This window comes from Ovis canadensis, chromosome 15, assembly GCF_042477335.2.
Source record: "Ovis canadensis isolate MfBH-ARS-UI-01 breed Bighorn chromosome 15, ARS-UI_OviCan_v2, whole genome shotgun sequence".
Taxonomy (NCBI): domain Eukaryota; kingdom Metazoa; phylum Chordata; class Mammalia; order Artiodactyla; family Bovidae; genus Ovis; species Ovis canadensis.
Window position 1 is genome coordinate 87,162,966 of NC_091259.1, and position 72,089 is coordinate 87,235,054.

Below are 72,089 nucleotides of genomic sequence, written 5' to 3' on the forward strand. Positions count from 1 at the left end.
ACCTGAAAATGAACTGACCCCACACCGTCTGCAACAGCTCCAGAGAAAGTCTTAGATATATTTTTACTATTATCATTTTTTAATTAAAAAATAATTATTTTTTGTTATTTTTAAGTCCCCGTACTCCTTTAATTTTCATTTTTATAACCTATTACCTTGCAAAAAAAAAAAAAGACCCTATTTTTAAAGCAAACCATATATATGTATCTTTTATAATTTCTGTCACTTTTTTCTTGGTTTGTTTGTTTCTTGGGGTTTGTTTTGTGTTTGTTTTCAATATTGTACTTTTGAGAATCTAACCTCTATTCAAGATTTTTAATTTTTGCTTTTTGGTATTTGTTATCAACTTTGTACCTTTAAGAACCCAATCTTCAGTATCCATTTTTACTTGGGAGCAAGATCACTGGGCTGATTGCTCTCTCCTCCTTTCGACTCTCCTTTTTCTCCACAAGGTCGCCTCTATCTCCCCCATCCCCCTTTTTTTCTCTGCCCAACTCTGTGAATCTTTTTGTGTGTTGCGGGCTGTGTAGAACACTTAAGGAACTGATTACTGGCTGGATCTGTCTCTCTTCTTTTGATTCCCCTTTTTATCCTCCTGGCCACCTCTGTCTCCTTCCTCCCTCTTTTCTTCTCTCTGTACCTTTGTGAACATCTCTGAGGGATCCAGACTGTGAGAGCACATAGGGAAGTGATTACTGGCTAGCTTGCTCTCTCCTCTTTTGATTCCCCCTCTTCTCCTCGTCACCTCTATCTCCCTCAACCCTCTTCTCCATTTAGTTCAGTTCAGTCACTCAATTGGGTCCGACTCTTTGTGATCCCATGAATTGCAGCATGCCAGGCCTCCCTGTCCGTCACCAACTCCTGGAGTTCACTCAAACTCACATCCATCAAGACAGTGATGCGATCCAGCCATTCCATCCTCTGTTGTCCCTTTCTCCTTCTGCCCCCATTTCCTCCCAGCATCAGAGTCTTTTCCAATGAGTCAACTCTTCTCATGAGGTGGCCAAAGTACTGAAGTTTCAGCTTTAGCATCACTCCTTCCAAAGAACACTAGGGACTGATCTCCTTTAGAATGGACTGGTTGGATCTCCTTGCAGTCCCAGGGACTCGCAAGAGTGTTCTTCAACACCACATTTCAAAAGCATCAATTCTTCGGTGCTCAGCCTTCTTCACAGTCCAACACTCACATCCATACATGACTACTGGAAAAACCATAGCTTTAACTAGATGGACTTTGTTAGCAAATTAATCTCTCTGCCTTTGAATATGCTATCTAGTTTGGTCATAATGTTCCTTCCAAGGAGTACCCGTCTTTTAATTTCACGGCTGCAATCACCATCTGCAGTGATTTTGGAGCCCCAAAAAATAAAGTCTGACACTGTTTCCACTCTTGCTCCATCTATTTCCCATGAACTGATGGGACCAGATGCCATGATCTTCGTTTTCTGAATGTTGAGCTTTAAGCCAACTTTTTCGCTCTCCTCTTTCACTTTCATCAAGAGGCTTTTTAGCACCTCTTCACTTTCTGCCATAAGCGTAGTGTCATCTGCATATCTGAAGTTACTGGTATTTCTCCTGGCAATCTTGATTCCAGCTTGTGCTTCTTCCAGTCCAGCGTTTCTCATGATGAACTCTGCATAGAAGTTAAATAAGCAGGGTGACAATATACTGCCTTGACGTACTCCTTTTCCTATTTGGAACCAGTCTGTTGTTCCATGTCCAGTTCTAACTGTTGCTTCCTGACCTGCATATAAGTTTCTCAACAGGCAGGTCAGGTGGTCTGGTAATCCCATCTCTCTCAGAATTTTCCACAGTTTATTGTGATCCACACAGTCAAAGGCTTTGGCATCATCAATAAAGCAGAAATAGATGTTTTTCTGGAACTCTCTTGCTTTTTCCATGATCCAGTGGATGTTGGCAATTTGATCTCTGGTTCCTCTGCCTTGTCTAAAACCAGTTTGAACATCAGGAAGTTCAGGGTTCACGTATTGCTGAAGCCTGGCATGGAGAATTTTGAGCATTGCTTTACTAATGTGTGAGATGAGTGCAATTGTGCAGTAGTTTGAGCATTCTTTGGCATTGCCTTTCTTTGGGATTGGAATGAAAACTGACCCTTTCCAGTCCTGTGGTCACTGCTGAGTTTTCCAAATTTGCTGATATAATGAGTGCAGTACTTTCACAGCATCATCTTTCAGGATTTGAACTAGCTCAACTGAAATCCCATCACCTCCACTAGCTTTGTTCATAGTGATGCTTTCTAAGGCCCACTTGACTACACATTCCAGGATGACTTCAGGCTCTACTGCAAAGCCACAGTCATTAAGACAGTATGGTAATGGCACAAAGACAGAAATATAGATCAATGAAACAAAATAGAAAGCCCAGAGATAAATCCATGCACCTATGGACACCTTATCTTTGACAAAGGAGTCAAGAGTATACAATGGAGAAAAGACCATCTTTTTAACAAGTGGTGCTGGGAAAACTGGTCAACCACTTGTAAAAGAATGAAACTAGAACACTTCCTAACACCATACACAAAAATAAACTCAAAATGGGTTAAAGATCTAAACGTAAGGCCAGAAACTATTAAACTCCTAGAGGAAAACATAGGCAAAACACGCTCTGACATAAACCACAGCAGGATCATCTATGACTCACCTCCTGGAATTTTGGAAATAAAAGCAAAAATAAACAAGTGGGACCTAATTTAACTTAAAAGCTTCTGCACAACAAAGAAAACTATAAGCAAGGTGAAAAAACAGCCTTCAGAATGGGGGAAAATAATAGCAAATGAAGCAACACACAAAGAATTAATCTCAAAAATATACAAGCAACTCCTGCAGCTCAATTCCAGAAAAACAAACGACCCAATCAAAAAGTTGGCCAAAGAACTAAACAGGCATTTCTCCAAAGAAGACATACAGATGGCTAACAAACACATGAAAAGATGCTCAACATCACTCATTATCAGAGAAATGAACATCAAAACCACAATGAGGTACCATTTCTTGCCTTTCAGAATGCCTGCTATCTAAAAGTCTACATGCAATAAATGCTGGAGAGGGTGTGGAGAAATCTGTAACTCAGCATTTTTTTTTTTTTTGGTTTACAATCTGAGGGATAATCAAATGTATTCTAACCTGTATTCTAGGAGTGGGATATTAGGTTATGTTTATTCACAATTTACCTTCTCAAATCCATGTGCTGTTAGCATTCTTGTGTATTTCTGCTCATTATATGTAATCTCAGATGCACACATTTTTATCTTTATATATGAATAAATGAGACATATATACATTTATTAAAATTTAAAATGATATATGAAATATAAGTAATAATTATCCTCATTTGACTATTATAAATTATTTTTATTCAAATTCAATTTGTTCATTGATTATTTTATTTTTTGATGATGTACATAGAAGACAATCCAGGATCTCTATGATGTAAATAAATCTATTAAATGTTAAAAAGTAACTGAAATAAGCAAAAGAGAAATTAGGAAAGTTAAAGAGAGTTTTGTAAGCAGTATATTCAAAGGACATGAAAGACTTATAGGTTGCAGAATATTGCACTATACTTTCACTAGAAATATCACCATTCAAATCATAGAATCATCTCATGCTGCTTTCTCCAAGTAAGATCATCAAATGCATATAGTCAAACAATGTCTCTTAATCAAAACATGATACACATTTTAAACAAATTTGTGGAAAATGAGCCAAATGAAAGAGAGGCAAGACCCTTATTTTTCATAGAGTAGACTTCATATGTAAGGAGACAAAAATAACTAGAATATGTTCATTTATTAATGTGTTCAGAGCACTCAGTTTAACTGGTGCACAGAAGTCAATCTCTAAATATATGTTGAAATCATCTATCCTTGCATTAGCCTCTGAGAAAACTTATAAAAAATGTCAATGTTCATAGCCTCATTCAAGGAATCACATAGCAAAATGAACTTAAGAAAAGGTATTACATAGTTTTTTCCATAGTCTATGAACAGCATATTTTACATCTTTGTTCCTCAAGCTGTAGATCAAGGGATTTAACATGGGGGTAATTAGTGTGTAAAATATAGATGCCACTTTATCAGCATCAAAGGAATGGCTGGACTCTGGCTGAACATACATAAATATCAAAGTTCCATAGAACACTGCCACCACGGTCAAGTGGGATCCACATGTAGAGAAAGCCCTGTGCCTGCCTTTATCAGAGTTCATCCTGAGAATAGCTGTAAGAATAAGCAGGTAAGACACAAGAACTATTAGCAGGGATGAAATTAAATTAAAACCTGCAAAGATCAGAATAATCAGTTCAATTTCACGTGTATTTGAACAAAGCAAAGATATCAAACAGAGACAGTCACAGTAGAAATGTTTGATGACATTGTAGCCACAGAAGGATAAATTAAATATTTTTATAGTGACTAGAAGAGACACAAATGTGCTATAGACATAGGAGATTGCCACCAGCATCCAGCATGCCTTTTTTGACATGATGACTGTGTAGAGAAGAGGGTTACAGATGGCCACATAGCGGTCATAGGACATTGCTGCCAGAATGAAAAGCTCACTAATAATGAACATAATGTAGAAAGCTCCCTGAATGGCACAAAAATTGTATAAGATTTTATTTTGATCCACAAGAAAATTTACCAACATTTTGGGTCCCACAGTTGTTGAATAACCCAGATCAGTAAGAGCCAGGTGCCTGAGAAAGAAGTACATGGGTGTCTGCAGCCTCGAGTCCGCCTTAGTGAGGATGACCATGCCCAAGTTGCCCACCACTGAGGTCATGTAGATGATGAGGAAGAGCCCAAACAATGGAGCCTGCAGTTCAGGGCGGTCTGTGATTCCCATGAGGATGAATTCACTCAGCACTGTTTGATTGAGCTTTTCCATCAAGGTTTATCAGAAAATCTATTCCAGATAAAGATATCAGCATAGTCAGTAGTTGTCATATAGTATCATCTGGTAGGGTTTAGTACCCAAAGCTAGTACAAATATGACAAATTTCGAATTCATGATATTTTAAAATAATCCTAACTGCCACACTAAATATATATAACAATGATAGATGATAGACAATCAGTGATGATAGAGATAGGGGTGGCAATAAAAATAAATCAATGGTTTTTCAACTGGTGAAAAGCTGTCCTCCAAATAACCTTGATAATCTTTTGAGAGATTTGGATGCAGGAATTGCAGATAGTAGAGGGAGGCTACTGCTGGCATGTAATGGTTAGAGTCTAGTGATGCTGCTGGAACGAACCACTCCCCCATCAGCATAAAAAGCAAAAATTTACCAAACCCAAAATGTCAATAGGGCCAAGATTCACAAAGACTTTTATAGACAGATATAAATAGATACAAAGATATAGGAGGTAAAAATGAAAAAAAAAAAAACAGTTAATACTTTGTATATTAATTTTACAGATGATTATTAAGCTTTTAGTATGTCATTTATATAATGATAACATAATTGGGGCATTCCAGGCTCAGCTGTAAAAAATCTTTCTGCTAGTGCAAGAGACATAGTTCGATCCTTGGATTGTGAAGACCCCCTAGAGAAGAAAATGACAATCCCCTCTAGTATTTTTGCCTGGTAAATCCTGAGGACAGAGAAGCCTTGTTGGGCTACAGTCCATGGGGTTGCAAAAGATTAAGGCGTGACGGTAACTAAAAATCAATAATAACATAATTACATTATCACATAACAGTCCCTGATGGCTCAGATGGTAAAGAATCTGCCTGCAATGTGGAAGATCTAGGTTCAATCCCTGGGTCAGGAAGATTCCATGGAGAAGGAAATGGTTACTCACTCTAATGTTCTTGCCTGGAGAATTCCATGGACAGAAGCTACAGTCTATGGGGCCACAGAGTCAGACACAACTGAACAATTAACACTAACTAACTAATATGTTAGTTACATAAAAAAACTGAACCCAAATTTTAATACTCTATGGAAATATTAAAGCAGTTTATAGTAAAAGTCATGTGAGACCCTTTGCAAATGCAGATGGTGCAGGAGGAAGCAATTAATACTGTTGATACAGGACATACGCTTTCAGAAGGAAACTCTAACAGACTGTAGTAGAAACTGCTTGTATATATCCTAGGAAATATTCCAGGAAATAGACATGGATAGATAGAGTCAGCCATACATACAATTGTGGTATATATATGAAGGAATACTTTGGAAAAAAATGATATAACTAATCTTACTCTATTTTTCCATACTGGAAAAATCAACTCTTCCTTTTTTTGCAGAGATTCTGGGAAGACAGATGAGAATTAAATGTTTCAGTGTGTCAGTAGTATTTGGAAATATGCCTCAAATATCATGTATTTAGTGTGTTCTTAGTGTGTTTATTTGAGGGTTGATTATCTGATTATTATTTTTAAGACTATGCATTTTGAGAAAAATATATGTATTTGTTTCAGATTCTCCTGAAAACTGAACATGTTATATATCACAATACCACTGTAAACCTGAATACTTGAGAGATTCCTAACCACCAAAAATGTTTTTTCATGTCAATGTAAAGTAGAAATGCCCATCTTTGCTTATTAAAATATCAGAAAAAAATCATATTTACAGATTTTTAAAAATTTGTATTAATTCCCTGGTAGCTTAGCTGGTAAATAATCTGCTTGCAATGTAGGAGTCCCTGATTTGAATCCTGGGTCAGGAAGATCTGCTGGAGAAAGAGTAGGCTAACCACTCCTGTGTTCGTGGGCTTCCCTTGTGGCTCAGCTGGTAAAGAATCCACCTGCAATGCAGGAGACTTGGGTTCAATCCCTGGTGGGAAGATCCCCTGGAGAAGGGAAAGGCTACCCACTCCAGTATTCTGGTCTGGAGAATTCCATGGACTGTATACTCCATGGCGTCCCAACGAGTCAGACATGACTGAGCAACTTTCACTATTAATATTTCTGAGAAGAAAATAAGAAGAGCAGAGACAATGACTGAATATAATTTCGATAGAAACTAACCACTTGCAGCTTCATGATTCTGCTGTGATTTTCATTTTTATTCTTAACCCTTTAGTTAGGCTTCTTGTGTTATACTTTTCCTTTCTTATTTGCATAATTAGGCATTTATAAAAAATATAAATATTACATAAACAGTATGGCACTGATGTTTCAAAGATGCTCATTAGTGTTTGTGAAAATATTTGTATAATTAGTCTGAAGAAAAAGTATTGACGTCCTATTCTGCTTATATATTAACAATAGCAAGGCGTACACAGAATTAAATCAGAAATCCTCTTATTTTGCTGTGGTTTATGCTAGAATAAAAATACTACCTTGTTAGTATCTTCAGAACTATCTGGATATTGATAAAATAGGACACTACATGAGCTATACTGCTTACCTTTCATGAAATGTCTATCTTAGCTTCCTCATGTGCCTCATGACATGCACAGTAAAAACAATTTATGGATTCTTTTCCGTCCTCTGGGACTCTCCCTGAGGAGATGACAGGCAATTTCTTGCTTGCCCCTGAAGCATTTGAAAGCTCAACAGAAACAAGGGAAGGGGTATTTTCATTAGTGGTACAGGACAATTTATACACACCAATGAGTTAGAATATTTACAGGTATTTTTGTGTTCCATTTTACCTTTTACTCTTGAATAATTTTCTTCTTCACATGATGCTAAAGTTTATTTTCTGTATCTGTGTGGCTAGACTATGCTACCCAGATGTTTACAGTCAAGGTGTCTCTGCAGAGATACATTTTAGATGTGATAAACTTTCAAAGCAGTAGATTTTGAGTACAGCTTATTTCCTTCCAGAATATGGTGAGACTCTTTCAATTAAGAGTGAGGAATCCCAAAGAAAAAGGAATTATTTTTCCAGATTTCCACAAAAAAAGTCTGCCTCGGTTTCCTGCATTTGTACTCAGCATCATCTAGTGCTGTCTGCCAGCCTGGCCCACTTCTGCCTTACCAGCCCCCATTATAACATTGTGCACTTTCTTAAATGAATCTATTTATCTCTCTGTCTATCATATATCTGTATTATATTCCTTGGAATACTCTAATACAGCCATATAGGAATCTGGATTAATATATCTCATCCATAAGACAAGCCTGTCAGTATTCCTCCAGCTCTCCAATAGTCTCTCTAGTGGATGACAAAATGCTGTCCTAAATTACTGTTCTAGGGCATAATTTAAAAATGTTTAAATGAAATATAAATAATAGTGTGTATATATATATATATATGAAGAATTTTGTATATATATTCTTTCCTTATTTTTTTTTAGTTTTTTATTTTTTTAATTTTAAAATCTTTAATTCTTACATGCGTTCCCAAACATGAAATCCCTCCCACCTCCCTCCCCATAACATCTCTCTGGGTCATCCCCATGCACCAGCCCCAAGCATGCTGTATCCTGCGTCAGACATAGACTGGCGATTCAATTCTAACATGATAGTATACATGTTAGAATTCCATTCTCCCAAATCATCCCACCCTCTCCCTCTCCCTCTGAGTCCAACAGTCCGTTATACACAGCTGTGTCTTTTTTCCTGTCTTGCATACAGGGTCGTCATTGCCATCTTCCTAAATAACATATATATGTGTTAGTATACTGTATTGGTGTTTTTCTTTCTGGCTTACTTCACTCTGTATAATCGGCTCCAGTTTCATCCATCTCATCAGAACTGATTCAAATGAATTATTTTTAATGGCTGAGTAATACTCCATTGTGTATATGTACCAGTGCTTTCTTATCCATTCATCTGCTGATGGACATCTAGGTTGTTTCCATGTCCTGGCTATTATAAACAGTGCTGCAATGAACATTGGGGTACATGTGTCTCTTTCAATTCTGGTTTCCTCGGTGTGTATGCCCAGCTGTGGGATTGCTGGGTCATAAGGTAGATCTATTTGCAATTTTTTAAGGAATCTCCCACACTGTTCTCCATAGTGGCTGTACTAGTTTGCATTCCCACCAACAGTGTAGGAGGGTTCCCTTTTCTGCACACCCTCTTCAGCATTTATTGATTGCAGATTTTTGGATCACAGACATTCTGACTGGTGTGAAGTAGTACCTCATTGTGGTTTTGATTTGCATTTCTCTAATAATGAGTGATGTTGAGCATCTTTTCATGTGTTTGTTAGCCATCCGTATGTCTTCTTTGGAGAAATGTCTATTTAGTTCTTTGGCCCATTTTTTGATTGGGTCGTTTATTTTTCTGGAATTGAGCTGCAGAAGTTGCTTGTATATTTTTGAGATTAGTTGTTTGTCAGTTGCTTCATTTGCTATTATATTCTCCTATTCAGAAGGCTGTCTTTTCACCTTGCTTATATTTTCCTTTGTTGTGCAGAAGCTTTTAATTTTAATTAGATCCCATTTGTTTATTTTTGCTTTTATTTCCAGCATTCTGGGAGGTGGATCATAGAGGATCCTGCTGTGATTTATGTCGGAGAGTGTTTTGCCTATGTTCTCCTCTAGGAGTTTTATAGTTTCTGATCTTACATTTAGATCTTTAATCCATTTTGAGTTTATTTTTGTGTGTGGTGTTAGAAAGTGATCTAGTTTCATTCTTTTACAAGTGGTTGACCAGTTTTCCCAGCACCACTTGTGAAAGAGATTGTCTTTATTCCATTGTATATTCTTGCCTCCTTTGTCAAAGATAAGGTGTCCATATGTGTGTGGATTTATCTCTGGGCTTTCTATTTTGTTCCATTGATCTATATGTCTGTCTTTGTGCCAGTACCATACTGTCTTGATGACTGTGGCTTTGTAGTAGAGCCTGAAGTCAGGCAAGTTGATTCCTCCAGTTCCATTCTTCTTTCTCAAGATTGCTTTGGCTATTCGAGGTTTTTTGTATTTCCATACAAATCTTGAAATTATTTGTTCTAGTTCTGTGAAAAATGTGGCTGGTAGCTTGATAGGGATTGCATTGAATTTGTAAATTGCTTTGGGTAGTAAACTCATTTTCACTATATTGATTCTTCCAATCCATGAACATGGTATATTTCTCCATCTATTAGTGTCCTCTTTGATTTCTTTCATCAGTGTTTTATAGTTTTCTATATATAGGTCTTTAGTTTCTTTAGGTAGATATATTCCTAAGTATTTTATTCTTTTCGTTGCAATGGTGAATGGAATTGTTTCCTTAATTTCTTTTTCTACTTTCTCATTATTCGTGTATAGGAATGCAAGGGATTTCTGTGTGTTGATTTTATATCCTGCAACTTTACTATAATCATTGATTAGCTCTAGTAATTTTCTGGTGGAGTCTTTAGGGTTTTCCTTGTAGAGGATCATGTCATCTGCAAACAGTGAGAGTTTTACTTCTTCTTTTCCAATTTGGATTCCTTTTATTTCTTTTTCTGCTCTGATTGCTGTGGCCAAAACTTCCATAACTATGTTGAATAGTAGCAGTGAAAGTGGACACCCTTGTCTTGTTCCTGACTTTAGGGGAAATGCTTTCAATTTTTCACCATTGAGGATCATGTTTGCTGTGGGTTTGTCATATATAGCTTTTATTATGTTGAGGTATTTTCCTTCTATTCCTGCTTTCTGAAGAGTTCTTATCATAAATGGATGTTGAATTTTGTCAAAGGCCTTCTCTGCATCTATTGAGATAATCATATGGTTTTTATTTTTCAATTTGTTAATGTGGTGAATTACATTGATTGATTTGCGGATATTGAAGAATCCTTGCATCCCTGGGATAAAGCCCACTTGGTCATGGTGTATGATCTTTTTAATGTGTTGTTGGATCCTGATTGCTAGAATTTTGTTGAGGATTTTTGCATCTATGTTCATCAGTGATATTGGCCTGTAGTTTTCTTTTTTTGTGACATCTTTGTCAGGTTTTGGTATTAGGGTGATGGTGGCCTCATAGAATGAGTTTGGAAGTTTACCTTCCTCTGCAATTTTCTCATGTCCAACTCTTTGCTACCCTATGGACCTTAGCAAGCTCTCCACTGTCCATGGGATTCTCCAGGCAAGGACACTGGATTGGATTGGACTTTAACACATTTCAATATTTCTTGCTTTGCCATCATGTCCAAATCCTCTCCAGGTCTTCTTGTCTACCTGACATATGTTTCCATGTGTCTGATACAGTCCACATGCTCTACAGCAGTGTAACTTGTTCAGTTCAGTGCAGTTCAGTCGCTCAGTCGTGTCCGACTCTTTGCGACCCCATGAATCGCAGCACGCCAGGCCTCCTTGTCCATCACCATCCCCCGGAGTTCACTCAGACTCGCATCCATCGAGTCCGTGATGCCATCCAGGCATCTCATCCTCTGTCGTCCCCTTCTCCTCCTGCCCCCAATCCCTCCCAGCATCAGAATCTTTTCCAATGAGTCAACTCTTCGCATGAGGTGGCCAAAGTACTGGAGTTTCAACTTTAGCATCATTCCTTCCAGAGGAATCCCAGGGTTAATCTGCTTCAGAATGGACTGGTTGGATCTCCTTGCAGTCCAAGGGACCCTCAAGAGTCTTCTCCAACACCACAGTTCAAAAGCATCCATTCTTCGGCGCTCAGCCTTCATCACAGTCCAACTCTCACATCCATACATGACCACAGGAAAATCCATAGCCTTGACTAGGTGGACCTTAGTCGGCACAGTAATGTCTCTGCTTTTGAATATGCTATTTAGGTTATTGAGCTGTAAATGTCCATTGTTGAATATAATTCAGTAGCTATTTGTGGTTTATCTATGCTGTAACTTTTCAGTGTTCACTAAACTAAAAATTCATGGATCTTTTTTCTTTATTGATTCTTTTTTATGGCTGATTAATCTACAACCAAGTAGAAAATAACACTGCAATGAAGAAAAGATGGTTTCTTCAATAAATGGTGGTGGGAAAAATGGATAACTATGTGCAAAAGAATGAAATTAAAACATTCTCTATCACTATACACAGTAGATTAAAGGTCGAAATGTAAGACCAGATACTATAAAACCATTAGAAGAAAATATAGGCAGAGCACTCTTTGATATAAACCACAGCATCCATCTCCTAGAGTTATGGAAATATATACTACTCTTTCTTATCCCACATTGTCCCAGGCAGCCTTAAACTTGATTTAAAAAAAATTGTGTTGAAGTAATTATAGGATCACAAGACGGTTTCAAAACGAGAACATGGAGACTTCTGTCCATTTTAGTGCTCCTAGAGGTAAGAACTTGCATAAAACAGTACAATATCATAACCATGAAATTATCTTTGATACAATCCACTGAATTTGTTCACACTTCACTGGACTTGCACGCACTAATTTGTGTATCTTCATTTATATAATCACATACCCTCCTCAAAATTATCATCACACAGACTCACTTCATCATCACGGATATCACTCATATCGTTTCTTCATAGTCACACCCATTGTCTCCTCTTATTCTTATCTTTAACCTAAATACTAAGCAGCTTTCATGACTATAACTTTTTTAAATATAAATTTATTTATTTTAATTGGAGGTTAATTACTTGACAATATTGTATTGGTTTTGCCATACATCAACATGAATCCATCACTATAATTTACCCATTGAATAATTTTATAAAGGAAATACCACTTGTAATCTTTCCCAATAGGTTGTGTTCATTCAGCATAATTTTAATGAAGTGCATTCATACTTTTTGTATATCAATGCCTGTTCCTTTTTCAGGGCTGAGTATTATGACATGATGGCACACCTTCTTCACTCATTGAAAGGCATGTGGGTTGTTTTCAGTATTAAACTATGTGAAGTGAGTAAGTTTACCAACTCATCAATTTGTCTTTGGTTTTGTTACTCAGCACTCTGTACTTTTCAGTATACTGATCTTGTTTATGTATTTTTTTATTTGTTTGTTTCACCAAAACATTTCATTTTGCTTGGGGCATTTAAGTGCCTTCTTAGTTTCTACTCAATTATTTTATTGTATTAATATTGGGGATATTTAAATGGTATGTGTATAAATTACTTTCTTAATGTGAAATATATTCTTTTCTCATTATGCATTCTTGTTTCCATATTTTGCTAGATTCAATTTGATACAATATTGTTTAGAATTTTGGAATATATGTTAAGACTGATAAACTGTTATTTTTTTCTTAAAATAACTTCTCCTGCACTTTCATAACAGAAAAGCTTCCCAAGTAGAGTTAGGAAATGTACCTTATCTTTAGTTTTCTGAAAGAATTAGAAGCCATTTGTTTACTTCCTTAGCCCTAAACATTATGTAGAGTTTTGCAATCAAGGCACCTGAATCAGATTTTGGAGTGGAGTTATTTTAACACAAGTTTATGTTTGAGATCATCTTAATTCTTGATTTTTTAATAGTGTGTCTTAGTGTCCAAACACATCTATATATATATATATATATATATATATATATATATATAAATTATATCCTTTCATATGGTTCTGGCCTTAAGCACAAATTGCTATTTCAAAGAAATATTGGTGTTGGTAAAGTTTCCTTGTACTTTCCTTTCTATCTAACTTTATTTATTTTAAAAAATATTATTATTATTATATTATGCATTAAATTATATTGACATCAAAAATGTCCATTCAAATTATTCATTTGTGTATAAACTGCTATTTTTCAATGTTTGCATTCCATGAAAAATTAGCCAACTTCCTTAAATAACTGATATGTTTACTGAATATAACAAAGTAGCATAAAATAAATGAAATATATGATATATACACTTAGTCACAGTTAATTTTTAAAATTCAGATATTAGAGACTATATCTTTCTTCATTATGAAAGTTATAGTGTTAGTTGCTCAGCCCTGTCTGATTCTTTGTGACCCTATGAACTGTAACCCGTCAGGCTCCTCTATCCATGGGATTCTCCAGGCCAGAATACTGGAGTGGATTGCTGCTCCCTTCTCCAGAGGATCTTCCTGACCCAGGGATTTAACCCAGGTCTCCTGTACTACAAGCAGATTCTTTACCATCTGAGCTACAGGAAAGATCATGAAAGTTATAACTACTCATTTAAAATGTTTGGGGAAGAATATATAAACAAAAATATAAAATTAAGCATTTTAATAATCTCAATAGCCACTACCATCTAATGTTATTTTACTGTGTTTCTGTCAACATAATTTCCTAGAAACAAATTTTTTAATTCACTTATGTGTGTATTGTTCATACTTTTTTCCTAATTAAAAACCAACTGTAAAACCTGTTGTAAAACCTGTTTTAAAACCTGTGAGTAATATTTATTTTATGTTTGTGTGTGTGTTAGTTGCTTAGTCCTGTCCAACTCTTTGTGACTCCATAGACTATAGGCCACCAGGCCCCGCCATCCACAGGATTCTCCAGGCAAGAGCACTGGAGTGGGTTGCCATTTCCTCCTCCAAAAGGAACTATAGAAAGAAAGAAAGTGAAGTCATTCAGTCCTGTCTGACTCTTTGTGACTCCATGAACTGTAGCCTACCAGGCTCCATCATCTACGGAATTTTCCAGGCAAGAGTACTGGAGTGGGTTGCCACTTCCTTCTCTGTATTTTTATATGACATTATATGTATTTCCTTGATGCTGGGTATGATTGAAGGAAAAAGGAAAAGAGGATGAGAAAGTAGTAGATGAGATGATTAGGTAGCATCTCTGACTCAATGGACATAAATTCGAGCAAAATCTGGGAGATAGCAGAGGACACAGGAGCCTGGTATGCTGCAGTGTATGGGGTTGCAAAGAGCTGGACATGACTTAGCAGCTGAACAGCAAAAACAACATACACATAATTATTTTATTTCAATGAATATTATTTACTGAAATTTTTATGGTCAAAAAATTTTAATATAAATTTATTTATTTTAATTGGAGGTTAATTACTTTACAATATTGTATTGGCTTTGCCAAAAATCAACATGAGTCTGCCACAGGTATACACGTGTTCCCCAAGAATGTCATTTATTGAAATTTAATTGACTACATAGAAAATTCTACTTCTTTGTTGGTGGACAAAGAAGTGAGTCTACACCCTCCTTGATGCAGAGAAAATGTCTTGAATGTTAAAAATACTAAAAGTAAGCAAAAAATGGGGTTCTTTAGTGAGGATTTGGAGGAAGTTAGTCCAGGTATCATATGATATATATCAATTGCTACATTTCACATTACACATTCGCTATAAATACAGCATAGACAAAATCATGAGAATGCCTCCTTTTTACTTCTTAAAAGAGAACCTGAGTTTGCTTTTAGCACACTTTGTGGAAGAACATGAAGACTAAAATGGAGTGAATGTGCTAACACAAAACACACACAGGTACACAAACACAAATTGATACTTTAAAGTTTATTCCAAAGACTGACTATCCTAAAAGACATTTCATTCTCCTTTTGTACCTAATGTTTTTCATCATTCCTACATAGCTTACTCACCTTGACTGCTCTTATGGTGTATGTGTCTTAACTCATTCCACCGTACTCTAAAATTGATTTCATATTTTGCTTATATTTCATCTCTTGTCAAAGATGGCAAATATTTTTCCTGTTTTTTTTCTTACACTAATAAATTTATATCACATAGAAGTGTGAATGGCACATAGAAGTTATTCTCTAAACGTCTAAACTGTTGTGTTCATTTTCCCCTCTGAAAACAAAAAAAATGAGATATGAAGTCCTTAACCTAATTTGTAGCAATCACATTGACACTGATCATTAGGAAAAGATGCTACATAGTTTTCTCCACATCTTCTGTAGTGCATAGTTTACATCTTTGTTTCTTAAGCTATAAATCAAAGGATTCAACATGGGAATAACAAGAGTGTAAAATATAGATGCCACTTTATCAGTGTCAAAGGAATGACTGGACTTGGGTTTAACATACATAAATGTCAAAGTCCCATAGAACACGGTGACCACTGTCAGGTGGGATCCACAGGTAGAAAAAGCCTTCCGCCTACCTTCGGCGGATTTCATCCTGAGAATAGCTGCAAGGATGAGCAGGTAAGACACAAGAACTATCGCCAGGGTGAAAGTCAAATTAAAAGCTGAGAAAATCATTATCATAAGTTCAATTTCATGTGTGTTTGAGCAAAGCAAAGATAACAAGGGGAAATTGTCACAGTAGAAATGATTGATGACATTATAGCCACAGAAGAATGAATTAAAAAGCTTTATGGTAATCAACAGAGAAACGAATGTGCTATAGACATAGGGGATCGCCACCAGCACTTTACACACCCTTTGTGACATGATGACTGTGTAGAGCAGAGGGTTACAGATGGCCACATAACGGTCATAAGACATTGTCGCCAGAATAAAAAGTTCATTAATAATGAACATGATGAAAAAACCCATCTGTGTAGCACACAAATAATAAGAGATTTTATTCTGATCCACAACAAAATTTACCAACATTTTGGGGCCCACAGCTGTTGAATAACCCAGATCAGTAAGAGCCAGGTGCCTGAGAAAGAAGTACATGGGTGTCTGTAACCTGGAGTCCACCTTAGTGAGGATGACCATGCCCAAGTTTCCCACCACTGAGGTCACATAGATGATGAGGAAGAGCCCAAACAATGGAGCCTGCAGCTCAGGGCGGTCTGTGATTCCCATGAGGATGAATTCACTCAGCACCGTTCTGTTGTGTTCTTCCATTTTATCAGAAAACATATGCTGGATAAAGACCTCAAAGTAGTAAATAGTGTTGTGTTTTAAATCCTGGTGATTCTTTTAGCATTCAAATTTAATATAAATATAATAAATTGAATTTTAAAGTTTAGATTCTATTAAAATGACTGCCTCCTTGAAGGAAAGCATACATTTATAGAAATAGAAACGGTTACAGAGAGAGCAATACAGTTGGAGAGAGGGCTAGGTTTGTCATTTTCCAATGGGAAAAATTAGTTCCCCAAAGAGCATTCAATAATATCTTGAGGCATTTTGATTGTCACCAATGGAGGAAGCAAGCTGCTGGCTTCAAATGGTTATAGTCCAGCAACACTTCTAAGTATGATACTGTATTATGGTATCCCTCAGCCAGAAAGAATTATTATGCTTCCCTTGTGGCTCAGATGGTAAAGAATCTGCCAGCAATGCAGCAGACCTAGGTTTGATCCCTGAGTTGGGAAGATCTCCTGGAGAACGGAATGGCTACCCACTCCAGTATTCTTGCCTGGAGAATTCCATAAATGGAGGAGCCTGGTGGTTAGAGTCCCTGGGGTCACAAAGAGCCCACAGACAAATACTTTCACTTTAATAGGCTTTCCTGGTAGCTCAGATGATAAACAATCCGCCTGCAATGCAGGAGACCCTGGATCAATTCCTGGATTGGAAAGATCCTTGGAGAAGGTATAGGTGAATCACTCCACTTTTCTTGGGCTTCCCTCGTGGCTCAAATGGTAAAGAATCTGCTTGCAATTCAGGAGACCTGGGTTTGATCCCTGGGTTGGGAAGATTCCTTGGAGAAGGGAACAGCTACCCATTCCAGTGTTTTGGCCTGAAGAATTCCATGAACAGAGGAACCTGGCAAGCTATAGTCCATGGGGTTGCAAAGAGTTGGACACAACTGAGCAACTTTCCCTTTACTAAAACGCCAAATGGCTATTTTTGACAAACACTGACACATGTGTAGATATATAGATTGATATAAAAGTAGATAAAAGAAGCAGAAAGGAAAAGTATTAACATAACCTTTATTACTTGACAACTTTTCAATTATATATTATATGCTATCAATTCTGTAACTATAAATCTTTAATTTGTAAGCTGTCTAAGATGCAAGCATGTTTTCATGTGTACAATTATGTAAGTTAGTTCAGGTGTCTGGCATCCGTTATAATGCACCTGCATCCATGTAGCTGTGGTTTTTGGTACTTACTGTACAGTACTTTGTACTGCAATACAGCATATTTATTTCTATCCCAGGATAGAAGCAAATATACAAACAGTGGTGATGGGTGCTATAAACCTATTACAGCTCAATACTATATAGTCAATTGCGTTAGTTGGGGACCTAGGGTAATTTTGATGATGAAAAAAGAATATGTTAGCTCCTCAGTCTTGTCTGACTCCTTGTGACCCCATGGACTGTGGCCCACAGTCTCCTCTGTTCATGGGATTCTTCAGGCAATAATACTGGAATGAATTGCCATTCCTTTCTCCAGGGGATCTTCCAGACCCAGGGATAGAACCCCAGTCTCCTGCATTACAGACAGGTTCTTTACCATCTGAGACACAAGGAATCCTACTGGCAAATCAAACTTGCAAACACGCTCTCAGAAGGAAACCCATTATTATGTAGAGGACTTACTGTAATTATAATCATCCTTACATAATTACAATCATATAGTATAACATAGTCATGTTCTAACTGCATAAATTTATAAAATTCTATTTGCAATTGTGTGTAGATACATTTAGTAGCCCCTGTATTCAAACATATTTATATGAAAGACCTTATGTCTATTGATAGTACAAGATGAAATGATTAATACTCTTGACTAATATTGGACAGAGGTGTAAAAGTAAGGAAATTCTATCAAAAGTTACTAGACATTTGTCTTCATATAAGGAAATTTTAAGAAATATACATAGGTTGATATCTGTTATTCCTATATTTTTGTATAAACAAAGGAATAATTTGGCAAGTGTAAATTTTGTGAATATCTTTATATACATCAGCAAAATCAACCCTGTTTCTTGCACGGTTGCTGTGAAAATAATCAAAAATAAAATATTTCAAGATATTCATGGTACCTTAAATACCCTCAAAATCAATTACATAGGAAATTTTTGTTGTTTGTTTTCAACTTCTTAGTAGAGACAGCAGGTTACCTAAAATAGATTATGCTTACACAGGTATTTATAAATTCATTTTTCTGTGATCTAATTTTTTTGTCAGAATTATCATGATGATGAATAGGTTGATACCTGTGTTCGGGTAACAGGTCCCAATTCCATGACTACAAGGGGACTGTCATTTCTTTTGAATAATATATGGACTACCTTACCTCATATATGTAACGTATATTTACCTAAAATTTTGCACATTTCTTCCCCCAAGATTATTTTCAGTGTAACTGACATATTCCACATTGTTTGTAACATGTAATATATATTTTGTCAAGGAGGAACCAAAGACATTGTAAGGAATTTGAGCAAATCGAGAGAAAGTGATGTCACTGGAATTTGTTTTATATAATGAAATTTTATAAACATTATTTTTGGATAAAGACATTGTCTACCTTATATAAAAAATAAATTTTAAATCACTATATTGCATAACAGGATACTGGCAAAATAAAATACATGTATGTGTTAGTTGCTCAGCCATGTCTGACTCTGTGCTCCCATGGACTGTAGCCCACCAGGCCCTTCTGTCCATGGGATTCTCAAGGCAAGAAGACTGGAGTGGTTTACCATGCCCTTCTCCAGGGAATCTTCCAGACCCAGGGATAAAATCCAGGCCTCCCACATTGCTGGTAGATTCTTTACCATCTAAGCAACCAGGGTCTACCCTCATATATATACTCTTTGCTGCCCCATGAACTGTAGCCCACCAGGCTCCTTTGTCATGTAATTTCCTAATTACAAACAAAATAGTAGTGTCAGGAGTTTCTGAATTTTAATAATTGAAAAAATATTTTATTAAAAAATAAAAATATTTTATAATGTTAAATTATAAATATGTTTGTAGGAAATAAACACACCACAAGTAAATCTTGTGTACAAGGCTGTGAGCTTCTGATATCATGTCCTTGCATACATTAATTTCTTATGTCAGAAATGGGCCAAAGAACTAAATAGACATTTCTCCAAAGAAGACATACGGATGGCTAACAAACACATGAAAAGATGCTCAACATCACTCATTATTAGAGAAATGCAAATCAAAACCACAATGAGGTACCACTTCACACCAGTCAGAATGGCTGTGATCCAAAAATCTGCAAGCAATAAATGCTGGAGAGGGTGTGGAGAAAAGGGAACCCTCCTACACTGTTGGTGGGAATGCAAACTAGTACAGCCACTATGGAGAACAGTGTGGAGATTCCTTAAAAAATTGCAAATAGAACTACCTTATGACCCAGCAATCCCACTTCTGGGCATACACACCGAGGAAACCAGAATTGAAAGAGACACATGTACCCCAATGTTCATCGCAGCACTGTTTATAATAGCCAGGACATGGAAACAATCTAGATGTCCATCAGCAGATGAATGGATAAGAAAGCTGTGGTACATATACACAATGGAGTATTACTCAGCCATTAAAAAGAATTCATTTGAATCAGTTCTGATGAGATGGATGAAACTGGAGCCGATTATACAGAGTGAAGTAAGCCAGAAAGAAAAACACCAATACAGTATACTAACACATATATATGGAATTTAGGAAGATGGCAATGATGACCCTGTATGCAAGACAGGGAAAGAGACACAGATGTGTATAATGGACTTTTGGACTCAGAGGGAGAGGGAGAGGGTGGGATGATTTGGGAGAATGACATTCTAACATGTATACTATCATGTGAATTGAATCGCCAGTCTATGTCTGACGCAGGATGCAGCATGCTTGGGGCTGGTGCATGGGGATGACCCAGAAAGATGTTCTGGGGAGAGAGGTGGGAGGGGGGTTCATGTTTGGGAATGCATGTAAGAATTAAAGATTTTAAAATTTAAAAAATAAAAAACTAAAAATTAAAAAAAAAAAAAGAAATACTGAGCTACAATTAATTTTTTTAATTAATGAAAGAAGGCATAGAAGTCTTGTTTAGGTGCAATTTTGAAACGCTAAAGAATAAATAATTACACTGGCAGGTGCTGATTTTCCTGTAAGATAATTAAGGACTGAAAAGCTTATTAACAACATCAGAATTGTATGGAAAGCATCAAATTACTTTTTCCTATTTGCTATCTGTGTTGATTATCTGATGATTCATTTTTAAAATCTGGTCTTTGAGAAAATTATATGTATGTGTTTTCTGTCTGATTCCACTGGAAACATGCTGTACATTATATCATCACCATAACATTAGGCATTCAAAGTCCCCTAGGCTCCAAAAATTACTTTTCACATCTCAATGAAAGGGGGAAATCCCCATTTTTCTCATCAAAAGATCAGGAAAAAAATTACACATTAATTTAAATGTTCATTAAATATACCATTTTTGAGAGGAGACTAAGAAAAGCTCAGAATCAATAACTAAAGATTTGGAAAGACAACAACCTGGAAACTGACTACTTGCCACTTCATAATTAGGCCATAATTTATTTATACATATATGTAATTTCTTACTCTTTCAGTTCAGTCGCTCAGTCATGTCCGAGTCTTTGTGACCCTGTGAACTGCAGCACACCAGGCCTCCCTGTCCATCATCAACTCCCAGAGTTCACTCAAACCCATGTCCATCGAGTTGGTGATGCCATCCAGCCATCTCATCCTCTGTCATCCCCTTCTCCTCCTGCCTCCAATCCCTCCCAGCATCAGGGTCTTTTCCAATGAGTCAACTCTTGACATGAGGTGGCCAAAGTATTGGAATTTCAGCTTCAATATCAGTCCTTCCAATGAACACCCAGGACTGATCTCCTTCAGAATGGACTGGTTGGATCTCCTTGCAGTCCAAGGAACTCACAGGAGTCTTCTCCAACACCACAGTTCAAAAGCATCAATTCTTCAGCAGTCTGCTTTCTTCACAGTCCAGCTCTCACATCCATACATGACTACTGGAAAAACCATAGCCTTGACTAGACAGACCTTTGTTGGCAAAGTAATGTCTCTGCTTTTGAATATGCTATCTTGGTTGGTCATAACTTTCCTTCTAAGGAGTAAGCGTCTTTTGATTTCATGGCTGCAATCACCATCTGCAGTGAATATGCATCTTACTTTTTAAGCTGTCTTATCTCTCAGTTTTGTCCTTTCTTATTTAAATTGTCATGCTGAAAAGACTCTTAAGAGTCCCTTGGATTGCATGGAAATCAAACCAATCATTCTAAAGGAATCAATCCTAAAGGAATCCAACACTGAATATTCAATGGAAGAACTGATGCTGAATCTGAAACTTCAACACCATGGACACATGATGTAAAGAGCTGACTCATTGGAAAAGATGCTGATACTGGGAAAGATTGAAGGCAAAAAAAGAAGAGGATGGCAGAGTATGAGATAGTTGAATAGCATCACCATCTCAATGGACATGAATTTGAGCAAACTCCAGGAGATAGTTAAGGACAGGAAAGCCTGAAAGGCTGCAGTCCATGGCATAGCAAAGAGTTGGATACAACTTAGCAACTGAACAAAAAATTCACATATTGAAGTCTTGATATAAAACATAAATATTACATAAACATTGTAGCACTGATGTTTCAAAGGTGGTCATCAGCAGTGGTGAAAATATTTGTATATTAATCTAAAGAAAAAGGGGAGCGGTCCTATTCTGATTGTGCATTATCAATAACAGGATGCACAGAGAAGTCAATCAGAAATCTCGATATTTTGATATGCTTGGTTATAGAATAAGTGCTCTATTGCAAATTACCAAACTACTTGTATATTGGTAAAATATGATACTACATGAAATATACTACCTGCTTACCTGTCACAAAAGGTGTGTCTTGACTTGTCCATGTGTTTCAGAATATGCATAGTGAGAGCAATTTATGGAAAATATTCACTCTCTGTGTCTCTCCCTGAGGAGATAATAAGCAACTTTGTGACTGTCCCTGAGGCATTGGAAACCTTAATGGAAACTAGGGAGTAGGTGTGTTTATTACTAGTCCAGAATGATTTGTATTCCCCCAAAGTGAGTAACGGAGAAGGAAATGGCAACCCGCTCCAATACTCTTGCCTGGAAACTCCCATGGAGGAGCCTGGTGGGCTGCAGTCCATGGGGTCGCTAACAGTCGGACACGACTGAGCGACTTCACTTTCACTTTTCACTTTCATGCTTTGGAGAAGGAAATGGCAACCCACTCCAGTGTTCTTGCCTGGAGAATCCCAGGGACGGGGGAGCCTTGCGGGCTGACGTCTATGGGGTTACACAGAGTCGGACACAACTGAAGCGACTTAGCAGCAGCAGCTGCTGCAAAGTGAGTGAGATCTACTTGTGTGCTTTTCTTTCTACTGTTACTCTTAGTTAGCTTCCTATTGATTCTGTTTCTCTGGTGTACTCTAAATCCCACCAGACAGGGATCTAGAATAGTGTATTTTACCTGTACAACAAGCCTGTCGGTACTCCTATCGTCCGCAGTGGTCTCCTCAAGTGGGCGATGCAAAGGGGATCTGTTGAATCACTGTCTTATTGTGTTACATAAAACATGTAAGCGAACTAAAAATAATAGTACATTGTGCATATGCAAAATGTTTCCTTTCACATTTCTTTCTTCTTTTTTTTTTAATATAGGAGATTACTCTTTTAATTTCTGTGCTGTGCTCAGTCACTGCAGCTGTGTCCGACTCTACCTGAATTTTCATAAAGGTGATTGCCCAAGCATAAGTTTTCATTTCCTCAGCTGAGTGCTCACGAGTGATTGGTATTAAATATATCCTTTTAATTCTGATGCAGTTCAATTTATAAAGTCTACTATGATATCTACTAATCTTGATATCATGATCTATAAACTAGTTCTGTAACAGAGAACAAACCTGCCTCCATGTCACGTATTCCTTCAGCTCTGAATTATATGCTCTGTTGCCTATGCTTAGTCATGTTGGACCTGCCCCTTTTCGTAAATGAATTTGCATATAGTCTGAAGTATGCATAATAGCTCCTTTTTAAAACTCTGATGTGTAAAGGTACAAAGAGTGTAACAATTGTCTTGCTGGAGGTTGGCATGAACATGGTGACCAGATCTGTGTGGACTTCTGCAAGAACACAGGATTCCTGTACCGAAAAGTTTGCAACAACCAGCCACAACCCTTTCCCTTTTATTATTAAAGAAGCCTGAAGTCTACCTCTGTTAAGATGATTCTTTGGAACATTAGTCTACCATCTTCTCCGTTTGCTGGCTTTCCTAATAAACTCACTATTCCTTGTACCAACAACTCCTCTCTCTCTGTGTTGTCCTATTCTGCAGTACAAGCTTAGGCTGGGTAACAATTCTGGGTCCCAGACAGATTTTGCCCTCTATTGTTCTCTAAAGATTTTCTGTCTTACACTTTGCATTTTTATACTTTTAATTAATTTGATTTACAAAAGGTTTAGATAAACATTATTTGTAGTTTGTTTCCCTTCAGTTCAGTTCAGTTGCTCAGTCGTATCTGACTCTTTGTGACCCCATGGACTGCAGCATGCCAGGCCTCCCTGTCCATCACAAACTCCGGGAGCCCACCCAAACCCATGTCCATCGAGTCAGTGATGCCATCCAACCATCTCGTCCTCTGTTGTCCCCTTCTCCTCCTACCCCCAATCCCTCCCAGCATCAGGGTCTTTTCCAATAAGTCAACTCTTCGCATCAGGTGGTTTCCCTTTTGAATGTCTAATTCATCTACCCCATTTTAAAATATACTGTCTTTCTTTTATTGAATTACCTTTGCACATTCATAAAGAATTAATCAGATTTCAATCTCTCCACCAGTACCAACAGTTTTTTATTACTGTAGCTGCATAGTAAGATAGTAAGTCTTAGCACAATGAGGAGTGGTCATTCTTTATTAGTCTACATTTTAACATGTGTAGGGCTTCCCTGGCAACTCAGATGGTAAAGAATCTGCCTGCAGTGCAGGAGACCAGGGTTCAATCCCTAGGTTGGGAAGATCCCCTGGAGAAAGGAATGGCAACGCACTTCCATATTCTTGCCTGGAAAATTCCATGGACAGAGTAGCCTGGTGGGCTACAGTCCATGAGGTTGCAAGGTCTCACTCAGATTTAGTTATTTTAGGTCCTTGGCCCGTCATATATATTGTAGAGTAAACCCATCTGTGTCTGTAGAATATCTGCTGAAACTTCATGGACTTTGCATTAAATCTATACGTCACTTTAGAGAGAACTAGGATCTTTACCACATTTAGTCTTTCAACTGTGAACTGAGTATGCTTAACATCTCATTCCAAACATCTTTGATTTTGTTAATCAGTATTTTTTACTTTTCAATATACAGATATTCTTAATTTTTTTCTTCATCCCACAAAAGTATTCACTACACTTGGGTGATTTCTATGCTTGCTTAGTTTTTACCAAAGTATTTCATTTTACCTGAAGTGGATTAAATGGTATGGATATAAATTTATTTTTTAAAATATTAAACATGATACTTTTCAGGGATTAGCTAATCACTGATGTATTATTATTTATACATATTGCTAGATTAAGTCTGTTCAGTTTTTGTTTAGAATTTTTGAATATCTATTAAGACTTGTATTTTTTAATACCTTTTCCTGTTTTTTATACTTTTGGAAAGCATTGCTTTAAAAGTTGGAAAATGCAATATGTTTTTTTCTTGTTTGGCTCCAAAATCACTGCAGATGGTGATTGCAGCCATGAAATTAAAAGACGCTTACTCCTTGAAAGGAAAGTTATGACCAAACTATGGCCAACATATTTAAAAGCAGAGACATTATTTTGCCAACAAAGGTCCATCTAGTCAAGGCTACAGTTTTTCAGTGGTCATGTATGGATATGAGGGCTGGACTGTGAAGAAAGCTGAGCGCCGAAGAACTGATGCTTTTGAACTGTGGTGTTGGAGAAGACTCTTGAGAGTCCCTTGGACTGAAAGGAAATCCAACCAGTCCATTCTAAAGGAGATCAGTCCTGGGTGTTCATTGATAGGACTGATACTAAAGCTGAAACACCAATACTTTGGCCACCTAATGGGAAGAGCTGACTCACTGGAAAAGACCCTGATGCTGGGAGGGATTGAGAGCAGGAGGAGAAAGGGACAACAGAGGATGAGATGGCTGGATGGCATCACTGACTCGATGGACATGAGTCTGAGTGAACTCCAGGAGTTTGTGATGGACAGGGAGGCCTGGCGTGCTGAGATTCATGGGGTCGCAAAGAGTTGGACATGACTAAGTGACTGAACTGAACTGAACTGAAAGAAGAGGAGAAAATCGGTTACTTCTTTTTCCTCAATATCAAATAGTCAATGCACAAGAACCTGATTTGGAGTTTGAGGGAGTTATTTTTAATATACATTTCTATCTGAGATAATCCTTATTCTGCAATTTGTTGTAAAGTGTTTCTTAGTGTACTTACATGAATACATACATACATATATATATATATATGTTTAAATTACACCTCATATTTCTGACTTAAAGCTCAGATTGCTGTTTCAAATACAATGGTAGGGTTGTTAAAGTTTCCTTTGTATTTGTCTTTTTCTAATATTCTAGTGCTCTTTTAAAATTGTTTCTGTATTATTTATTAAATATAATTGATATTCAAAATACTCTATCAACTTATTCATTTATGTTGGTAAATCATTGATTTACCAAATCCTCTTTTTTCAAGTATTCATATTCTATTAAAAATTGAAAAACTTCCTTAAATAAAGTTTGTGTGCTAAGTTTCTTTAGTCATGTCAGACTTTGTAAGACCAATGGACTGCAGCCTTCCAGGCTCCTCTGTCTGTAAGATTTTCCAGGCAAGAATACTAGAGTGGGTTGCCATGCCCTCCTCTAGGGGATCTCCCTGATTCAGGCATTGAACATGTGTCTCTTACATATACCTGCTTTGACAAGTGGGTTCTTTACCACTAATGCTACTTGGGAAGCCCAAATAAAGTATGGATTCACATAATACTGAAATAGAGAGTAATTTAGAAAATGTATGAAATATATTGGAAACATCTGTGAATCTGAATTTTTCCCCTTTTGTACATCATTTTAAGGGGACTATTATATGAAGCACACTAAGACTGATATTAGAAAAGGTATATTGCATTATGCTTACTCAAGATTTTTTCAATCCCAGATATTAGACAATTTGTCATAAAAGTTGCAATTATTTACTAAAGATGTTTTGGGAAGAACATATAAGCAAATTTATTAAATTAAGAATACTGATAATCTCAGCAGCCATCAATAACTAAAATTAACATTTCACAGTATCACTGCCCAATATAATGTTCTACAAAGATAGTTTATGATTATAAGTACATATTTCTTAGCTATATTAATTTTCATGATTAAAAAATCAACTATAAAAGCTTATTAGTAATATTTATTTTTACACCCTGCTTATTTAACTTATATGCTGAGAACATCATGAGAAACATTGGGCTGGAAGAAACACAAGCTGGAATCAAGATTGCTGGGAGAAATATCAATCACCTCAGATATGCAGATGACACCACCCTTATGGCAGAAAGTGAAGAGGAACTAAAAAATCCTCTTGATGAAAGTGAAAGAGGATAGTGGAAAAAAGTTAGCTTAAAGCTCAACATTCAGAAAACGAAGATCATGGCATCTGGTCCCATCACTTCCTGGCAAATAGATGGGGAAACAGTGGAAACAGTGTCAGACTTTATTTTTTGGGCCCATCAGATGGTGATTACAGCCATGAAATTAAAAGATGCTTACTCCTTGAAAGGAAAGTTATGACCAACCAAGATAGCATATTCAAAAGCAGAGACATTACTTCGCCAACAAAGGTCCGTCTAGTCAAGGCTATGGTTTTTCCAGTAGTCATGTATGAATGTGAAAGTTGGACTGTGAATAAAGCTGAGCACTAAAGAATTGATGTGTTTGAACTGTGGTGTTGGAGAAGACTCTTGAGAGTCCCTTGGACTTCAAGGAGATCCAACCAGTCCATTCTAAAGGAGATCAGTCCTGGGATTTCTTTGGAAGGACCGATGCTAAAGCTGAAACTCCAGTACTTTGGCCACCTCATGCGAAGAGTTGACTCATTGGAAAAGATTCTGATGCTGGGAGGGATTGGGGGCAGAAGGAGAAGGGGATGACAGAGGCTGAGATGGCTGGATGGCATCACGGACTCCATGGATGTGAGTTTGGGTGAATCTGGGAGTTGGTGATGGACAGGGAGGCCTGGTGTGCTGCAATTCATGGGGTCGCAAAGAGTCGGACACGACTGAGTGACTGAACTGAACTGAACTGGTAACAGAATTTTAATCCAAATGAATTTTTTTATTCAAATTTATTTGACTGCATAAAAAATGTTAATAGTTTTTTAAATATTTTTATTATAAATATTTATTTATTTTTGGCTGTTCTTGGTATTCATTGCTGCATGCAAGCTTTCTGTAGTTACAACAGGTGGGAGCTTCTGTTTTTGTAAAGCACAGGCCATAGGTATTCTGGCTTCAATGATTGTGGCACAAGGGCTTATTATATAGAGTATGAGGGGTCTTCCACAACCAGGGATCAAACCTGTGTCGCTGGCAATGGCAAGTAAATTCTTAAGCACTGAACCATCAGAGAAGTACTGATCACATGCAAAATTTTAGTCCCTGACAGTGGTTGAAGGAAAAAACCTAGTCCCTCTATGACATAAATAAAAACCATTAATGTTTAAAAAAATACAAAAAGTAGACAGAAATGTGGAGCGATTTAAGAGCATCTTGATGAAAAAGAGAGAGAACAGTAAAAAAAAAAAAGTTGGCTTAAAACTCAACATTCAGAAAACTAAGATCATGGCATCTGGTCCCATAACTTCATGGCAAATAGATGGGGAAACAATGGAAACAGCATTTTGAGGGGCACCAAAATCACTGCAGATGGTGGCTGCAGCCATGAAATTAAAAGATGCTTGCTTCTTGGAAGAAAAGCTATGACCTATCTAGACAGTATATTAAAAAGCAGAGGCATTACTTTTCTAACAAAGGTCCATCTAGTCAAAGCTATGTTTTTCCCAGTAGTCATGTATGGATATGAGAGGTGCACTATAAAGAAAGCTGAGTACCAAAGAATTGATGCTTTTAAACTACGGTGTTGAAGACTCTTGAGAGTCCCTTGGACAGCAAGGAGATCCAACCAGTCCATCCTAAAGGAAATCAGTCCTGAATATTCAATGGAAAGAGTGATGCTGAAGCTAAAACTCCAGTACTTTGGCCACCTGATGCGAAGAGCCGACTCATTGGAAAAGACCCTGATGCTGGGAAAGATTGAAGGCAGGAGGAGAAGGGGATGACAGTGGATGAGATGGTTAGATGGCATCACTGACTCCATGGACTTGAGTTTGAATAAACTCCGGGAGTTGGTGATGGACAGGGAAGCCTGTTGTGCTGCAGTTCATGGGGTCACAAAGAGTTTGACATGACTGAGCAACTGAACTGAACCTGAATGGCAGTTTGGAGTAAATCAGTACAGACATCATAACTTGCACATCAATTGTTACATGTCACACTATACTTTCGTTTGAAATACATCATAGACCAACTCATGGGACTGACACATTACATTTCTTAGAAGAGGAACTCAAATCAATGCAGTGAGATAATGTATCCTTATCATTGAATGTGCATATCCTATAATGTACACTAGTAATCAATCAAATTTGAGGAAAAAAAGCAACATGAAAGAGAAGCAACAAATATAATTTATCATACAGTGGACCTCTTATCCAAATATAGTTTGCATATGACCCTCATATGGTCAGTTTGCAAAATGACCTTTAGATAAGAACTATTTAAAATAATTTTGTCTCTAAGAAATTTGTCTTAATTGATATATTCATAAGTATAGACGAAAAGACTGAATAAGACAGAAACTGATGCTTTGCTGATCTGAGTTGTTAAAATGCCATGGTGTTGAGTGAATAGGTTCTGTAGGACTCATATGTGGTAATAATAAAACTGAGGAGGAAAAAACAGGACCCTAAGTTCCCCACGTGGAAGGAGGGTGTTTGAGCAAATTCATATGACTATTGAGTTTAAGTCATCCCACTCCAAGGAGCTTGCTTGAAACCACAAATAAGCTTGCTCTTCAGATGAACCATGACACACAAAGATAACTTCAATGTTTATTCTAAAGTTTGAGGATACAATGAATCATTTAAATTCCCCTTTTGTACCTACCATTCTCTCTCTCTCCCCCATAGCATGCCCATTTTCCTTGACTATTCCATGGTCTATAGTTCCTAATTCATTGCACTACACTCTAAAAATTGATTTAACTACTTTGGTTATGTTTCATTTCTTTTTCTCAGAAATGGCAATTTTTTTTTCTTCTGTTTTTCTTACACGAATGGATTTATAGCCCTTCAAAGTGTGACTGACATGCAAAAGCCATTCTCTAAAATATGTGAACTCATTTATATTTTTTTTTTCTTCTGAAAACACGGACAGTAAAGTATAAAGTCCTGAAACTAATTTACAGGAATCACATTGATAGTGATCTTTAAGGAAAAAAATATTTCATAATTTCATCCAAATCCTTTGTAGGGCATATTTTACATCTTTGTTCCTCAAACTGTAGATCAAGGGATTTAACATGGGAATAAAAAGGGTGTAAAATATAGATGCCACTTTATCAGTGTCAAAGGAATGACTGGACTCTGGTTGCACATACATAAATATCAAAGTCCCATAGAACACGGTGACCACTGTCAGGTGGGATCCACAGGTAGAAAAAGCCTTCCGCCTACCTTCAGCGGATTTCATCCTGAGAATAGCTGTGAGGATGAGCAGGTAAGACACAAGCACTATTAGGAGAGAGAAAACCAAATTAAATCCTGATAAGACCAGGATAATTAATTCAATTTCGTGTGTGTTTGAACAGAGCAGTGATAATATGGGGAGACTGTCACAGTAGAAATGACTGATGACATTATAGCCACAGAAGGATGAATTAAAAATGTTCACAGTGACTAGAAGAGAAACGAATGTGCTATAGAGGTAGGGGATCACCACCAGGGCCCAACACACCCTTTGTGACATGATGACTGCGTAAAGCAGGGGTTGACAGATGGCCACATAGCGGTCATAGGACATTGCCGCCAGGATAAAAAGCTCACTAATAATGAACACGATGAAGAAAGCCAGCTGTGTGGCACACAAACGATAGGAAATTTTATTCTGACCCACAACAAAATTTACCAACATTTTGGGGCCCACAGCTGTTGAATAACCCAGATCAGTAAGAGCCAGGTGCCTGAGAAAGAAGTACATGGGTGTCTGCAGCCTGGAGTCCACCGTAGTGAGGATGACCATGCCCAAGTTTCCCACCACTGAGGTCACGTAGATGATGAGGAAGAGCCCAAACAATGGAGCCTGCAGTTCAGGGCTGTCTGTGATTCCCATGAGGATGAATTCAGTCAGCACCGTTCTGTTGTGTTCTTCCATTTTATCAGAAAACCTATTTTAATAGAGATATCGTATAGTCAATGATATCATTAATGAAATTTAGTGATTTATTTTAGTTTACATACATGACATAAATAAAATTAATTTAAATTATATTTTAAACACAAAGAAAAATTCTGCATCTTCTAAATAAAACATACAAATTAAATAGAAATAAAAAAGAGAGGTAAATATACATCTGGAGAGAGAGAGAGACCTGTAGTTTTTCACTGGTGAGATTAACCCCCCCAAAGAACATGTAACAATATTTTGAGGCATTTCAGTTGTCAGCATTGGAGGTAGTTAGAAACCAGTGACACTGATATTTATCCTAATATATTAGGGCTGCCCCCCAAAACAACAAGGGGGCTTCTCCAATGGCTTAGTGAGTAAAGAATCTGCTTAAAATGCAGGAGACTCAGAAGACATGCGTTCAATCCCTGGGTTGGAAGATACCCTGGAGGAGAAAATGGCACCCCACTCCAGTATTCTTGCCAAGAAAATTCAGTGGGTACAATCTGTGGGGTCACAAAGTGTTTGATGTAGCAACAAGGAATTATACAGCCCAAAATGCGAAAGGGCTAAGACTGACCAGAGTCGGTAGATGTGGGGATATAGATATGGATTGATATAAATATAGATGAAGGAAACATGTCTAAAAAACTTTATAAATTTTAGGTGCTGTTTTATAGGTGAAGGTAAACTTTTCTGTCATCTTTTTGTATAATGACCATCACACCATTATATTTACAAAATTAAAGTCACATAATATTACATACTACACATGCTAAACTTTACCTCATAAAAAATGAAACCCAAATTGCAATTATGTGTGGAAAGATTTAAAAGCCTTTATGTTAAAATAAGTTTATCTGAAAGCCCTTATGTCTACAGGGGGTGCAAGATGATAAAATCAATACATTTGACCAATATTGAACAGAGGTTTAAAAATAATGGAGTTCTAACATATCATACCACACTGTTTTTTTTTTTATTATTTTTTTTACAAGGAAACATTCTATATAACATACATGGGTTGATATAATCTCTGTTATAGCTATACTTTTTGTATATGCAAACGAGTACCCTGGTAAATATGGTAGGTTATTTCAATCTCTTTCTTGCTGCATTGTTGGGAAGATATATGAGATTTAAACATTTAATTGCATTTATGTTATCTGAAAATACCCTTCAAATGTCTAATACATAGAATTTCTGTGTGCATTTGCTTTTAATTTCTTAGTGGGAAAAGCACGCTACCTGAATTGGACTCTCCTTACACATGCACGTATAAATTATTTTTGTGTGACTTCCTTCTTGGGTGTATGATGGTGAATAGACTGAGGGCTGTGTTACCCAGGAAACAGCCCTCAGTGCCCCCACTCCCCTCGTGACCCCTCCCCATGACTGCAACTGGGACCATCAGTGAGCTCTTGCTCAAGGTATTTTAATCTGCTATATAACTTAAAATATGTAATATATATTTACTTAAAGTGGAACATTTTTCTTCCTCCCCAACTGCATTTTCATTAAAACTGACATATACTGAATTATTTTTAACACAGACAGTATATTTAGCCAAGGAGAAACCGAGGTCACAATGAGGAAACTGAGCAACTCGAGAGACTGTGATGTAACTAAAATTGGATAAAAGAGTTCTCTATAGAAAAAGAAAAGTTTTTAAATTATTATATATTATACAATATCGTACTGAAAAAAGTTAAGGATACACAAGCATACATCTATATCTATCTATATATATTTATATGTATCATATATTTCCAGAATGTTATTTCATCTGCTTTCACATTAAGGCTGCAAATAACATCCATACAACATTAAATGCAGAGGTATAAGTACAGTGAATTAAAGATATATATGAATATTTCTAAAAAACATCATTCTTATCATGAATATCACTAAGAAAACAAAATGATACCAGAGTAGAATGTAGATTTTTTTAACGTAAAAGAATTGACTGAGGTTTGCAATACTGTACAGCATGTGGTGATCAAAACCATCCCCAAGAAAAAGAAATGCAAAAAGGAAAAATGGTTTTCTGAAGAGGCCTTACAAATAGCTGAGAATAGACTAGAAGCTAAAGACAGAGGAGAAAAGGAAAGATATAGCATCTGAATGCAGACTTCCAGAGAATAGTAAGGACAGATAAGAGAGACTTCCTAAGTGATCAATGCAAAGAAATAGAGGAAAACAATAGACTGGGAAAGACTAGAGATCTATTCAAGAAAATTACAGATACCAAGGGAATATTTCATGCAAATATGGGCACAATAAAGGACAGAAATGTTGTGGACCAAACAGAAGCAGAAAATATTAAGAAGAGCTAGCAAGAATATACAGAAGAACAACAAAAAAAAAAACCTTAATGACCCAGATAACCAAAATGGTGTGATCTCTCAAAATACCAGCTAATTTGCAAAACTCCGCAGTGGCTGCAGGACTGGAAAAGGTCAGTTTTGATTCCAGTACCAAAGAAAGGCAGTGCCAAAAAATATTCAAACTACCACACAATTGCACTCATCTCACATGCAAGGAAAGAAATGCTCAACATTCTCCAAGCTAGGATTCAACATTACATGAACCGAGAACTTGCAGATGTTCAAATTGAATTTAGAAAAGACAGAGGAACCAGAGACCAAATTGCCAACATCCATTGGATCATAGAAAAAGCAAGAGAACTACAGAGGAGCATCTACTTCTGCTTCACTGACTGTGCCAAAGCCTTTGATTGTAGATCACAACAAACTGTGGAAAATTCTTAAAGAGATGGTAATACTAGACCACCTAACCTGCCTCCTGAGAAACCCGTATGCATGTCAAGAAGCAACAGTTGGAACTAGACATGGAACAACGTGTCCTTTGCCAACAAAGGACTTTATAGTCAAAGCTATGGTTTTCCAGTAGTGATGCATATATGTGAGAGATGGACCATAAAAAAGGCTGAGCACTGAAGAATTGACGCTTTTAAACTGTGGTGTTGGAGAAGACTCTTGAGAGTCCCTTGGACAGCAAGGAGACCTAGCCAGTCAGTCTTAAAGGAAATAAATCCTGAATATTCATTGGAAGGACTGATGCTGAAGCTGAAGCTCCAATACTTTGGCCACCTCATGTGAAGAGCTGACTCATTAGAAAAGACCCTGATGCTGGGAAAGGTTGAAGGTGGGAGGAGAAGGGGACCACAGAGGATGAGATGGTTGGATGGCACCACCGATTCAATGGATGTGGGTTTGAGCAGGCTTCAGTAGATGGCAAAGGACAGGGAGACCTGGCATGCTGCAGTCTGTGGGGTCACAATGAGTCAGGCACAATGGAGTGTCAACAACTAAAACAAAAGCAATAGCAAGAAAAATAAAGTCATTTTTTTTAATGTACTACTGCTTTCCTAAAAATAAATAAATAAGAATTAAAATTGATACAAGAAAAACAAGTATCAGGATTCTCTGTGAACTCTAGGAAAGTAAATAAAAATATAATATTCATAAAATTAGGTTATGTATGTGTTGATTCGAAAACCACATTTATCTCATCAAATATGTTGCTTATAAGGTTTTGGACCTCTGATGTCCTAACCTATCCCCATATACATGGTTTCTTATATCAGAAATATGGCACTACAAATAGGAAACCATGAAGTGACATAAATCTTTGTTTAGTTTGCTTATGAACGGCTACAGCAAAGAAAAATAAATAAATAAACTACACTGGTAAATGCTGATTTTCCTGTAAGGTAAGGCGGGGGGGGGTGGGGGGGAGCATTGAAGAGAATCGTTTGTTTGTTTGTTTCACCAGCTTCAGAATTGAATGAAATGTGTGAGATTACTTTTCTATAGTTTACTACCTGTGCTGGGTTGCAGATTCACCGTAACACTGGGTACTCAAAATTCCTGGCCTCCAAAAATTTCTTTCCACATTGCAATGCAAGATGGAAAACCCTGCTTTTGCTCATCAAAAGATCAGAAACATTCCCATGAATATATTGATTTAATTATTCATTAACAACACAATATTTTGAGAACGCAATAAGATCCCAGAGTCGCTAACTGACTAAAGACTTGGAAGAACACCCAACCATAAGAACACCCACCAGCAGCTTTGTAATTCTGACTTAATTTTTTTTTAAATTCCTGAATCTTTGGGTTTTCTCGTCCCACAGTTGTGTCCTTTCTTATTCATACAATTAAGCATTTATAGAAACATCTGTTCCTATTGTTCAGTCCCTAAGTCATGTCAGTCTCTGTGACCCCATGGACTGCAGCACACCAGGCCTCCAAATAGTAAATAATATGACACTGACATTTCAAAGATGCTCCTTAGTATTTGTGAAAATATTTGAACAGTTATAGGCAGGGAAAGGGATGCAGTTCTATTCTGCTCATACATTATCAGTAGAAAGTTGTACATGGAAAAGAGCCAAATATCCTCATGATTTGCTGTGATTTGTCATAGAATAAAACTGCTATCTTGCAAATGTCACCAAAGCTATCCATCTATTGTTAAAATAAGGCACCACATGAAATATGCTATTTACCTGTAATGAAACCTCTGTTTGACTTTCTCATGTGCTTTGCAACACAAATAGTGAGAACAATTTATGCATTTTTCTCTCCCTCTCTGACTCTCCCTGAGGAGTTGCCAAGCAATTTCTTGACTGTCCCTGAAGCATTAAAATATAACAATGCAAGTACTGAGGTGTTTAATAATCCAGAGCAGTTTGTGTGTACCTGTAAATAAGTTACATATATTGGTTTCCTATTTTTTACCCTTTATTAATGTTCCCTTTTTTCCTGCTTTGATGGTTAATTTCTGTACCCATTTGGCTAGGCTGTGGTGCCCAATTGTTTAGTTAAATATCAGTCTAGTGTCACTGTGAAAATTATTCTTTTTAAAATTTTTATTAACTTTTAAATGAATAGAAATTCAGTACAGCCAATTGCTCCTCAAAATATAGGTGGGCTTCATCTAATCATTTGAAAGTCTTCAAAAGCAAATATTGAGGTTCTTTAAAGGAAAAACTGTCTGTCTCTAGACATTATGTAAGTAATTAAATAAACTGAAAGTAACAATGTGTCATGTAGATTTTATATATATATAAAGGACAGGGGGCTATATTTAATATCCTGTAATAAATCATAATGGGGATATATATATATATATATATATATATATATATATATGCTGCTAAGTTGTTTCAGTCGTGTCTGACTCTGTGCGACTCCATAGACGGCAGCCCACCAGGCTCCCCCATCCCTGGGATTTTCCAGGCAAGAACACTGGAGTGGGTTGCCATTTCCTTCCCAATGCATGAAAGTGAAAAGTGAAAGTGAAGTCGCTCAGCTGTGTCTGACTCCCAGCGATCCCATGGACTGCAGCCCACCAGGCACTTCTGTCCATGGGGTTTTCCAGGCAAGAGTACTGGAGTGGGGTGCCATTGCCTTCTAGTCTTTATTTATTTCCAAGCTCCAAACTGATCCTTCCCCCCGCTTTCCACTTTGGGAACCATAAGTTTTTGTCCATGCCTCTGAGTTTATTTCTGTTCTGTTACTAAGTTAGTGTGTAGCATTGCTTTTAGATTCCACATGTAAGTGATATCATGCGGTATGTGCCGTCCTCTTTCTGACTGCATTTGGTATGATACATTCAAAGTGTATCAGTATTAATACAAGTGGCACTATTTCATTCTCTTATTATGGCTGAAGAGCATTTCATCATGTACATATACCACATCTTTATCTGTCCATCCCTCAGTGGACAGGTGTCTTCCATGTCTTGGCTATTCTTAATGGTGCTTCTATGAACCTTGAGGTTCATGTATCTTTTTGAATTGCTCTTCTCCATATATGTGCTCAGAAGTGGGATTGCTGGATCATGTGGCAACTTTAGTGGCACAGGGACCTCCATACTGTCTTCCATATGATGGTGATGGTCATTCAGTCGCTAATTCATGCCTGACTCTTGAGACCCCATAGTGGCAGCACCAAATTTTATTTTCACCAACAGTGTAGGATGATTCCCTCTTCTTCAAACCCTCTCTAGCATATACTCTTTGTAGACTTTTTAAATGATAGTCATTCTGAACAGTGGGAAGTGATATCTTACTGTAGTTTTGATTTGTATTTCTCTAATAATTATCAAAGTTGTGCATCTTTTTATATGCTTATTGGCCATTTATATATCTTTTTGGAGAAATGTCTATTTAGATCTTCTGCTCATTTTTTGACTGGGAGCAGTCTTCCCCTAAATATACACATATTCCATTCACTCAAATTCTCAAGAGTTTATTTAAGCATCATTCTTAAACAAGGCCACCTGACAACTTTAATCAAAATTTAAGCTCCATCCTGGATATTTCTTCTTTTTCATTTTAACAATGCTCAACAATATCAGTCATATTTACAGCTCACTTTTCATTCTGCAAATTTTCTGTATTTTCTCTAAGCCTCATGAAGAATGAGTCTTGGTTGTTAAAAAGCCAATGCATGTTTAATTTCTTGAATGAATCATTTATGTATTATTTATCAGCCATTCTTTTTTGTACCTTTTACTCTGCTAGCACTAAAGAAAAACTGTGAATGTACTATACATTATCTGGTTTATAAAAATAAGTGTTTTAACAAAGAGACACATAATAGGTCACCCATGAGAACACGTGGGAAAGGCAGATGAGGGCCTGAAACTAGGCATGGGTGAATATCTGAGCAGGGATAGGTCATCTGTTGATGATATATGTTCTTTCAGAGTAATGAATAGTTTTCTTTATTTCTATGCTTCTCGTACATCAGTTCTTGTTCATCCAATAGAGGTAAGTTTACAAGGCTTACACAATACCAATAATAGTATACATTCACTAATACATTGCCCATTGTTAGCATATCCTAGAGTGAATTTTAAATAGTATATTTGCAAATATTTTCCAGTTTTTAGACAGGGCATTTTTCACCTGTTTGTTCCTCAAACTGTAAATCATTGGATTCAGCATGGATACTACTAGAGTATAGAATAAAGATGCCATTTTATCAGTATCAAAGGAATCACTGGATTTGGGCTGCACATACATAAAGAAGAGAGCACCATAGAACATGACATTCTCTGTCAAATGAGATCCACAGGTGGAGAAAGCCTTGTGTCTGCTTTCTGCCTAGTTCATCCTGAAGATGCAGATAAGGATCCAGATATAGGACACGAGAACTATCAGAAGAGATGAAACCAAACTAAAAATTGAAAAGATCAGAATTATCGATTTAATTTCAAGTGTGTCTGAACAGAGCAAAGATATCAAGGGCAGACTATCACAATAGAAATCCTTAATGACATCATGACCACAAAATGATGAAATAAAAATTTTTATGATGGTCAGCAGAGACAAAAAGAGGCTGTATAGATAGGGAATGGCCACTAGTGTGTGATGTAACCTTTGTGACATGATGCTTGTGTAGAGCAGAGGGTTACAGATGGCCACGTAGCAGTCATAGGCCATAGCAGACAGAATGAAAATTTCACTGGTGATAAACCAACTGAAGAAAGTGAGTTGAGTAACACACCAATGATAAGAGATTGTACGTTGATCTATGGCAAAATTTACTAGCATTTTGGGTCCTACAGCTGTTGAGTAACCAACATCAGTAAAAGCCAGGTGTCTGAGGAAAAAGTACATGGGTGTGTGTAGCCTGGAGTCTATCGTGGTGAGAATGATCAAGCCCAGGTTACCCCCCACTGAAGCCATGTAAACAATGAGGAAGAGTCCAAACAAAGGTGCCGCGAAGGGAGATCAGTGATTCCTACGAGGATGAATTCATTCAGCATCATCAGATTGTGTTTGTCCAGTCAGGCCATTCGGGAAACATAAACTGGAAATAAATATAAAAATAATGATTAACCCTCATGAGCTATGATGAGATTATCATTGTAATAAGTGGTTAAAATCTTAAATCTTATGTTTATGGTTTGTTAATTTAATTGGCAGCTCAGTTCTCTCTCTCCCAAGTCACTTAGCTCCTGACAGGTGTCTTAGACATGACACATAAACAGTACAAAAAACAAAAATAAATAATTTGACTTCATCTAAATGAAAATTAAAGCAAAGTTTTGTCTGTCAAAGGACACTCTCAAAGTATTTTAAAAATGTGACCTTCACAATGGAAAAAGTTGGGAATCATATGTCTGATGTGTCTAATACATTAAATATACAAAACACTTTTATAATTCAACAATAGAAAAAACACCCAAATTAAAAGCAGACAAAGTATGTGATTTCTTGCAGGAATTTCTTGCAGAAATTTCTTGCAGGAGATATACAAATGGCCGAAAATCACCTGAAAATATGTACAAAACACAATGGGCAAGGGCGAACATTGGACCTTCACTGTATACACCAAGTACAGAGGTTAGAGAAGCTAAATCATTTCTAATCCTTCTCCCTCACCCACCTCTGCTGATGCCATCAACTATACCTTACTTTTTTTTTCAACTATACCTTTCAACAATAAGTGCATGACAGTAAATGTAATCTACAAAGAGAGATCAAAAATATGCATTTAAATGCATGTAGTTAAACATCAAAGTAATTTTTTGAGAGAGAATAAAGTGAGTTTTGGAAAGAGCTATTAAATAAATAAAGAATGGAAAATAACCTTAATTTTAAGTAAAATATACATTCCTGCTTCATAACTTTGAAAGGACTGTCCTGTGAGTAAATCTGTATTTGTACAGATTTTCTTTTTCATTCCAATCTCCATTAGATGTGCAGTTAGTCATTTAAGGGGTGATTTGAAAGCCTCAAAGATTTGTAGGTGGGAGGGAGTGAGAGTCCTCTAACTAGTTAGATATTATGGTGTGATGAAGTCACAATGTAGTGAAATGGATGCTTTAATATTTTATTTTGACCTCACCTCTAGCAAAAAATAAAGAATGATAACTTTCAAATGGCACTGATCCTTGCAATAATATGGATAAATCTGGGAAACCCATAGAATATTAGAAGCAGATAAATTACAAGGACTATAAATATATTGATATAATGCCTTTAATTCAGACATAGGTTTTTTTTTTTTTTTTTCAGAAAATAGATTTTTTTAAATATAATTGTCATTCATTTATTAGCATTCTAATTTTTTGTTGTTGTTGTTGTTGTTGTTTTAATTTTAAAATCTTTAATTCTTACATGCGTACCCAAACATGACCCCCCCTCCCACCTCCCTCCCCACAACATCTCTCTGGGTCATCCCCATGCACCAGCCCCAAGCATGCTGCACCCTACGTCAGACATGTTGGAAAACACTGTGGGTATGTGTCATTATTTGGTGTGAAAATTTTGAAATAAATTCCATTTATATCAAATCTATATCATATTTATATATGATTTTGTATCATATGATATCAAATAACATATTTCACATCTTCATTAAGGGTCCAAGCATAATCATGAAAATCTTAAAAGGTGGAGTTTCTTAATAATATTAACTCCCTTTCCAAGGGTTGCATTTTTTTTCACTATTCAAAGAGTACAAGCCTATAACATCAAACTAAATGTGTATCATTCATCAAAAAACATAATAAAGATGTATTTTGTTGTTCAGTCACCCATTGTGACTGACTCTTTGCAACCCCATGGACTGCAGCATGCCAGGCCTCCCTGTCCTTCACCATCTCCCAAAGTTTACTCAAGATCATGTCCATTGCATCAGTCATGCCATCCAGCCATCTCTCATCTTCTGATGCCCTCTTCTCCTTCTGCCCTCACTCTTTTCCAGCATCAGGGACTTTTCCATTGAGTCATCTGTATGCATCAGATGGCTGAAATACTGGAGCTTCAGCTTCAGCATCAGTCCTTACAATGAGTATTCAGTTGATTTTCCTTAAGATTGTGTGGCTTGATTTTGCTGTCCAAGGGACTCTCAGGAGTCTTCTCCAGCACCACGGTTCTAAGGCATCAATTCTTTGGTGTTTTGTCTTCTTTACGATTCATCTCTTACAACCATACATGACCACTGGGAAGACCATAGCCTTGATTATATGGACCTTGTTGGCAGAGTTATGTCTCTGCTTTTCAACACACTACCTAGGTTTCTCACAGCTTTCCTGCCAAGGGCGATCATCTTCTGATTTCATGGCTGCAGTCACCATCCCCAGTGATCTCAGAGCCCAAGAAGAGGAGATCTGTCGCTATATCTGCCTTTCCCCCTTCTGCTTGCCATGTACAATGTTATGGACCTCTGCCCATAGTTCTTCAGGCACATTGTTTACTAGATCTAAGGCCTTGAATCTATTAGTTATCTCCACTGCATATGCACAGAGGATTTGATTCAAGTCATACCTTAAAAACGAACATTCAGAAAACTAAGATCATGGCATCTGGTCCCATCACTTCATGGCAAATAGATGGGCAAAGAGTGGAAACAGTGAGAGACTTAATTTTGGGGGACTCCAAAATCACTGCAGATGGTGACTGTGGCCATGAAATTAAAAGATGTTTGCTCCTTGCAAAAAAATTCTGACCAACCTAGACAGCATGTTAAAAAGCAGAGACATCAGTTTTCCAACAAAGGTCCATCTAGTCAAAGCTATGGTTTTTCCAGTGGTCAGGTATGGATATGAGAATTGGACTATAAAGAAAGCTGAGCACGGAAGAATTGATGCTTTTGAGTTGTGGTGTTGGAGAAAACACTTGAGAGTCCCTTGGATTGCAAGGAGATCCAACCAGTCCATCTTAAAGGAAATCAGTCCTTCTTTTACAAGTTTCATTCTTTTACAAGTGGTTGACCAGTTTTCCCAGCACCACTTGTTAAAGAGATTGTCTTTACTCCATTGTATATTCTTGCCTCCTTTGTCAAAGATAAGGTGTCCATATGTGTGTGGATTTATCTCTGGGCTTTCTATTTTGTTCCATTGATCTATATGTCTGTCTTTGTGCCACTACCATACTGTCTTGATGACTGTGGCTTTGTAGTAGAGCCTGAAGTCAGGCAAGTTGATTCCTCCAGTTCCATTCTTCTTTCTCAAGATTGCTTTGGCTATTCGAGGTTTTTTGTATTTCCATACAAATCTTGAAATTATTTGTTCTAGTTCTGTGAAAAATGTGGCTGATAGCTTGATAGGGATTGCATTGAATTTGTAAATTGCTTTGGGTAGTAAACTCATTTTCACTATATTGATTCTTCCGATCCACGAACATGGTATATTTCTCCATCTATTAGTGTCCTCTTTGATTTCTTTCATCAGTGTTTTATAGTTTTCTATATATAAGTCTTTAGTTTCTTTAGGTAGATATATTCCTAAGTATTTTATTCTTTTCGTTGCAATGGTGAATGGAATTGTTTCCTTAATTTCTTTTTCTACTTTCTCATTATTCGTGTATAGGAATGCAAGGGATTTCTGTGTGTTGATTTTATATCCTGCAACTTTACTATATTCATTGATGAGCTCTAGTAATTTTCTGGTGGAGTCTTTAGGGTTTTCCATGTAGAGGATCATGTCATCTGCAAACAGTGAGAGTTTTACTTCTTCTTTTCCAATTTGGATTCCTTTTATTTCTTTTTCTGCTCTGATTGCTGTGGCCAAAACTTCCAGAACTATGTTGAATAGTAGCGGTGAAAGTGGACACCCTTGTCTTGTTCCTGACTTTAGGGGAAATGCTTTCAATTTTTCACCATTGAGGATCATGTTTGCTGTGGGTTTGTCATAGATAGCTTTTATTATGTTGAGGTATGTTCCTTCTATTCCTGCTTTCTGGAGAGTTTTTATCATAAATGGATGTTGAATTTTGTCAAAGGCCTTCTCTGCATCTATTGAGATAATCATATGGTTTTTATTTTTCAATTTGTTAATGTGGTGAATTACATTGATTGATTTGCGGATATTGAAGAATCCTTGCATCCCTGGGATAAAGCCCACTTGGTCACTTCCTAACACCGCACACAAAAATAAACTCAAAATGGATTAAAGATCTAAATGTAAGATCAGAAACTATAAAACTCCTAGAGGAGAACATAGGCAAAACACTCTCCGACATAAATCACAGCAGGATCCTCTATGATCCACCTCCCAGAATTCTGGAAATAAAAGCAAAAATAAACAAATGGGATCTAATTAAACTTAAAAGCTTCTGCACAACAAAGGAAACTATAAGCAAGGTGAAAAGACAGCCTTCTGAATGGGAGAAAATAATAGCAAAGGAAGCAACTGACAAACAACTAATCTCAAAAATATACAAGTAACTTCTGCAGCTCAATTCCAGAAAAATAAATGACCCAATCAAAAAATGGGCCAAAGAACTAAATAGACATTTCTCCAAAGAAGACATACGGATGGCTAACAAACACATGAAAAGATGCTCAACATCACTCATTATCAGAGAAATGCAAATCAAAACCACAATGAGGTACCACTTCACACCAGTCAGAATGGCTGCCATCCAAAAATCTGCAAGCAATAAATGCTGGAGAGGGTGTGGAGAAAAGGGAACCCTCCTACACTGTTGGTGGGAATGCAAACTAGTACAGCCACTATGGAGAACAGTGTGGAGATTCCTTAAAAAATTGCAAATAGAACTACCTTATGACGCAGCAATCCCACTTCTGGGCATACACACCGAGGAAACCAGAATTGAAAGAGACACATGTACCCCAATGTTCATTGCAGCACTGTTTATAATAGCCAGGACATGGAAACAACCTAGATGTCCATCAGCAGATGAATGGATAAGAAAGCAGTGGTACATATACACAATGGAGTATTACTCAGCCATTAAAAAGAATTCATTTGAGTCAGTTCTGATGAGATGGATGAAACTGGAGCCGATTATACAGAGTGAAGTAAGCCAGAAAGAAAAACACCAATACAGTATACTAACACATATATATGGAATTTAGGAAGATGGCAATGACGACCCTGTATGCAAGACAGGGAAAGAGACACAGATGTGTATAACTGACTTTTGGACTCAGAGGGAGAGGGAGAGGGTGGGATGATGTGGGAGAATGACAGTCTAACATGTATACTATCATGTAAGAATTGAATTGCCAGTCTATGTCTGACGCAGGATACAGCATGCTTGGGGCTGGTGCATGGGGATGACCCAGAGAGATGCTATGGGGAGGGAGGTGGGAGGGGGGTACATGTTTGGGAACGCATGTAAGAATTAAAGATTTTAAAATTTAAAAAATAAAAAACTAAAACTTAAAAAAAAAAAAAGAAATCAGTCCTGAATATTCATTGAAAGGACTGATGCTGAAGCTGAAACTCCAATACTTTGGCTGCTTGATGCAAAGAACTGACTGAGAAGACAGTCAAGACAGTGGAGAAGACACTGATTCTGGAAAAGATTGAAGGCAGGAGGAGAAGGGGATGACAGAGGATGAGATGGTTGGATGGCATCACTGACTTGATGAACATGAGCTTGAACAGGCTCCAGGAATTGATGATGGACAGGGAGCCCTGGTGTGGTGCAATCCATGGGGTTGCAAAGAGTTGGACATGACTCAGGGACTGAACTGAACTGATAATTGCCTGGCCTAGTGGTTTTCCCTGCTTTCTTTAGTTTAAGCCTGAGTTTTGCTATGAGAGCTGATGATCTGAGTCACAGTCGTTTCCAGGTCTTGATTTTGATAACTGTAAACAGCTTCTACATCTTTGGCTAAAAGAATTTAATTGATTCTAACACCAAAATAAAAAAATATATATGTTCTACTCATAATTGGAGATTGGTATGCAAAAGCAGTAAGTCAAAAGAAGCTGGAGTAACAAGCAAATTTGGCTTCAAAGAATAAAATGAAGCAGGCTACTCTACAAAAATAGTCTACAAAGTTACTATTTCTGTATGCTGACGTTATAGCCATCAACCTGGTAAAATTAATTTCTTATTTCTAATATTTTAGCTTGAAATTTATTTTTTTGGATTTTTAATTAACATATCCAAAATAGAATAACTGCCGTGTTATTTTTGTTTCCCCAAGCTTAAAAATGTTTGTTTCATAATTTGACAGAAATTTGAGATGGCAGCAGCCATAAAGGGGATATGGCTAACGTTTCATTAAGGCAAATATTTTTGATGTATTGCTCATTGTTGTATTCGCCAGCAAAAGAACACTAACTGCCATCTTCTACTTAGCCAGTATGATGGGCACTAGTATTTAAATGTTATGTAATACACAACACACACACACAAAAAAAAACATTTTATTAAAAGACACAAGAATGTCTTTAAAAAATATTTAATGATGGATGTAGTAAAAAAAAAAAAAAGGCTTCCCTTCAGTTGAAACATAAATACTTGGCAAAGTGAGAACAGTGATCTGGACTTGAGTCTCTTGCACTGAAACTTGAGGTTAAACCAGAGTTGACACCAGAAGAATGATCACAACGTGAACATCTACAGTTGACACAAGAGAAACCATTCCTAGTGTGCATGGCTTTCACAAATTGCTGCTTTTGAGTAATTTTTCACATAAAATAAACAGTTGTCTATAATCTAATTTATCGTGCATGCCTTCTATATTTACTTTTATATAGGAATTTTGCAGAGATTTTTCCACATCCTATGCAGAGCACCTTTTACTTCCTTGTTCCTCAAGCTGTAGATCACAGGGTTCAGCATGGGTATGACCAAAGTGAAAAATACAGAGGCCATTTTGTCAGTATCGAAAGAGTGGCTGGATTTGGGCTGCATATACATAAAGGCTAGAGTGGCATACAGTACAGCCACCACTGTCAGATGAGAGCCGCACGTGGAGAAAGCCTTCTGCCTGCCCTGTGCAGTGTTCATTTTTAGGATGGCCTTAAGGATCAGTATGTAAGATACAAGGACTATCAGAAAAGATGAAACCAAGTTAAACACGGAACAGGTCAATATGAACAGCTCAATCTCCCATGTGCTTGAGCACAGCAAAGTTAGCAAGGGGAGACTGTCACAGTAGAAATGACTAATGATGTTATAGCCACAGAAGGATGAAGTAAATATCTTGATGGTAGTTATCAGAGAAACGGAGGCACTGTAAACATAGGGGACTGCAACCAGCACCCAGCATGCTCTCGGGGACATAACTACTGTGTAGAGCAGAGGGTCGCAGATGGCCACGTAACGGTCATACGCCATTGCCGACAGGATGAAAAGTTCACTGATGATGAACAGGATGAAGAAAGTCAGCTGCATAGCACAGCAATGATAGCAGATTGTGTTTTGATCAGCTACGAAATTTACCAGCATTTTGGGTCCCACCGATGTGGAATAGCCAAGGTCGATGAAAGCCAGATTTCTGAGAAAGAAGTACATGGGTGTCTGTAGCTTGGAGTCCACCTTGGTGAGAACGATCATGCCCAAGTTTCCCACCGCCGACACCGCATAAATGGCGAGGAAGAGCACAAAGAAGGGAGCCTGCAGCTCCGGCCAGCCTGTGATTCCCGTGAGGATGAATTCACCAGGCACGGTTTGATTTTGTTTATCCATCCAGCCCATCAAGGGCAGTAACTGTGGGAAGAACCCTAAGAATAGATGTTGGAATTCAGAAGATACCATCTGATGAATGTTTAGTAGGCAAAGTCATTATGTGTAAGATGAATCTAATTATTTTCAATAGAATGATTTAAAACAAGGCTCAGGATGCTTGGGGCTGGTGCACTGGGATGACCCAGAGGGATGGTATGGGGAGGGAGATGGATGGGGTTCAGGATGGGGAACATGTGTACACCTGTGGCAGATTCATGTTGATATATGGCAAAACCAATACAATATTGTAAGGTAATTAGCCTCCAATTAAAATAAATAAATTTAAATTAAAAAAAAAAAAGACTCACCTCCATCACTGAACCTGCAACCAAATTTAGAAACCATTATAAGGTAAAATGGACTTTGCTGGTGGATCAGCGATACAGAATCTGCCTGCAATGCAGGAGAGGTGGTTTGATCCTGGAAGATCCCCTGGAGAAGGAAATGGCAACCCACTCCATTCTCCTTGCCTGGGAAATCCCATGGAAGAGGAGCCTGGCAGACTACAGTCTATGTAGTTGCAAAGAGTCAGACACAACTAACCACCACCACCACCATCATAACCTAACATATATAATAGTCATTTTACTCTGTGTCATGTACTGATTCTCATTACAAAATATAAACAGTTCCTTCACGGCTGCTAACAAACTATCATTACAAACATTTGGACAGAGTGGGAAACCTGATTTTTTTTTCAAAAATATTTTTCAGTTGAAGTACATATAATTGTTAAAAAAAAGTATCACATTTTAGAAATAATCATAATACAAAGTAACAGTACTTTCTTTCTTTCCCTCAGAACTTCAACCCCAGTCTCTGAAGAAACTTATTACTAACTTATTTAATAGACTTTGATTTAATTCTGTTTAGTGTAACGCCACATATTCAAACATTATTTTTATTCTAATATCCATTTTGTAAAAAATTGTACTAAATTGATTATAGAAAATGGTGAAATTAAATCTTTAGCTCATACATATAAAAATCAGTCACAGACTGGTCAAGAACTTGGTATTAAAAGAAAAATTTTAAACTCATGGTGCTGAAACTGAAGCTCCAATATTTTGGCCACCTGATGCAAAGAGCCAACTCATTGGGAAAAACCCTGATGCTACGAAGGACTGAAGGCCGAAAGAGAAGGGGGAGCAAAAGATAAGATGGTAGATGGCATCACCTACTCAATGTAGGTGAATCTGAGCAAACCACGGGAGACAGTGAAGGACAGAGGAGCCTTGCTGCAATCCTTGGGGTTGCAGAGACTAGAACAAGACTTAGGGACTGAGCAACAGCAAGTTAAAAGCTAGAACTTCTGGATGTCACTAAGCAAATATAAATTTCAAGAACATCAGAATATAAATTTGCTTAATTTGGAAGATTAAATCTGCTTCATACAATTCATTCTTTCTAAAAATCTATTCACAATATTAACAAATTATTTACAAAAAAAGGTGAAAACAAACATTCATTCAGTTCAGTTTAGTTCAGTTCAGTCGCTCAGTCATGTCCAACTCTTTGTGACCCCATGAATCACAGCACGCCAGGCCTCCCTGTCCATCACAAACTCCCGGAGTTCACTCAGACTCCCGTCCATCGAGTCAGTGATGCCATCTAGCCATCTCATCCTCTGTTGTCCCCTTCTCCTCCTGCCCCTAGTCCCTCCCAGCATCAGAGTCTTTTCCAATGAGTCAACTCTTTGCATTAGGTGACCAAAGTACTGGATTTCAGCTTTAGCATCATTTCTTCCAAAGAAATCCCAGGGCTGACCTCCTTCAGAATGGACTGGTTGGATCTCCTTGCAGTCCAAGGGACTCTCAAGAGTCTTCTCCTACACCACAGTTCAAAAGCGTCAATTCTTCAGCACTCAGCTTTCTTCACAGTCCAACTCTCACATCCATACATGACCACAGGAAAAACCATAGCCTTGACTAGATGGGCCTTAGTTGGCAAAGTAATGTCTCTGCTTTTGAATATGCTGTCTAGGTTGGTCATAACTTTTCTTCCAAGGAGTAAGCGTCTTTTAATTTCATGGCTTCAGTCACCATCTGCAGTGATTTTGGAGCCCCCCAAAATAAAGTTTGACATTGTTTCCACAGTTTCCCCATCTATTTTCCATGAATTGATTTACAAAAAATGTAAAAAACAAACATTCATTAGCAGCAACCAAACAAGAAAGAGGGGAAAATCTAGGGCTTTTAGCTACAAAATTATACTCAAGAAAAAGAATTTTTCTGCAGAAGCTTGTGTATTGTGTCAAACCTTTTCATCCAAATTATGTTGTACTTTACAAATCCTTGGAGTTCTGAAACTCAACTGAGTTGATTTTTTTTTTAATTTTAAAATTACCTTTTTTAAAGCATTTTGAGATAAAGTCCTATGGTATTGAAAACAAGACAAGCTTTCAATTTATGGGCAAATTTATGACTTGGAGGAGTTTGGCTTCCTAACTGTGAAAGTGACACCCGACCTTATGTTTCTAGGTCTTCATGTGATGGATTCAAGAGCAGGATGGTTTGTTTGTGGTTAGAGGGCTCCTCAAGTATAATCAGAGGAATGTTCACTTCTCTACGTAACAACAAGCTCTCATCTTCTTCTTATTATGACATACTGTCATCTGATTCTCCCCACATCACCCCTACCCAAGCATCAAAGCAACAACTGGAAAAAGAAACAGGAAAGTTGAGCAATAAGACTGACTCTTCTCTGATAGAAGCTCAAACTTCAGAGTTTCACCAGGACTTTGAGAATGAATGTACGTAAAACCTATTAATGATTATCTTATGCAAACTCAAACACCCAGTCTTAGCTGTGTATTCTGAAACTTCACAAATAGTCTCAACTGAGAAACATGGATTGGTCAGATTGAGAATATTATCTTTCAAAGAGCAGACAAAAAACTAAGGAGGATAAAAAAGAAGAATCTTGAATGGGTCTTAAAGTAGGTCAGGGTCAGAAGTCTTTAGGTGAGTTAACATCGGCAGAAATATTTACACACTAATTTAAAAGTATAAAAGGACAACAATACTTTCTCATTCAATACAGCTAATAAGGCCCAAAGTCCTTATCTTCCCTTTCCTTATTTTGTAAAATACACCATATTTTCTCAATCAGGGAGCACTAACTCTGCAATTATGTAGCATTAGTTAGGGCATAAAATCAGTCTAAATCTTTTCCAATTACATCTTTGGAATTTGGCAAATCCTCCTTAAGAAACACCAAAATTTTCTAACTTAAGATATCCAGTATTATACTCACCAAATGTGGGATTCAGTGTTGATCGCTAGACCACTATTATATGGCTTTTTATAATTCATGAAGATTATTTAAAACTGTACCACTTCATTATAATGATATCCCATGATGTTAGATTCTCAAACGTGCAGAAATTCGATGAGCTGGGTAACAGTTTTTTTACTTGTGCTATATACCTGGGAGCTGTGAAGAGGTGTAGGGAGATCTTCTGCCCTCTTCTTCTCATCCTTCAAAAAACAATTCTTCCTATTCAATTTTGATGTGTGCAGTTTGTAACACAAAACACAAGAGATCAAGAAGAAAGCTTCTCTTAAGGCATTTAGATTAATGAGAGTGAAAAGGCAATACCCTAGGCTAGATTATGAAGTGTTTAAGGTGTGGCAAATTCACAAATACTGAAACTATAAAGCATGCACTAGATTAATAAATCTTCCAAGGAGTGATGTTTCTTGACTCTTATTGGTATTGATTTTAGACTCAGTTTTGCTCCACTATATATATATAATGCTTCCAAGCCTTCAGCCTCATTATCTGTATAAAATTAAACTTGATACAAAGGTGATAGGGTCAAAGTCATCCTATTATGGTGGTGTGGAGGACGTAGTACCCAGAGTCAAAAAGTCTATTTTGGAAACCAGGGAAGAGCAAAAGTCTCCTTCCTGTTACATGAGTTTGAAATGGCCAGGTCAATGTAGCCCACACACTCGTGTTAGCAGAATTTACTGACATCTGTGTGAGGAGAGAATACCTGCAAACAGGAAAGAATAAATTAACAGCTTCATCTCTGTATAGAAGCTGGTTTTTCCTGAATGCCTCTAAAGACAAAGAGCAGAGGAGGTTGGCCTTTTTGGGATCTCAAGGTCCTTCTGCCTGTGGGTACGGTGGGGGCTGGTGAAGGAACTGTGACTCTGAAGGCAAATTATAGAGATGTCAATGTGATTACTCAACATAATATTGATGAAGAATGACCCGGAGAAGGAGTGAAAGAGGAACCAATGGCAGCTTCTCAGAAAATGTTTTTGAAAGTTTATTCTGTGTTATTTTGCCTTTTCCATCAACTTACTCCTGCAAATATCACTGAGCAGGCATGGCTGTCTCTCACGCTCTGTGTTTGAGGTCACCTCTGAATTGACCTGGGCTTCTCTGCTGGCTCAGACCGTAAAGAATCTGCCTGCAATGTGGGAGACCCTGGGTCGATCCCTGTATGGGGAGATGCCCTGGAGAAGGGAATGGCAGGGCACTCCAGGATTCATACCTGGAGAATTCTGTGGAGAGAGGAGCCTGGGGAGTTATAATCCATGGGGTCGCAAAGAGTCAAACATGATTGCTTGACTGACACTCTCTTTTTCTTTCTGATTTGACCTACAAGCCAAGATGATTGTTTTCTGACATGCTGGTTGCTTTCCATCTCTAGTATTTGACTTCATTTCCTGAGGGCAAAGGGATCTTGTTTGGACACCACCTGCAGCAGTTTGTAAGGGCCTGAGATCTAATGTATTAAGAGAAATATTAACTAATAAGTGACAGGACTCAATGGATAAAAAACACAAGCTTTTCTAGCCCTCTTTTATGCAGGAAGCTAAAGGTATGACCAACCTAGATAGTATATTGAAAAGCAGAGACATTACTTTGCCAACAAAGGTTCATCTAGACAAGGCTATGGTTTTTCCAGTGCATGTATGGATGTGAGAGTTGGACTGTGAAGAAAGCTGAGCACCGAAGAATTGATACTTTTGAACTGTGGTGTTGGAGAAGACTCTTGAGAGTCCCTTGGACTGCAAGGAGATCCAACCAGTTCATTCTAAAGGAGATCAGCCCCGGGCATTCTTTGGAAGGAATGATGCTAAAGCTGAAACTCACATACTTCGGCCACCTCATGCAAAGAGTTGACTCATTGGAAAAGACTCTGATGCTGGGAGGGATTGGGGGCAGGAGGAGAAGGGGACAACAGAGGATGAGATGGCTGGATGGCATCACCGACTTGATGGGTGTGAGTCTGAGTGAACTCCGGGAGTTGGTGATGGACAGGGAGGCCTGGTGTGCTGTGACTCACGGGGTCGCAAAGAGTCGGACACGACTGAGCGACTGGACTGGACTGGACTGAAACTGTCTTAAGTAATTGGAATTCAGGTGCATGCAGCAGTAGTTTCTCTTTATTCCCTACTTTGTTAGCTTTCTCCCTAGTCAGGGGAGTCTCACGTTCCTTGCCTACCAGGGAATGTTTAACTTTAAGGAAGCCTGTATGTTGTTTTCTGTTTCTCAAGGGCCTTCTGTTTCTTGTCAGTTCCTGGAAAACAGGAATGAGCAGAGCTGCACACATCTCTCAGGGCTGAGGTCATGAGATGGAACACACACGTGGATTCCTTTCAGTAAATTTTTACTTTTCGGTAGAACTACTTAGTCATGTTCCTATTTCCAATACATGGATTGTCTTATGGCCCTGTGATGATTGTTATTCCCCTAGTTACTGTGGTTATGCACTTGGTTTCAATGTTTTTGCTCAACTTTATTTTTCTGCCTAAAGCTTCCTTGTATAACAATATATAAGCACATGCCGCCATGATTAAAGCACCCTTGTTCCACCAAACACTTGGGTCTCCCATGGCCTTCTTTTCATCACCTTCTTTTCATCAACTCCTGTCCCCAGGTTCTGGTCTGTCAAGACGACCATAACACTTATCCCTCATTTTTGCTTCCTAAAATCCTCTATGAGTAAACATTTAAAAGTTCAGCTCCTTGATTCAGAGTCTTCCTTTGAAATTTACACTCTGACCAACACTGTCTCTTATATATTAACAGAAAGAGGCACCATATATATATATATATATATATATATATATATATATAGCACAAATAAAACTCCATGGAGCCATGATAATGATAATAATATCGTGTTGCTGTATAAGTGAAAGTTCTGGCAGAAACTTACCATCTGAGGCATAAACGGTTCTTTAGTATCAGAAACTCCAGTCTGCAATCAGCATCTTTGCATTAACAGCATTTTACGTGGAGGTTTCAAGAAATACCTACACTCCCTTCAGAATGTTTATGGTTTTAGAATACCAGTATAGAGTTAATAACAAATAGAAAAAAAGATTATTTACTATTTGCAAATAATACAATAACTGAGTTTACTCTGTAAATTTCTCCACAAATCAGTTATGACAAGAGAGTATTAATATTCATGGACTAATGTATTGGGTCTGGCATCAGTGACTAAATTCATCTATAATTTTAAACTGAAGATATAAATCAACAGTTGTCACTGGAGCTAATCTAGTAATCAGCCATCCACTCACCAAAAACAAGGAATGCCTTCTTGTTTGGCCATGTGGTTAGTAGTCTGATTGAAGTCAGAAGAATTTATGAATGTCCTTCCCCTTTGAGACAGTTCCCTAGAAATCTGAATGCAATTTCTTGATTATTCCCAAAGCATCTAAGAACACAAAATGAAGCCTCTATAGTCTTGGTTAATTATTTTTGATTTCCCTATTGAGGAAACACTCTTTTAGATGCAATTCACATGCTTTTTTATTGTTAACTTTATTGCACTCACTCAAATATCTGGATTTCAGTTTATCATTTATTGGATAAGTCCTTTCAGTTCAGTTCAGTTCAGTCGCTCAGTCGTGTCCGACTCTGCGACCCCATGAATCACAGCACGCCAGGCCTCCCTCTTCATCACCAACTCCCAGAGTTCACTCAGACTCACGTCCACTGAGTCTGTGATGCCATCCAGCCATCTCATCCTCTGTCGTCCCCTTCTCCTCCTGCCCCTAGTCCCTCCCAGCATCAAAGTCTTTTCCAATGAGTCAACTCTTCTCAGGAGGTGGCCAAAGTACTAGAGTTTCAACTTTAGCATCATTCCTTCCAAAGAAATCCCAGGGCTGATCTCCTTCAGAATGGACTGGTTGGATCTCCTTGCAGTCCAAGGGACTCTCAAGAGGCTTCTTCAACACCACAGTTCAAAAGCATCAATTCTTCGGCGCTCAGCCTTCTTCACAGTCCAACTCTCACATCCATACATGACCACAGGAAAAACCATAGCCTTGATTAGCCAGACAATCACCCATAAATTACTTCAATATTCAGTATTTTCCACCATGGCTTCTGCCCAAATTTTATGTCTGAGGATAAAGACAAAATTCTTTAAACATGTCCTAGAGTGGTTCTAAAGACTCAGAAGGAATACAAATTATGAATATGTGTGTAACTAATTTTTTAAGGGACTACATTGAGTTAATCACACCCTAATTCTGTATCCTATAATCCTCTTCAATCCTCATTTCCCATCCTCACTCCAGTTCTCCTTCCTCATACAGGCACCTTCTCTATGAGAGCTGCTATATGCTCTTAAAAAGAAATACGGATGGCTAACAAACACATGAAAAGATGCTCAACCTCACTCATTATTAGAGAAATGCAAATCAAAACCACAATGAGGTACCACTTCACACCAGTCAGAATGGCTGCCATCCAAAAATCTGCAAGCAATAAATGCTGGAGAGGGTGTGGAGAAAAGGGAACCCTCCTACACTGTTGGTGGGAATGCAAACTAGTACAGCCACTATGGAGAACAGTGTGGAGATTCCTTAAAAAATTGCAAATAGAACTACCTTATGACCCAGCAATGCCACTGCTGGGCATACACACCGAGGAAACCAGAATTGAAAGAGACACATGTACCCCAATGTTCATCGCAGCACTGTTTATAATAGCCAGGACATGGAAACAACCTAGATGTCCATCAGCAGATGAATGGATAAGAAAGCAGTGGTACATATACACAATGGAGTATTACTCAGCCATTAAAAAGAATTCATTTGAATCAGTTCTGATGAGATGGATGAAACTGGAGCCGATTATACAGAGTGAAGTAAGCCAGAAAGAAAAACACCAATACAGTATACTAACACATATATATGGAATTTAGGAAGATGGCAATGACGACCCTGTGTGCAAGACAGGGAAAGAGACACAGATGTGTACAACGGACTTTTGGACTCAGAGGGAGAGGGAGAGGGTGGGATGATTTGGGAGAATGACATTCTAACATGTATACTATCATGTGAATTGAATCGCCAGTCTATGTCTGACGCAGGATGCAGCATGCTTGGGGCTGGTGCATGGGGATGACCCAGAAAGATGTTCTGGGGAGGGAGGTGGGAGGGGGGTTCATGTTTGGGAATGCATGTAAGAATTAAAGATTTTAAAATTTAAAAAAATAAAAAACTAAAAAAAAAAAAAGAAATACAGCCATATAATGTAAATATAGTATACCTTTTAATGTGCACTCATGCTATCATTCAGAGAAGGTGATGGCACCCCACTCCAGTACTCTTGAATGGAAAATCTGACAGAGGAGCCTGGTAGGCTGCTGTCCATGGGTCATGAAGAGTCGGACACGACTGAGTGACTTCACTTTCACTTTTCATTTTCATGCATTGGAGAAGGAAATGGCACCCCACTCCAGTGTTCTTGCCTGGAGAGTCCCAGGGATGGGGGAGCCTGGTGGGCTGCCATCTATGGGGTTGCACAGAGTTGGACACAACTGAAGGACATAGCAGCAGCAGGAGCATGTTGTCATTTAACTTGCTTTGATGCTTAAAGAGTCCCATTCAACTCTATATTATTGAAGCACATTCATTTTACTGTGTGTGGAGGGGGATTGTGGGTGTGTGTTAGTTGCTCAGTCATGCCCAATTCTTTGCAACTCCATAGACTGAAGCCCACCAGGCTCCTCTGTCTGTGGAATTTTCTAGCAAGATTACTAAAGTGGGCATCCATTCCCTTCTCCAGAGGATTTTTGTAACCTAGGGACTGAACCCAGGTCTTCTGTATTGCAGGCAGATTCTTTATCATCTGAGCCCCCAGAGAAGCCCCGTTGGACTGTAGTCTATCAGGCTCCTCCATCCATGGGATTTTCCAGGCAATAGTACTGGAGTGGGTTGCCATTTCCTTCTCCAGGGACCATCTTAGTACAAACCCAACACTATGTCTCTCCTTTTTGTTTTGTAAAATTACTATAATCTGGGCCTCCTTTAATTTGAAATCTTTGCTTCCATAGTACTGGGATTCAGCTAGTTACCAACTCTGGAATTTTATCTGTGTCACCACAGTTAATGAGTTTATGTGTGTGGTCCCCACACATCCATGAATGAACTTTTCTGTGACATATTGGGTTAGTCCAAAAGTTTGTTTGCTTTTTTCCCATAAAATGACTCTAATAGCATTTATTTATCTTTAATTTCATTTGAAACAATTTACTTAGATTGTATCAAAACAGCTGTCATTGAATCGCCAGTCTATGTCTGACGCAGGATACAGCATGCTTGGGGCTGGTGCATGGGCATGACCCACAGAGATGTTATGGGGAGGGAGGTGGGAGGGGGGTTCATGTTTGGGAACGCATGTAAGAATGAAAGATTTTAAAATTAAAAAAAAAACTAAAAAAAAAACTGGTGAATGTTTGTATAGCCATTTTAATATTGAAGATGGAAGCAAAAAGCAACATTTTGGCATATTATGCTTTATTATTTCAAGAAAGATAAAAGTGCAACTGAAACCACCCCCCTAAAAGATTTGTGCAGTGTATGGAGAAGGTGCTGTGACTGATCAAATGTGTCAAAAATGCTTTGCCAAGTTTTGTGCTAGAGATTTCTTGCTGGATGATGCTCTACTGTTGGATGGACCAGTTGAAGTCAATAGCGATCAACTAGAGACATTGAGGACAATCAACATTATACCACATGGGGGACAGCAGACATACTCAAAATATCCAAATCAAGCACTGAACATCTTTTGCACCAGCCTGGTTATATTAATCACTTTGATGTTTGGGTTCCACGTAAGTTAAGTGAAAAAAACCTTCATGATCATATTTCCGCAAGCTACTCTCTACTTAAACATAATAAAAACATTTTGTTTTTTAAAAAAAATTGTGGTGGGTGATGAAAAATGGATACTGTACACTATTGAGGAACACAAGAAATCACAGTGCAAGTGAAATTAACCACCATCAACCACACCAAAGGCTGTTCTTCATTCGAAGATGATGTTGTGTATATGGTGGGAGTAGAAGGGAGTCCTCTATTATGAGTTCTTTCTGGAAAACCAGATGCTTAATTTCAACAAGTACTGCTCTCAATTAGATCAAGTGAAAGCAACACTCGATGAGAACCATCCAGAATTAGTTAACAGAAAACATTTAATCTTCCATCAGGATAACGTAAAGCCACATATTTCTTTGATGACCAAGCAAAAACTGTTACAGCTTGGATGGGAAATTCTGATTCAACCACTGTATTCAGCAGATATTGCACCTTCAGATTTCCATTTATTCTGCTGTTTATAAAATTCTCATAATGGAAAATATTTTCAATTCCCTGGAAGACTATAAAAGGCACCTGCAACAGGTTTTTGCTCAAAAAAAATACAAAAGTTGTTGAGAAGATGGAAATATGAAGCTACTCTTAAAAGGTGGCAGAAGGTAGTAGAATGAAATGGTGGATACATTGTTCAATAATGTTCTTGGACAAAATTAAAAATATTTCTTGTATTTGCACTTAAAAACTGAGGAAACTTTTTGACCAACTCAGTATCTCCTAGAGTGAGTCCCTGATAAGAGAAATACAAGCAAAATATATTTAAATTAATATGAATCTATGCCAAGATTTATCAATATACATTACATCATCACTACACAAAACTTTATACTTTGGACATCCAACTTATGAATATGTACAATTTGTTCACATGATAAGGGACTGTAAAAAATAATTAAACCAGATTCAAATTTTTAGAGCCAAATTTGCTTTCTTATCTTAATACATTATTTTTTAGTAATCATCCAAATGATTTGGAATAGAATGATATAATAAGCACTATCCATGCCAACTGATACAGATAACACACATTTTAAAATAGTTTTAATATCCAAATGTCTATAATAGTGATAAGACTGACAATTTTAAAAAATGCTGAAGAAATAATCATCGAAGTGACACAAAATCCGCCACATACATCCTGAGCCGAGATTGACTGGCCATCAAATCGTTTTAGTTTTCATTTTGACCACTTCTACCTATATATCCAATTTTCAGTTCAGCCTACTTATCTTTTGAATGATTTCTTTGAATGGACTTTTTCATTTCCATAAACGTGGCTTGTGGAAACAGCCCTTTGGAAAGTAGAGATGCAGGTATGGCAATGTAGACAAATGGAGTCAATGCTTGTGGACTTTCAGTGTGAGAGTGATAGCTGCTAAAACTAAACTTATCCATAATATCTCATATTCTTTTTTCAATTAGTAACCTCTTCTGACCAAGAGACAATCTTAACTTAGCTGAAAACCTTAAAAAATCTTAACTGAAAATCTTAACCTTAAAATCTTAACTGAAAACCTTAAAACTTAAGTTTGCTTTTAAATGAAAAAGAAAAGAAAAAGAAAACATAAGTGGGACCAGTTTCTATTATCTTTTTGGTTATTGAACTAGAAACTTCTTTTAAAACTGAGTGTTTTGAGACATACATAAAATAATGGAGATACATGATCACAGTCCTTCAAAACAAAAGGGATTACTGAGAAAATGGCAGGGTCTTTTAGTAGGTTTTTGGATTTAAATTTGTAAAATGGTATTTGTTAGTCTGAATTTGGGAAATTTGATTGGCTTTTCTTATTTTCATGATCTTGAAAGGATTTATTTATGACCTCCACCTCCAAGATTAAGACACTTGCGGTGCTTTCTGCCGAGGGCATCCTTATATTACAGAGCTGGGCTCAAGTTATTATACTTACTGTCTCTATTGCAGCTACAGAATGAGAGGTCCTTCTGGTTGCTGTTCCAAGTCTTTCCTAAGCTTGGGAGATGGGAGGGAGGTTCAGGAGTGAGGGGCCATATGCTTACCTGTGGCTGATTCATGTGACATATGGCAGGAACCAACACAACATTGTAAAGCAATTATCCTCCAATGGAAATGTTAAAGCAAAAAAGAGATTTGCCAATGTGATTAAGTAAAGGGCCTTAAGTGAGTGAGTCGAAAGTAGTCACAGGGAGAGAAAGATGCAAAAGTTGGAAGCAGAGATGTGTCAGTGAAAGCAGAGGTTAGAATGATGGCTTTGTTGGATGGAAGGCGAACGCCGGGCAAGGTATATGGAACCTGCAGGAGCTGGGAGAGGCAAGGAGACAGACTGAACCCTATTTGGGTCCTGAAAGGAATACAATCTTCTGATACCTTGAGTTTAGGTCTGGATGACTCATTGTGAACTTCTGACCTCCAAAATTGTGGGACAAGAAGTTCACATTGTCTCAAGCTGCGAAATTGGAGATGATTTGTTATAGCTCCATTAGGAAGCTAATACAAGTGATAACATAATTATTTTAGAAAATACATATATATCAACCAAATTAAGAAGTAGGAAACACTACAGTGTTCATTCTTAACTTCATTTCAGTTCAGTTGTTCAGTCATGCCCAATGCTCTGTGACCCCATGCACTGCAGCACACCAGGCCTGTCTGTCACCCTCCTGGACCTTGCTCAAACTCATGTCCATTGAATCAGTGATGTCATCCAACCAGCTCATCCTCTGCTGTCTCCTTCTCTTCCTTCCTTCAATCTTTCCCAACATCCCTTTCCAATGAGTCAACTCTAAATCAGGTGGCCAAAGTATTGGAGCTTCAGTTTCAGCATCAGTTCTTCCAATGAATATTCAGGACTGATTTCCTTGACTTAAATTCCTAACTTAAGTTAATAAAATAGATTGCAGATAATTGGTAGAAATACAAGTGTGAGTTTAGTCCTGTTGCTCTGTTTCTGTTGACCTAACCAGACTCAAAGAGAATTGTTTTCTGCTATAAAGTAAACTTTTCTGATTGCAAGTACCTAGGTTGATGAAGCTAAATAAAACTGTAATAAAAGAAAACAAACATTCCCTATGGACTTTTATATAACTATAAATAATAAAATATAAAATTCTAAAGGCTAATGATACCAAGTTATTACTGGCTTTGTCCTTGAAGACCAGAAATGTACATAATATATGACAATTTTTCCATCTTCAAATAATCTACTTACTTGTGAGTAAAGTTGAAAATTAACTCATGAACTTGACTCTCACTAAAAGAAGTATTTGCTGTTATGATCTTATAACAAAAACTTTTTAATATGAGTCTATGTTAGGAAAAACAATTATATATTTTATATTTGAATGAAGATTGATATTTTGCTTTATGTATACATACAAAACAAAAAGGATGAAAAAATAGAATAGTTTTATATGTATTTTTAGTCAGTTTTGCAATATGTCCTATTTTCATGTATATCTAAGCATTCTATATTCAACATTTATTTCCCTGTACAAACTTATTATTTTTTCAAATTTATTTTAAATGCGAAATGACAATTGGCTGAAAAGCTTGATAAACTGATGGGTAAATACTACAAAAAATTATGAAACTTTTAGTAGTTGAAGAAAAGATACTTGTGACAAGGAAGATAATCTAACTCATAGCAAATATCCAAAACAGTTCCTACAGGCATTCATTGTTATCTTCTATATTTAGAAATTCTGAAAACCTTTTATATACTTATATTTTATTTTTAAAGTATTTATTTTCAAATTATTTGTATTATTTATATTAGTATATTTTTTCACTTAATGCATTTTGTATGGAAAATTATATTTAAAGATGAGATTAAAAGGATTAATATTTTTCCTTAAAATTAATGGAAATTTTATTTATTGCTTCATCGCTTAGCAAACTTTTCAGGAACAAATAAAGCCTTTTACTGGAGATAGTTGCAGTTTTAACTTTACACTGATTGGAATAACTGACTTGGGTTATCCAAGAATCTCTTCAATGCATCTTTCACATCCTTGTTCCTCAGGCTGTAAATGAGGGGGTTCAGCACTGGAATCACCAGGGTATAGAAGACCGAGGCCATCTTATCAGTATCTAATGAGTGGTTGGTCCTTGGCTGCAAATACATGAAGAGTAGTGTCCCATAGAACACAGTGACAGCTATCATGTGAGACGCACAGGTGGAAAAGGCTTTGTGTCGCCCTTCTGAAGAACGTATCCTCAAAATAGCAAGGATGATGTTGAAATAGGATGTTAGAACAACAATCATAGAGAAAAACAAATTGGTCCCTGAAAAGGTAAACACTGCTGTTTCTGGAATGTAAGTATCAGAACAAGACAATGCTAACAAAGGGACATTATCACAGTAAAAATGGTTGATCACATTGGACGAGCAATATGACACGGAAAACACACAGGAGGAGACCGTCAGTGCTGTGGTCAGACTGTAGGAGTAAATAAGAGCCATCAGGAGAAGGCAGATCCCTGGAGAAACCACCGCCCGGTAGAGCAGGGGGCTGCAAATAGCCACATAGCGGTCATAGGCCATGGCAGCCAGCACGAAAATCTCAGCCACGATAAAAACTAAGAATCCACCTAGCTGGGCTGCACATCCGTAATAAGATATGGTTTTCTTTGCAACCAAGAAGTTAACCAACATTTTGGGGGCAATGACAGAAGAATTGCCCAAATTTATGATAGCCAAGTGCTTGAGGAAAAAGTACATGGGGGTTTGAAGCTGAGAGTCCACACTGGTGAGGATGACGATTCCCAGGTTCCCTGCCAGGGTCAGTCCATAGACGATCAGGAACACACAAAAAAAGGGAATCTGGAGTTCTGGACGGCCTGAGACTCCCATTAGAATGAATTCAGTCACATGAGTGTGATTCCCTGGAGCCATTTATTTTGCTGATTTCCTCTTTTAATGGGGAAAATAGAAAGGGAATAACAGAGGACAAAATCATAATTTTTCTGTTAGATGTCAGATTATTAAATGTTTCATTTAAAGTCAGTTTACTTCTGTTCAAAAATAGTTAAAATTCTCAGATCTTCCTTGTTTTCCCCTCTATCTTTTCACAAAATTCAGGTATACTAACTCTACAGAGATCCGTTTCAGGATCTTATAACTATTTGACCAAAATATTAATGTATTATTCACTGAAGGATATGGTTTATATTGAATAAATGCATATTATTGTATTATGCCATTACATGTATTCATATTAATATTATTAATTATATTAACACATATTTAATGAATATTTAATTAATACATATTTAATACACATACACTTGCCTCTGTGTAGGTATTTCCAGTGATTAACAAAAGGTACCTAAAATATGTTGATGAGCTAGAGAAATATCCAGTTATTTTTTATTATCTCCTACATGTCATCACCTCAGACCAGGCTTTGCCATCATTTCTGGGAATTTCCATTTTTCTATGGGGAACACTTTCAGTAATGCAGTTTTATCTTTAATAATCATTACCACTTCTGCTTCAGTTGCCCACAGGCAGTCTTATATTTCAATATTGTTCCTTAGCATCAGGGAGAAATTCTTCTGAAACTTCTTTCCTTTATCTCATTTCCTTTCTTCTGCCAAATTAAAAAAAAAAAAACAGTCCTGTCTTATCATTCTGATTTCTAATTGCTCTCTCTTCCCTATTGTTTAAACAGCCTTTTTTCTTTCTCCTTTCCAACATATACCCTTTTTCCCTTAAATGGTTTAAAGTCCATTTTGATTTTTAAAAAGCATACTGTGGGCAGTTTTGATTTTGTGAAAATTCAATCCATTTGTTTATTTATACAGATAAATGAGTAGAAAGCTTAACATTACTTAGTATGTAGTATACACTTCCCTGGTGTCTCAGACGGTAAAAAGACTGCCTGCGCTGCAGGAGACCCAGGTCCAGTTCCCTCTGGAGAAGAAAATGGCAATCCACTCTAGTATCCTTGCCTGGGAAATCCCACGGATGGAGAAGCCTGGCAGACTATAGCCCATGGGGTCGCAAAGAGTTGGACATAACTGAGTGACTTCACTCTGTTTTCTTTCTTTCTTTACTCTGTGCCCAGAGGTATGTGAAGTATTTTGAAATAATCATTTTATTATTTTGCAGGAGCGTCCAGGAAGATGGGTTTTGTTTTTTTTTGTTTTTGTTTTTTTTTTTTGGTCTGTTGAGACAATTTAGGCCTAGTGAAATTAAGTTACTCAGTGTCTGTATAGGATATCAGTTAATAACATGGTTTTATAATTTTTTATATTGCTTGTTTGGCCTATTAGTCTTTTGGTTATTTGTTAGTCCACCAATTATTAGTTGTGTGATTTTTACCAGGTAATTGTGTCTTTGTGCTTTATAAATTAAATGAGGTATTTTACACGTAAACGCAGTTCTCACAAAGCGGAAATAATGAACCTCACATAACTAGCCATGCGGCCTTCAGCACTTGCAGCTTGAGGCTCAGTGGTTGGAGCCTGCAGGCTCTAGAGTAGTCGTGGTTCACGGGCTTAGTTGTAGCACGGCATCTGGGATCTTCCCAGACCAGGAACTGAACCCGTGTTCCCAGTATTGACAAGCAGATTTTCAACCACTGAAACCACCAGGAAAGTCCCTTGAATAACTTTTTAAAATGTGGTTTCTCATTTCAGTCCCAGTAACTCATTTTCCCTTACTGGAAATTTTATAGTTGAGATGAAAATGTTAAGTGAATTATAATTTTGTATTTTCAAAACACAGGGACAGATTGTATCTATCTCTACAGTAATTCAAATCCAGATATGCTCTCGTACGAGCTGACTCTCTTACATATGCCTTTTTCATTTCTATTAAGTAAAGATACTCTGCTCCATACATCACATATGTGTCTAATGAGTTGATCTGATTGTTGCAGCATCTATGCCTTATTTCTTGCCGTCTACCACTGCATTTAAAATAAATGCATAAGTAAGCTTTTGATGGCAAACATAATGGCAGCACTTAAAGCAAAATGTTCATTTGCTATACATAAAGCAAGTCAGTGCAAGTTTCACTATGATATAATATATCCAATAAACTCATTCTTAATTTAACAAGAATAAAAAGAGTGTCAATAACAGAAAATATTGTCTAGTCTCAATTTGTGCGGTTAGCTTTTAAAATGGAGACCATGATATGCATCATGGTCTATTACTAGTTACCATTTATCATATAATATAAAGAATGCAAAGCTTTTTCATTGGGTAAGTACTCGTCACTAAAATAAAGTTTTTATAGAAGAGCCCCAGTTTTCACCTATGTATTCACAATCTTGTTTGACAGAATTTGCTACTGATGGTAGCTATTTTAATTCTTGAAAAATAGTTTTCTCAAATTTATTTTCAAAATGAACTATTTTGTAGATTTTCTAAAACAACAGATTCTCAGTGAACAAAATTTTTAAAAATACAAATGTTAATCATTTATCTCAAAATGTGAATGAAAAATAATATTGCAAGTTATTTTTTTTAAATAGATGCTGATGTGATTTCAAGAGTATGTTCCATTGGTCTGTGACTATGGAATTTATCCTAAATGGGTTGTGTTAGGGACAAACGCTGCATCTCAACATGAGCTCTCAGTGTCCACCAGCAATAGAAAATGACTGCTTACTCCAAAACTCTTTCCTTCTGAAGGTTTATCACACTGGGCAACACAAAAAACAGGAAGGGAAGAAAAACTTGTTTTTATTGGCATTAGGTAAGAATAGATCTTACTTGGAGACATAGAATCTTGTATAGACATAGCGTTTCCAGTGTGGTATAGTGCACACCCTAAAACATCCATCAATTCTGCAGAAAACATTTCTTTATAAATTAAGGTAAAATATAATTCCTTAGTCACACTTTGTTATTCTGTGCAAAAGGTCAGTCTATCGGTGGAAATGCTAGAAAATACGGTTTATGCTGTATCACCAGCACTTCCACTTTGCAATCAAACAGCAGGTCGAGAAGTGAATGACTTGAAAAGAGAACAAAGTGGATATAACTTCAATTCTGATTGCAGTTCACTACTTTTTATCTTTTTGTTCCCTCTTGGCCATGCTCTGAGAAGCATGCAGGATAGATATTACTCCCCCGATTAGGAAATTGACCCATGCCTTCAGCATTAGAGTGTGGAATCTTAACCACTGGACAAGTGCCAGTTCTGATTTGAATTGAATAAGTTTTCAATATCCTTGCTTGTCTCTCCCAGAATTTGTAATAAACAAGATTTTTAAGTTTACCTACCTTAACAGAGAGTGCTGGGGAGACCTGCTCCTGAGGCCTTGGCCTGAGTTGCACTAACTGGTTTCTGTGCTGTGCTCAGTGGCTTCAGTCATGTCTCATTCTCTGTGCCTCTTTGGAGACTGTTCCTGCCAGGCTGCTCTGTCGGGGGCATTTTCCAGGCAAGAAAAATGGAGTGGGTTGTAATGCCTTCCGCTGGGAGATCTTCCCAACCAAAGGATAAAACCTGCATCTCCTGTGTCTCCTCCCTGGCAGGATAATTCCTTACTATTGAGCCACCGGTGACTGAATTATACAAGATTCTGAAGTCCCTGAAGACCTTCACAATGAAATCTCCATTCATGGCCTAGTTCCTGAACAGGAGAACCAGAATCCCCTGGCTCAGGCCAGATTCCCCAGAGAAAGAATGACAAACTGAATATTCATTAGTCAAGTCTGTGCAAAACTGCCCCCCAAAGTGAAAATGTGGAGACTGCTTGTGGGCATGCTTGGATAAGCACATTCAATAACTACTGCCTACAGTGATTTCATCTTTTGATTGGTTTAAAATGTACCTCTACATCTTCTGACATTTTCTGAGAGTGTTGCCTCTGGCCCTGGGATGGAGAAAATCCGATGGCTAGAAAACACAGAATTCTGATCCCAATGTTCAACTTAATGTGAATGTTGGAAGTAGAACCAACTGCAAAGCCTCCATTTTTGTGTCAACAATAAACCCTGCCGTATTTGCTGCATATTAAGAAAAAATCAGACAATTTCAACATAAAGTCAAATGGGAATGGTTGTCAAGACAGTGAATATCAACTTTTAATTGAAATTCTTAGAGTAGCTCTCATACGTGTAATTGCTGTTGTTTAGTTAACTACTTCTTTTACAACTTTTCACTTTCATTGACGCTTTATTTGACAACTTGATCTCAATTGTAGCCTGCTATTTACTGCATAAGAGGTATTTTCTATCACAGAATTACAAAATTTCACTTTCAAACTATTTGTAAGAAGCACACACATATAAATAAGCAGAAAAATGACATTATGGACACTATAATTCGATCACTCACGTTAAACCATAGATTTATCTTACTAGGTTTATTATTTTAAAGTAACACAGAATTACATGTAAGCCAAATTTCCATCAGTCCAGCCTCTCTCAATCCCATTCCATCCACGTCATCTAGAGGAAATAACTATTGACTAATACAATATGTCTGACTCTTTGCAACCCCATGGACTATAGCCTACCAGGCTCCTCTGTCCATGGGATTTCCCAGTCAGTAATACTGGTGTGGGTTGCCATTGACATCTCCAGTGGATCTTCCTAATCCAGGGATCAAACCCATTGCATTGAAGAGGATTCTTTACCACTGAGCTAGCAGGGAAGCACTATATACATACGTGAAAAGTGAAGTTGCTCAATAGGGTCTGACTCTTTGCAACCCCATGGACTGTAGCCTACCAGGCTCCTCCATCCATGGGGTTTTCCAGGCAAGGGTACTGGAGTGGGCTACCATTCCCTTCTGCAGGGGATCTTTCTGACCCAGGGATCGAACCCAGGTCTCCCACGCTGCAGGCAGAGGATCTACCATCTGAGTCAACAGGGAAGCCCCATATACATATTAAATATGTACGTATGTATAATTGTTAGTTATGTGGTTTTAAAATTGATATGAGAGAATTTAAGATATTTATATATTTATGTGATTGGTTATATACATGTGTATTCTTGCCACCTCTTTTTAATATCTTCTGCTTCTGTTAGGTTCATACCATTTCTGTCCTTTATTGAGCCCATATTTGTATGAAATAGTCTCTTAGTATCTCTAATTTTCTTGAAGAGATCGCTAGTCTTTCCCATTCTATTGTTTTCCTCTATTTCTTTGCGTTGATCGCTGAAGAAGGCTTTCTTATCTCTTCTTGCTATTCTTTGGAACTCTGCATTCAGATGCTTATATCTTTCCTTTTCTCTTTGGCTTTTCACTTCTCTTTTTTTCACAGCTATTTGTAAGGCCTCCCCAGACAGCCATTGTGCTTTTTTACATTTCTTTTCCATGGGGATGGTCTTGATCCCTGTCTCCTGTACAATGTCACGAACCTCATTCCATAGTTCATCAGGAACTCTATCTATCAGATCTAGGCCCTTAAATCTATTTCTCACTTCCACTGTATAATCATAAGGGATTTAATTTAGGTCATACTTGAATGTTCTAGCAGTTTTCCCTACTTTCTTCAATTTCAGTCTCAGTTTGGCAATAAGGAGTTCATGATCTGAGCCATAATCAGCTCCTGGTCTTGTTTTTGCTGACTGTATAGAGCTTCTCCATCGAGGTAGAAAGAATACACAGAAGAACTGTACAAAAAAGAGATTCACAACCAAGATAATCACAATGGTGTGATCACTCATTTAGAGCCAGACATCCTGGAATGTGAAGTCAAGTGGGCCTTAGAAAGCATCACTACAAACAAAGCTGGTGGAGGTGGAATTCCAGTGGAGCTATTTCAAATCCTGAAAGATGATGCTGTGAAAGTGCTGCACTCAATATGCCAGCAAATTTGGAAAATTCAGCAACGGCCACAGGACTGGAAAAGGTCAGTTTTCATTCCAATCCCAAAGAAAGGCAATGTCAAAAAATGCTCAAACTACCTCACAATTGCACTCATCTCACATGCCAGTAAAGTAATGCTCAAAATTCTCCAAGCCAGGCTTAAACAATATGTGAACCGTGAACTTCCTGATATACAAGCTGGTTTTAGAAAAGGCAGAGGAACCAGAGATCAAATTGCCAACATCTGCTGGATCATGAAAAAAGTAAGAGAGTTCCAGAAAAACATCTATTTCTGCTTTATTGGCTATGCCAAGGCCTTTGACTGTGTGGATCAAAATAAACTGTGGAAAATTCTGAGAGAGATGGGAACACCAGATCACCTGAACTGCCTCTTGAGAAACCTGTTTGCAGGTCAGGAAGCAACAGTTAGAACTGGACATGGAACAACAGACTGGTTCCAAATAGGAAAAAGAGTGCATCAAGGCTGTATATCATCACTCTGCTTATTTAACTTCTATGCAGAGTGCATCATGAGAAACGCTGGGCTGGAAGAAACACAAGCTCGAATCAAGATTGCTGGGAGAAATATCAATAAGCTCAGATATGCAGATAACACCACCCTTATGACAGAAAGTGAAGAGGAGCTAAAAAGCCTCTTGATGAAAGTGAAAGAGGAGAGTGAAAAAGTTGGCTTAAAGCTCAACATTCAGAAAACGAAGATCATGGCATCCAGTCCCATCACTTCATGGGAAACAGATGGGGAAACAGTGGAAAGTGTCAGACTTTATTTTTTGGGCTCCAAAATCACTGCAGATGGTGACTGCAGCTATGAAATAAAAGACACTTACTCCTTGGAAGGAAAGCTATGACCAACCTAGATAGTATATTCAAAAGCAGAGACATTACTTTGCCGACGAAGGTCTGTCTAGTCAAGGCTATGGTTTTTTCCTGTGGTCATGTATGGATGTGAGAGTTGGACTGTGAAGAAGGCTGAGCGCCGAAGAATTGATGCTTTTGAACTGTGGTGTTGGGGGAGACTCTTGAGAGTCCCTTGGACTGCAAGGAGATCCAACCAGTCCATTCTAAAGGAGATCAGTCCTGGGTGTTCATTGGAAGGACTGATCCTGAAGCTGAAACTCCAGTACTTTGGCCACCTCATGTGAAGAGTTGACTCATTGGAAAAGAGCCTGATGCTGGGAGGGATTGGGGGCAGGTGGAGAAGGGGACAGCAGAGGATCAGATGGTTGGATGGCATCACCAACTCGAGGAACATGAGTTTGGGTGAACTCCGGGAGTTGGTGATGGACAGGCAGGCCTGGCGTGCTGTGATTCATGGATGACTGAGTGACTGAACTGACTGAACTGAACTTTCACAGGTATTCTCAGACCCTTCTTCATGACTATGTCCTATGTTTCCTGTCTCCCGTAAGCACCAACAAGGTTTTGCTCTAATGGTTTGGACATGAATGTTTTGTAACCACTTGAACACTCAAGTAAGCATAATTTGGAATTACAGGTGACAATGCCCCACAGGGTAAGCTTTGACTAATAAAAATGAGAGCTGGCAGAAAAATTCCTTTTTCTATCTTGCTTCCTTGAAAACTGGTACGTGGTTGATGTGCTTGCCTATTTGTTTCAACAAAATTTTTTTTGAAAAAGTTTTTTTTTTATTAGGTTTCATTATACCTGAAAGCTTTATTTTTTGTGATATAAATTTGGTTAAATGCAAGATATCAATGAGTTCAGAAAGGTTGATAACTTAATAGGTAAAATGCTGCAAAAAATAATAAAACTTTTAATAATCAAACAAAATGTCAACATGTCTCTTGCAAGGAAGATGATCTGACTCTTAACAACCATCCAAGAATTGATTCCAACATAAATCCACCTTAACTATCAGGATTTTTCTTTCTTGTGAAGAAAGAAAATATTTTCTTGTGAAGAAAAATATTTTTATAATTTTTTAACAAGAAAGAAAAATCTTGATAGTTAAGTTGGATTTATGTTGGAATCAATTCTTGGATGGTTGTTAAGAGTCAGATCATCTACAATATTATAAAAATTATAATTAAAATAAATTAAAATAAATTAATATAAATAATATATAATTAAATAATATAAATATATAATAATATAATATAATATAATAAATATATTATAAATATATATAAATAATATATAATTAAAATAAATTTATATTTTAAAAAATTATAAAAATATTTTTCTAACATATATTTTATTTTAGATTGTATTTATTTTCCAATTATTGTGTATTATTTATATTAGTATGTTTTCTTTGAACAATTAATGGCTTTTAAAATGGGGAATATTGGGTGCTTGAAGTTGGAATGAAAAGGACTAAGCTTTCTCTGTTGATATTAATGGAATTTTTAACAACTTACTACCTCTTCACTTAGCAGGATTTAATTCTTAAATGAAGATAGCTGTTGTTTTAAATTTGCATTAATCTGAGTGACTGACTTGGGTTATCCAGGAATCTCTTCAATGCATCCTTCACATCCTTGCTCCTCAGGCTGTAAATGAGGGGGTTCAGCATTGGAATCATCAGGGTATAGAAGACCGGGGCCATCTTATCAGTATCTAATGAGCGGTTGGTCCTTGGCTGCAAATACATGAAGGGAAGAGTCCCACAGGACACAGTGACAGCCATCATGTGAGACGCAGAGGTGGAAAAGGCTTTTTGTCACCCTTCTGAAGAACATATCCTCAAAATGGCAAGGATGATGTTGAAATAGGATGTTAGAACAACAATCATAGAGAAAAACAAATTGGTCTCTGAAAAGGTAAACACTGCTGTTTCTGGAACGTTAAGTATCAGAACAAGACAATGCTAACAAAGGGACATTATCACAGTAAAAATGGTTGATCACATTGGACGAGCAGTATGACACGGAAAACACACAGGAGGAGACCGTCAGTGCTGTGGTCAGACTGTAGGTGTAAATAAGGGCCATCAGGAGAAGGCAGATCCCTGGAGAAACCACCACCTGGTAGAGCAGGGGGCTGCAAAGAGCCACATAGCGGTCATAGGCCATGGCAGCCAGCACGAAAATCTCAGCCACAATAAAAACTAAGAATCCACCTAGCTGGGCTGCACATCTGTAATAAGATATGGTTTTCTTTGCAACCAAGAAGTTAACCAACGTTTTGGGGGCAATGACAGAAGAATTGTCCAAATTGGTTATAGCCAAGTGCCAGAGGAAAATAACATGGGGGTTTGAAGCTGAGAGTCCATGCTGGTGAGGATGACGATTCCCAGGTTCCCTGTTACAATCTGTCCATAGATGACCAGGAACACACAGGATAGAGGAATCTGGAGTTCTGGACGGTCTGAGATTCCCATTAGAATGAACTGAGTCACTTGAGTGTGATTCCCTGGAGCCATGTATTTCGCTGATTTCAACTTAGTGGGGAAAATGGAAAGTGATTAATAGACTGTAAAGTGGTCTCTATTTTTCTTGCATGCCATATTGTTAAGTATTTCACTTAAAATCAGTTCACTTCTGTTGACAAACACTTGAAAGTTTTGGCACTTTCTCAATTGTCATTTCCCTTCATATTTTCATCAAATTCAGCAATACAAACTCTCCAGAGTTCCATTTCAGGATCTTAGAACTGTCTGACCAAGCAATTGATGTATTTATGTACTATAGGATATGGTTTTTATTGGATAAACATACATAAATTGCATCATGAGATGTATTTATATTTACATGCACGTGTAAATTATATTAATGTCTCATGCAAATATGCTGCTTGTATATATATGTTGGAGAAGGAAATGGCACTCCAGTAACCTCGCCTGGAGAATCCGTGGACTGAGGAGCCCAACAGTTTACAGTCCATAGTGTCGCGGAGTCGGACATGGCTGGAGTGGCTTAGCACTCGTAAAAATATACGGCATCTATATATGTGTAGGTGTTTATTTATATACACGTGCATGCCTCTCTGTGTGTTTGTGTTTCTTGAGATAAAATAGAGGTCCTATAAGAAGTTGATGAGCTCAAGTGACATCTAGCTATTTTTCTCTTAGCTGCTACAGGGCTTCCCACCCTCTCATATATTGTCATCATACTGGTTATTTTAGTATTTCCGTGGAAAACTTATTCAATAGTCCGCTTTTTCCTTAACAGTAATTACAATACTCCTCGGATTCAGCTGCCACAAGCAAATTTACAATTTGCTACTGTTCATTCTTAATATCATTCAGACATTCTGAATCTGCGTTTTGAAAATCGCCTTTCCTTTGTTTTGTAAAATAAATTGCTCTTATCGAATCTCTGTCTTTTAGCAGCTCAATCTTTTTATTTTGTTCTGGCAACCCATTCTTCCTTTTCTTATTTAAAGAAAAGCTGTATGTTTTTCCTTTAAATAACTTAAAGCTCATTTTTATTTTTTTAAATACATAATGCATAGTTTTGATTTGTTAAAGGTTGATCGGTTTTTTGCTTCTATACGGAAATCATAGAGTCTAACATTATTTAATAGTACTGTAGTCC

The 72,089-nt window shown here is 37.4% G+C and overlaps 5 protein-coding genes and 2 pseudogenes across 5 annotated transcripts; all 7 read right to left on the reverse strand.

Moving 5' to 3' along the window:
* Positions 1-3,965: 3,965 nt before the first annotated feature.
* LOC138420453 (olfactory receptor 8K3-like) lies at positions 3,966-4,907 on the reverse strand. Its single transcript, XM_069553669.1, has one exon. It carries the CDS (start codon positions 4,905-4,907, stop codon positions 3,966-3,968), a length of 942 nt encoding a protein of 313 aa, XP_069409770.1.
* Positions 4,908-15,649: 10,742 nt separating this feature from the next.
* On the reverse strand, positions 15,650-16,606 carry LOC138420395 (olfactory receptor 8K3-like). Its single transcript, XM_069553583.1, has one exon. It carries the CDS (start codon positions 16,604-16,606, stop codon positions 15,650-15,652), a length of 957 nt encoding a protein of 318 aa, XP_069409684.1.
* A 13,644-nt stretch (positions 16,607-30,250) lies between these two features.
* LOC138420388 (olfactory receptor 8K3-like) lies at positions 30,251-31,183 on the reverse strand. Its single transcript, XM_069553577.1, has one exon. The coding sequence runs from the start codon at positions 31,175-31,177 to the stop codon at positions 30,251-30,253; it is 927 nt and encodes a 308-aa protein (XP_069409678.1). The 5' UTR covers positions 31,178-31,183.
* A 6,877-nt stretch (positions 31,184-38,060) lies between these two features.
* On the reverse strand, positions 38,061-38,998 carry LOC138420231 (olfactory receptor 8K3-like; annotated as a pseudogene).
* A 6,694-nt stretch (positions 38,999-45,692) lies between these two features.
* Positions 45,693-46,643, reverse strand: LOC138420448 (olfactory receptor 8K3-like). The gene has a single exon (XM_069553664.1). It carries the CDS (start codon positions 46,641-46,643, stop codon positions 45,693-45,695), a length of 951 nt encoding a protein of 316 aa, XP_069409765.1.
* A 14,095-nt stretch (positions 46,644-60,738) lies between these two features.
* LOC138420402 (olfactory receptor 8J2-like) lies at positions 60,739-61,686 on the reverse strand. The gene has a single exon (XM_069553590.1). The coding sequence runs from the start codon at positions 61,684-61,686 to the stop codon at positions 60,739-60,741; it is 948 nt and encodes a 315-aa protein (XP_069409691.1).
* Positions 61,687-70,021: 8,335 nt separating this feature from the next.
* LOC138420626 (olfactory receptor 8J2-like) lies at positions 70,022-70,975 on the reverse strand (annotated as a pseudogene).
* Between the last annotated feature and the right edge of the window lie 1,114 nt (positions 70,976-72,089).

What these genes read in the sequence shown, in the direction of transcription:
- LOC138420453 (XM_069553669.1), bottom strand. Translation starts at nt 4,907, where the DNA reads ATGGAAAAGCTCAATCAAACAGTGCTGAGTGAATTCATCCTCATGGGA.
- LOC138420395 (XM_069553583.1), bottom strand. Translation starts at nt 16,606, where the DNA reads ATGTTTTCTGATAAAATGGAAGAACACAACAGAACGGTGCTGAGTGAA.
- LOC138420388 (XM_069553577.1), bottom strand. Translation starts at nt 31,177, where the DNA reads ATGGAAGAACACAACAGAACGGTGCTGACTGAATTCATCCTCATGGGA.
- LOC138420448 (XM_069553664.1), bottom strand. Translation starts at nt 46,643, where the DNA reads ATGGGCTGGATGGATAAACAAAATCAAACCGTGCCTGGTGAATTCATC.
- LOC138420402 (XM_069553590.1), bottom strand. Translation starts at nt 61,686, where the DNA reads ATGGCTCCAGGGAATCACACTCATGTGACTGAATTCATTCTAATGGGA.